Source organism: Haliotis asinina, chromosome 1 (genome assembly GCF_037392515.1).
Source record: "Haliotis asinina isolate JCU_RB_2024 chromosome 1, JCU_Hal_asi_v2, whole genome shotgun sequence".
In the NCBI taxonomy this organism is placed as follows: Eukaryota; Metazoa; Mollusca; class Gastropoda; order Lepetellida; family Haliotidae; genus Haliotis; species Haliotis asinina.
In genome coordinates this window covers 60,925,151-60,997,239 of record NC_090280.1, presented here as the reverse complement: position 1 = coordinate 60,997,239, position 72,089 = coordinate 60,925,151, and the positions used below count along the sequence as shown (strand labels likewise).

Below are 72,089 nucleotides of genomic sequence, written 5' to 3'. Positions count from 1 at the left end.
GCTCAGAGATGTGTAACTGCTATGTGTTGAACTTAAGCAAGGTCCAATTAAGTGCTTCACCAAACACCATTTAGATACTAACTTCGCCTCACGTTTTGTTGTATCATTGCAAAGATAAATCTAATACCTTATAATGTCACTTGTTAGGATTCGATTGAGTTCTCTTGTCGTGAACTTCTCTACATTTATGTCTCTCACGACTTTGAGTCAGATGGCCTAATGCCCATGTTTTCAGTCCTATGAGAACTGTGTGTACAGGATCAACATCTTCTGTAATAAAGGAACAATGGGATAAGCAAGTGCTTAAGGCGTTCACTCGTCACGCCCATGATCCATTCTCCACATGAGTCCAACGTGGGTCCATGTCTGGTGTCTCCTGTCACAAAATTGCTGAGGTATTGTTCACGAAGTAGAACTCAAATTCTCAACCACTCAGTTCTGCATTGAGTATCACATTGTTGTTCTATGCAAATGGATCAATTAGAAAATCAATGCCTACAACTAAATATGCCTCAGGGTACATGCACATGTATGCATAAAGTCTCACAGATGAATATGGACTTGAAATTGAAATAGTTCCATTTACACGAGAGCTGCTTCAGGATAGGCCTGGAAATTCACATTCCTCCATGGATCAATTTAGAAACCAACTAATATATCCCAAGATACATTCACACATATGCTTAAATTTTTATATATGCACTTAAAACTTGAAATTTGAATAGTTTTGATTGTCAAGTGGTCTGTGTACACGAGAACTTGTCCGGGAAAGGAAAGGCAATTTACATTCCTTAGTCAAATATACACGCAATCGATCCTCCAAACATAGGGCACTCGTAGACATCATTACATTTTGATTACACGCCCGGAAGCTAATGCACGAAAGGCATACTAACTCGTCCCAGACGGTAAGGTAAACGGGGAGTGGCGGATACACGGCGAGTAGTTTGGGCGTCAGTGTAAAGTGTGGACCATTGATCGGAAAATACGAGACAGTGAATGGTCGCCAGATCTACGCTGCCGTTCCACCACATTCAGGCTTCAGGTCTGACATTATGGCCAGGCTGTGATTAAACTAGCCAATCTACCAAGACTGCCGCCAATGGATGTTTAAGAGAAAGTTTGATGACGTTGGAATACTTTACAATCTAACAAAATTAACAGTTGTTAACCATGCTGAGGTATTTAGTATTCATTACGTCCCTAAATCGACAGAAACGTCTAGAGTTGCTGGACAATATTTCGGAGAAAAGCACAATACAACCCGTATTGAACGGAGGAACTGAAATATGTCTAATCTATAAAGATTCTCCATCCTTGAGTTTCCAGGCAATATTGGCGGGTAGGGTCACTGAAATCTAACATCCCCCAGGGAAAGAGGCAAGAGACCTTTAAAGTACATATTCCTTGAACAGTGATGAAGGTGCATTTTGGTCACGCAAAAGAAATGGTTTGCAGAAATAAATGACATCTTTGGGAACATTCATGCTCAGAACGGACCTTTGGCCGTACTGTGGACCTTACCCAGAGTAACTGTCAGACTTCTAAACCGGAGCATATTAAACCATCATGACAGTGATTTATGCGTGAGATATCTGATCTTTGAGGAATCCGTCCCAAAGTATTGTCTGTTGGTGGGGTGGCAGCTGGGATGAAATCGTCTGCTGATCACACAGAATACCTCGGGATGGGACCGTTTGCTGATCACACAGAATACCTCGGGATGAAACCGTTTGCTGATCACGCAGGAGGCCATGGGTATAAAGTATGAAGTCCATTTCTGATGACCCCGCAATACTCAATCACTCGCCTTAAAAACGTTTAAGCGTACCTTATTTACTCATTATGCGTTCTAAAATAGCTATTGTAGAATACATTTTTACTGGTTATAAATACTCAGTTGTAGGGCATACGGTTATAGCATCAAGGCGTTACCATACGAACGTCAGCTCTGACCTACCAACACAAAATAGCTTTAAAGAACACGAAGAGGTTTTTGATACTTCAGAGACGTGTGGCAATCTGGTTTTCCAAACCAGTAATCATAGTTATCATCACTGTGATCAAAGGCTGCAGCACCGTTGTCACGCCTATTCGTGCTGCATGTGGAATCAAAGATCAGCCAAAGCTTTCATGTTTTTAAAAGGAATTCATAAAGGAAAAACACTGAAGAGATTGTCTTCAAAATACCTTGTTTCAAACATTTTCTGAACATAGGTATCAAGGCAGGGACAGTAACGAGCAGTTGTGTACTGTGTTGGTGCTAGGACACTTTAGCTCCCCAGTTCCTACCAACATGCTTAAGCAAAAACTAGTAGCGTTATGTTGCAAACCTTCTTTCATTATTATAGGACTCGTCAATAACACTGATCTTTAAACAATATTTGTTTCTGTACATTTCAACTGTTCAAATTGTATTGATATTCACAAGTTTGTCATGATCGAACAACAACTCCAAAGTGAGGACCCCTCGCAGAAAAAAACCTGCTGTAAGATATTGCCATCAGCAGTCGTCAAACTTATGTTTGACTTCTGAAACTAAAAGCGCATCGCCGTAGTTTTGTTGTTGTTGTTGTTGTCCTATTAATGTTGACTGGCATTCTATGAATAAGTCGTATCGGAACGATTTCATAATAGGCAAAATGTTTAGTGGTACGAAGTCTTCATCTGATTGTATGTGTATTCTATCACCTCGATACAGGGAACATATTACCTTTATTGTGACGATCATGCCTTCCAGCTTATCTCCAGTGAACATAACAGAATTATTATGTCAATGACAAACCCGAGATGAGAGCATACAACAGAACGTGAGGGATTTATTTTTGATTTCAAAGACAGCTTGATTTTGTAAATCTCGATCAGCCTCCATCAAGAGACAGGAATTCCTTTCTGAGTCGGGGTCTGCTATATGTTCATATATGAAATCCCTAAATGACATTACTGTGTTTATTCCGGGTTAAACGGACGTGACATCAGCTTCAATCATCCAGTGCAAGATTTAGTTTTCTTGTGTCTACTGATTGCAGTCCTGGATGGTTGTTTGAGAAAGATTTAGCATGGGAATAATTCACACTGAAATACATTGCCATGAACTCGCGCATTTGATGATCCGATCACGTCTATCTTTTGTCGCATTCCCAGTTTATATCACGTCATTCTTTTAGCCGGGCAATTTCAAAGGAGCAAAACCAAGACCAGCCAATGCAGTCGTGGTTCATTCCTAACCCATGCATTATGCATTTCTTACGTCTATATTATGTCTTTCATCCATCACCATCCAAACTATAAATATGATATCACTCTCTCTCTCTCTCTCTCTCTCTCTCTCTCTCTCTCTCTCGTTACTCACAATAGGTGTTGTTAAGAATGGATGGGATCAGATGGTCCAAAGTTACCTGTGTTCTGTAGTTATCGAATTTGTCATTGTTAATGTTTACAGTTAGATGGACATCACTCCACAGCATATAAACCAATATAGCGTTCCTTGTGCAGCAGTCATGCCTGTGTATTTCAACTATATCTGTAACACGTTCTCTGTATACAAGTGATTTCACAGGGTTGAATTTCTACAGCCTGTTTCATTTGATTCATGCAGTTAATGTAGGTCGTAGAATCTTAGTCCTTTGGTGGCCTTTGTAAATATTTCCACAGACTGAAGACTAAATACTTTGAAAAAATAGAATCTAATATGAACAACCACTAAAGACTACTGTACACACTTATAAAAACTGATTGATGTGACCAACTGGGTCAAACAATGGTTATTTAACAATATTCCAGCTATATGACGGCGATCTACAGGAGACTGGAACTCGCTATCCAGCAAACCGACATCATGAGCATTGATTGAGGCAACTGGGTCACGATGACATGCTTCAACCACGTCAATGAGTGTGACTAGCAATTCCCGTTAGTGGCCTCTTACGAAAACCATTTCTTGAAAGAGATCAATTTTAATCCTCATCTTCACGGGTCTTGGACTAACGTAATCAAAGTAAGAGGTACCAGAATAGTGTTCGAGGTCTGGGTTGCAGTTTCCTTGAGACGAGTCGGTTCACAAGGACAAAAATGATTAATCTCGAAAAAGAGGTTCACTGGAACGATTGTTTTTTTTTTTGATTTTCGTATGACATCGTATCATCCAAGGACAGTTAGTGGGTGAGTACATTGATGAGTCACTGTAATATCGTGATTGAAATAAGTTTGTGGATGACTTCAGACAGCAACACACCATGTGTACCTTCTCACCCAATTCTTACATACGCAATCGCTATTTATAGCATTGAATTTCGGATATCGCTGTCATATTTGAACAAGTAACAGATCAGGGTACCCTAGTGAAGTGCACTGTTGAATAGGAAATCTACGTCTCTATGTTGCGGTTGAATGTTTATGTTGTGGACACATATAATTGAATTTCAGATATCCAAACCAATACATTCATTGTAAGGTAACTCTTCGAGGAGGATCAACAGATATTTAAACAAAACAAAGTTTTCCTGTTAATCGTTAACCCACAGGTAAATGTAGAAACCTTTGTGTAGAACTGAATGTTTCCGAAAGCTAGATACGCTGTTTAAACGTTTAAGATTGCCAAATGATCTATTTGCACCAGCAGTAGTACATGATAGGAGTGACATTTCAGCTCTAGTTATTCCTGTACGCACACAACACTGTTTGAGCATGTGTGTAAGGAGAAGGCCGCTGAACGGACACTACAAGAGAGAAAATAGTCTTCGGTCCCTCGCAGAGATGCTTCAGGCTAGTAGGCGTCACCCCCATGAATACAGGAGAAAGCCATGTGCACAGTGCCTTTCTACAGTTATACACTATGTTGATTTATTTCACAGGCAATGCAACTTCAAACCCCCCAGATAATTAAGGTTTTTGAAATTGCTGCATTGCTGCAATAACAATACACATTATGCAGGACGCTTTTACAGAAATACATGTGGTTGGGTTGTGTAAGGACCATCATCCATCAAGTCTTCAGGAACATTGGTTCCTCCAAAGTCAAGCATCCATCAACAGATTAGACAGAAGATTTAAGACGATGTTTCCCTGAAGAAACCCAAAGCGTTAGTTCTGGCTCTTGGTGAGGTAGTTGAGGCCATGTGAGGTAGGTGAGGCCATGTCGGTCAACGGATCGTCAGTGCCGATCATCATTTGCACATTTTATCAGCAACAGAAACGAAATAATATGCATATTTTAAAATGACATTTGGTTTCAACAAGAATCGCTATGGCTAATGAATATTTGTTGTTTATGATTTTTATTGTTGCATCATTGGTTTCAGAAATTGACACCAAAGAGTCATAACATACTAGATTTCATGACATATTCAGGACAGTGTGTTTACAAACACAGACATATGTGTATTATGTTCTGAAAACAAACTGTGTTCACTGATTAAATTGTGAAAAGATATAGATTGGTGTTTGTAAGCATTTTTGACCTAACTGCCTCTGATAGGTTTAATAGTTCCGTAACATATTGTGTAAAGTTCGGCAACGATTATCAGGTGCCTAGTTTCTCAGAAGCCAAGTCTTAGGTTTGCTCATATCCATGCATCCATTCATGTATGTTGGAATTTAAATGATTTCATACATGGTTTCTTAAAATGAATACATCCACTTGGGTGTATTGGCACACACATGTACAGCTGATATCCAAGAAACTGAAACCACCACGACTTACTGCATACCATGAATACGAACAGACTTAATTAGTGATTCATCTGAACACCAAAACCCATAGAGGAACATTGTCGTAGCGGATATGTCGATCACCTTGCTAATTGTACGATGTTAAAAACGTCCGTTAGATATACATACATGCTCTAAATAAACAATGCCTCCTGGTTTTCATATTTATAATGCATCCGAGACACTCAGCACCATGAGTTTCCATTAAGTATAGGTATCATCATTTTGATTTTTTCGAAAACTGAAATGTGAAAAACTGAAATTGCTATAAAAGTTCCTACTTTGCAAATTAATTACCAGATTCATAAACTTAATGGTTCGTCATGTCTGAACAGTTAAAGATTTCGTTTCAGTCACCAAAACGTTGTAATGTTATGGAGAATAAGAACCAAACAAACAGTCGAGAATGTTTTGAGACTTTGATATTATAGCAGATGATATCATGATTGTGCTGCATCAAATCCACTCCAATGCTCTAAAATGATTAACTTTGAATGGACGGCAACAGACTAGATGTGTTCCTGTGGGTCTCTCCCCTGAGGTTAGTCATCCGTTAGATTGATGAATCCAGTGAATGACTCCAGACAGGTACAGTAATTGGGTGTGTATAGTAAACACAGTATGACATCGGGTCATATGTTGTCACACTGTCCTATGCTTGTCCTTGAGAGTGGTCAGTGGTCAAAGACTTGCCACTCATATCGTGATCACATCAGCAGCAATACTCACGACTGTTGTTTTAATATCATATTCTGCCTGTTGAGGCCAATTCCACTGTCTCTGAATGTGCGCGTTTTGTCAGAGTTACCTTCTAACAAATACCAAACCGAATGCTTTACCTTATATCTAATAAAATACTACAACGTTAACTGGATATATAAAAACACCAACATGTGTCACACATGCAGATGTGCCCAGAACAATATTATGAGATGGGATCTCAAAGAGTCACAATGTAAATCATAAAAAATTGATATGCAGGGTTGAATCTCACACAGGATACTCCATGTATCACGTATCACATAGATGAAAGACGTGTGTTGTCACTTATATTCCAATACCAAGATCTCAAGAACGTCAGAATCCACACCTTTCTGACACGTTTTCTAACCGTGACCGGGGAAGGTTTTCAAGGACGTTTTGCGGTGTATCTGAATATATTGATCAATAATACCGACGTACAAATACCCCAATGATGAAGTGGCAAGTAAATCAAGTGGGTCCACAGTAAGATCTCAAATGGTGTGATCAAAGATCAACGAGTTCTCCGATACGAAACATTATTGATGACAGTGGCACCCACGAGGCGCCATATCTAACCACATACATCGAATATTCGCCCTTCGGATCATCTGATAAGTACGTGTACACAAATGATAACTGCGTTGAGCAAGCTCCATGTTACGTGTTAAATGATAATACGGTCATAGCGCCGCAAGAAACAACAGTGAGCCAGTGGCCAGATTGTAATTTTTGTGATAGTCAACCTCGACGTCCCTTCACAATTAGGATCTGAAATGTTCTTCATAAAGTGGTGATTATTAGTTCAAATCTTTACGTTTTTCATTTAACGTTGCCGTTATTTCACATTCCCGTTAACTCCATAAGACGTCGTAAAGTCAGACAAGAGGATTGTGTCTAACATACGCCTGCTTCCACTAAGGACTAAAGGTTTACGTACATGTACACAGCACTGCATATACTGCATATATGATTCGGAGATGACATCATGACATTCGATAATTGAATGGAATTATTCGGGTTTTGATGTTTCCCAAAGTTGTAAAAAGTAATAAGAAAAACATGACCCTTTCCGTGGATGACACGTTTACTAGTGTATACAAACACCGAGTGTCAAGTCACGAAGCAGCTAGCAGTTCAAGTGTCTGTGTCAGTCAATCATAAGGTTGTGAAAGAAGCAATGTCAAACACTGTTGCAGTGTGATGTAGAGCCAACAGCTACAAACGTAAACTGAAAATAGGCTTATTATTGATTGCTTGCTTACATGCTGTTAACCACCTATTCATGTCTACGATTTTTCAGTGCTGTATCAGCCGTCTTCTTCCATGTCAACAATTCACTTCAAGGCTTCTGTAATTTAATTTAGCAAATCGCCGAACGTGAAACGCCAAGCTAATTAGAGTTTTCGACTGAGTCTTTAATATTGAGACAAAAGCTCAAATTGACATCAGGATAGTAGTTTTTAAACGTGGATTTACTCACGGCATTCTTTTGCCTCGACCTAGCGTGCTGATTTATACATTTCATCAAATATTGATGGAATGAGAGTGAGTTAATATTCAATAAAATAATAAAAATGATGATAATGGTATATTTATAATTCGCATTTGCCATACTTGAATATTATGCTCAAAACATTTTATTATTAACCCGTCAACTCAAGCTGTCATGAACGCCATAAACCCATCCTATCCCTCCGCAAACCCATTCATGCCTTAGTGAACAGAGGCAGTTTTGAACAAACTCATTTTCCTGAGGTGAGACCACATGCAGCACATTTTGTTGTGGGACAGGGCTGAAGTCCTGGACGCTCTCAAGAGTCAAGCTGAAAAATACGTTCAGATATCAAAAGACCACAGTGTGCTGAACTTTCAGGAAATTCCTTTTCGAACCATGATTGTATAATAATATATCGTATAATACGTATTTGCGATCATAGCTAAATAGCTTCAAACGTTGTTAATCTAATACTCTAACAACATTTAACAAAGGGGAAATGTTACTGATGTGCAAAAGTGTCTCCTGGAAACATTTAAAAACATTATGTTAACGACAGATGTGATACAAAAGAAAAGTAAAATGTGTTTAAGATTTAAAAGTCACTGGACTATAGATCAGTGTCCAAGTACAATTCCATATTTAATCGTTTGTGTTTGTTTGTTCCTTAACTTCAGTGGATATGTGAGGACTCTCATTTCAGTCACTGCATTTATTCCTATTTCCAGAAATAACATTATCTGTAATGAGTCAACGCAAGATCGTGTTTCATGAGGTCTGCTGACTGCTACTTGTTGCAAGACATAAATGTTGGACTTGTCCATAATGGACGACATTAATAAGAACGTGTACATTTGATGGACAGATACTTTATCTGGAGTAAGATTACCTTCGTCAAACTGACCCCAATTTGCAATGCATCTTTATCTGAGTAAAACCCTTAAAATCAGGGTTTCCACCTAAGCTAGCAATTTCTGATGAAGTTTACTTTGCAAAAACTTCAAATAGACTTAAACTGCCTAGTGAAACTTTGGTAACGCATGAGATATTAAAACCAGCTTATATTATTCATGGTTAGAAATGAACATTACAGTTGAAAGATGTGAAGGATGTGTAAATGTGTCATGTTAAAATGCGCTCACGAGATGAAATGGAGGTATAGTATTCCCAGAAATTATTGAGAATCATGTTGCGTCATGTAACTCATTACGTTTATTAACTTCTGGCGTTTTACTTACATAAACATGTTAAAACATCATCCTTTTACAGTTTCAGTCTTGTTTTAGTACTTTGTTAGACCTCCTCGCTCAGCAATGCATGCCTGAATACGCCTAGGCACACTACCCATCAAAGTTTGTAGGTAATCGTGTGACAGGGTATCCCATATCATATCTTCAATATTTCTCAGTCCCTTTTGGTTTATTCTGTCCTTCATGACTCCCCACACATTCTCAGTTGGGTTTAGGTCTGGGCTGTAACTGGGCCAGTCTAAAACTTGAACATTTTCGCCCGACAACCACTGTTTTGTGTAGCGCGCAGTGTGTTTTGGGTCATTATCATGCTGGAAAATCCAATCATCTTCATACAATGTTTGTGCTGTCGGAAGAAGGTGACCATTTAGAATGTCAACGTATCTTTCTTTTGTCAAGTTTCGCGTGAAAACACACAATGGCGTCACTCCGCGAGCCGATATGCCACCCCACATGTGAAACTTCGGGCTATGTTTTGGTCGCTGGTAGATAGGTTTGACAGTATCTTTGGTCCAAATTTTCACACAATTAGGGAAAAGCCAAACAGAACTTTCATCCGAAAAGAAAACATTATCCCAATCTTGATTTTCATGAGCCCAACACCAGTTTAAACGTTTTTCCTTTTGTGCATCTTTCATCAACGGCGAGGGAATTCCACGTTTTTTCACCCAATTAAGTCTCTGTAATTCCTGCCTAACTGTTTCATTGCATACCTGAGGACTTCCTCTGCTAATCATTTCATTTCTGATGTTCTCAACACTTTTCAATTTGCCCCTACTCACAATCTGCCCAAGTCTTCGGCGATCCACAACACTGAATTTCCTAGGCCGACCTGCCCCTGCTTTGTGCTCTATCCCGGTTCCTGTTTGAATATTCTTCTGTATACTGTAGACAGAGGAATACCATGTCTACAAGCTAACACTTTAGCATCAGCCTCACCCCTTTCAAAATCATCTAGAATGAGCTTTCTTTTCTCTCTTGCTGTAAATTCTGCCATGTCAACACAGGAAGCCGTCTGCTCAGACAAGGGAGATAGCTCTTGACGTAATGAGCTGCCTTCTAAGCCTTCAAGAGTTGTCTCCCTTATTTAGTATGCTTAGTGCATAGTGAAAGCCCTTTTTCCAATCTTAGCATCATTAGAAAAAAACCCAAAGATTTCTCAATAATTTCTGGGAACACTGTAACATTCAGGTGTTATCCGTGTATATAAAAAGAGCTTTGGACACATAAAGCATGCCATGCATCATACTATGTGTATAATAAAACATGGAAGCATATGATTGAATTCCGGAGTATGTGAAATAATTCAACATCAAGTGAAACTTATTTTCATGTCCGCCATCTACTGTTAGAGAGGTCGAAGGTGTGTTTCGAGCGTTTCACACACCATGAACATATGGGACAGGATAAAATAGTTCTGGCAAAGTCCATATGAATATTTCAGATATATTTCTTCGTTGTTTTACACCACACCTGTCAATACTCCATCTATATGACGGCGGTCTGTAGATGATGGAATCTGGACCAGACAATCCAGTGGTCAACATCATGAGCATAGATCAACGTAGCTGGGATACGATGACATGTGTCAGCCATGCGAACCCGACCACCAAATCTATTGTGACGTCTCTTCCCGATAATTCCTGAAGATCAGCCAGACACTCTGATATGCGTTGAATATTTTGATTGAAGATCTGTTTCGACCACGTGGCGAATGTTATATGAAGAGGTATAGTTCTGTCGGTAACCGTCCCTGAAACCACAGAAACCATCTCTGTACTGATCCGTTGTGTACAACGACGATCCGGGTTAGAAGTGATCTTCAAGGATTCATGTTTGTCTTAAGACTATGGCGTTGGGTGGGCAGGTTTGCTAATTCGGTTGTTTACAGTTGACATTGAACTGGAATAGTGCTGAGTTTGGAGTTAAAAAACAAACAATCAAATGAAAAAAAACTGTAGATATGGAAACTAAAGTATTTAGAGACAGATACCACTCAGCTGGAATGGCGTTGAGTGTGGAGTCAACAAACAAACAAATAGGTGACAAAATAATAAATATAGGAGATTACTGGCGTCAGCTGATTTATAAAGCGTCTCTGTACCAATACAAATAAAGACTAAGAATATATTAAATGAATACTAATAATAACAATGAAAAAGTGAAATTGGCGAATTTGTGAGTATAAGAAGTGTATATAAACACAAAGTGAATCTCGTTCGGTTCTGCAAAGCCTGCACTGACTAGAGTTGCTCCTTTTGTAACTGAAAATCGTGTTTGATACTTGTTGGCATTGTTTAAGAATGGACAATGAATGTGCTTGTTGGTGAAAAAATATTAGGTTTGGGAAACCAGCGGACATTAAATGCCATTTTATTGCAAAATTTGGAGAGGGAATAATAAAAATGGTTCCAAGACACCAACAATTACAGATATTGATATTCAGTCGTGAGGATTTTGTCTGTGGTGATTGCATTCACAGACGTTTGTTAATGCACTCGTTCATTATATCTTCTATCCATCACCCAAAGGGAAAAACATCTTTCACCAATTACTTACATGTTTAGAATTCATGAGATGTCATTAATTGCTTGACATATAATGCAAAGAATTTTTAGAAATGTTACATTCATCTAAATGAGCATTGTCAAAGCAAATACGATAGCTCCATGTGCCTTGTGCGTTGATCATTCTATTTCCTTGAATTGCGTGTATCTCTGCGTTATCTGTACCATCCTGCCGTGAATAACCATATTAAATTTCCGTAGTGTGATACTGACATGACAGCTGCTCTTATCTTACTGAATCAAACTGACTGTAAATACATCTGGTAAAAGTAAAAATAGATTGTAATTGCAATTTTGCATGTAAGAACAACCTGTTTGTTTTATGATAGGTAGCAGCACGTGGTAGGTTCCATTTTTTTCCAAAGTAATTGTTATTGGCTTCTGTTATGTTAAGCCACAAAGATACACAATTTGATGACACGGTTAGTACGAGGGAGGTTGGACAGGCTGTCCTTGACAGCGTTGACAAATCCAAAATACCACTGACTTCCCTTCATTCACCGTAGAATGATGTAAGAATGAAAAAATAAAACGTACTAAGTTTCTAAGTTTTGAGAGGTTGGGTGTCAAAACGCAGGGGATCTCGTGCTTGAATTGGAAGGCATTTGTTGATTGGCCTTTAAGTAATTCCAATCCCAAATGACTAGTACCGAATGAAGATTACACACTCGATGGTTTACTTGTGGTTTTCCTCAGGCGGGACATCCCTGATGGTCAAAAGTTAGGTTATCGGATCTTAGGATGGCTCCAGGCAGGTACAGTGATGGGTTTGATAGTGTATATCACGGACCTGGCCATATGCTGGTGTGAGTTTCATGTTTTTCAAGGATTGCCCACAAAACACCGCTCTTTTAGCGACGTTCTTCACGTGTATGTACAGATTATATCTCACATAATGCTCACAGTTGCATAGCTGTTAGTGTGTTTATGTTCGTCATTGTTGAGGTGAACATAATTGCCTCGTTCGTTTGCAGATTTCAGCTATATACTAACTTAGTATAACCTTTGTGACCTTTGGGTCACCACCTTAAAAGGTAATGTATGAAAGTAGCTAAAGCCAGAATAACCAAAGACAATATTGCGTGAAGATAATTTTTACCAGCAAAATGTTGACAAACATATTACCAATCGTCAATCAGATCACCGCACTAAACTAAAATAGGCGAGAACAGCCCTGGCTCCATGAGGTCGAGCGTTATTACACATGAGCGAGTTTGGTTTTACACCACTCTTAACAATATTTCAGCAATGTCACGGCGGAATTAGGCTTCACAAGCTCTACGTACGTGGTACGGGTCTTCGGCGTGACGAGTTAACGCTTTAAGCACTATTCTACACCCCGGCCCCTTAATACCCATGATGAAGATATCGGATTCGATTGCATCGGACTCTTACATAGCCACACGCATACTTTAGAGTGCAACTATGTGATGTAGAGAGTTCCATATGTCTCTCACATCGAGCAGCATGCATCACATTTTCGCATCAGACCCTTCATGATCCTGGTTAGATTTGTTCTATAACAACTGTTTGTCGTAAGAGACGACGGGATTGGGTGGTCAAGATCAATGACGTGTCATCGCATCCCAAATCAATCGATCGATGTTCATGCTGTTGATCAGTCAATTGTTTAGTTTAGATTAGAATATAAACAAATTGCCGCCATACAGCTGTAAGATTGTTGAATGCGGCTCTTAACAACAGCAAAATAAAAATAATCTCCAGCAGATTATATTTATATAAAGAGTTTTGTCATTGATATTTACATTTCAAGGTCCTAAAAATGCGAGAATGTCCCTTATTCCATATTTTAGGGACCTGTTTCCTATTTCTTTCACATATGGCGCTATATCACACCAGTAGCAATATATAATGCATGTTTCTCAATATTACTGTTCCCTCTCATGGAGACTATTGTATTAAGTACTAAAAGACAACATTACTTACTCGATCATAATAATAATTTAAAAATGAATAAATGCAACGGTGCATTATATCGACTCTTGCCCCCTCTACAGAGGGGAACATTATTCCAAGCGAAACCCTCCCCCCTTGGAGCGTTACTTAAGAATATCCAACGCACAGCCTGTGATTAAAACCAGTTCGCCAAACACTGAAAACACCGTGTGCGACAGTTTTCGATCTACGGTCCATATATAGCAAAAGTTTGGAAGCTGTTCGCCTCGCAGTTTCAATTGTCGATTTCATGCAAGTCGTTAGTGATAATGGAATAGGAATAGGAAGCTAAAATGTTGACACATATGCCCCCATATAATATGTACATACACGCATACATGTAATAATACATGTGTTATATTATTGTCGAAATGTGTGATATTGTGCCTTTAAGAGGTTCTCGGTATTTTAATGGGCTTAATCCAACTCGACGCAGCCGATGCACATTATGTATTAGCATGACGTAGTGACAACAGAGTCAAGCGATTCCAGAGAAGCATATCAAATCGTGTGATCGAAGATCACGGGTTTGTTGGATACAAGAAATTACTGCTGACTTTTACTGCTCATTTTGGCTCCAACGTGGCGCCATATCTGAAGACAAACATCGAATGTTCAACTTCCGGGTTAACTGATATGTACGTATAAACTCACGATTGCTTGAATAAGTAAACATCACATTACACATTAAACAGCGATATACAGATATAGTACCGCACAGAACAACAATACGACCATGCTGAAAGGTATACATCATATGTTTTCTATGATAATTTATTATAAGACTTAACGTTTAGAATTCCGTGAACACCATGTTGTGTGTTGTGCAACGGCAATGGCGCGATTACCGTCAAATAGTTAGTATTCCATCCGCTGATGCTGAATGATATGAGTTTTACGATGCTTTTGATAATATTCAAGCGATATCACGGCGTGGGATATCAAAACTGGGTTTCACCCACATTTACCCATGTGGGGAATCGTAATCGGGTCTTCATGACAAGTGAAGGCTTTACCCACTCAGCCCCCAATTGGTATTGAGTTGTGTGTGCGATTGCTACATTAGGAACCACGTCTTTACTGATATACCCCCGAGAGATCAGACAAATGTTTTCAGGAAGGACAACTGTTGCACACCGATGTCGTCACCACACGGATACGTTTTCTGTCTGAAAAGCTTGAACACACGCAAACAATCACCAATCACGTAACACCACCGACGTGCATTGTTGATCGGAATCAGGACGTCTCGATGTTTCTCGTCGTTGAAATGATGTCAACGAGTGAGTGAGTTTAGTTTTACGTCGCTCTCATTAACATTCCAGCTATATGACGGCCGTATGTACCACATACTCCCGTGATCAACAGCATCAGCATCGATCAGTTCAGTTGGGAACCGATGACGTGTGTCAACCAAGTCAGCGAGCCTTATCACCCGATCCCGTTAGTCGCCTAGGCCTCTTACGACAAGCATAGTCGCCTTTTGTGGCAAGCATGGGTTGCTGGGCCTATTCTATCCAGGACATTTTACTGGTCGTGACGTCACTGTCCAGTACGATTCAGATTGTGCACTACAGCTTGCAAGCATACCAACAGCCACTTCAAAAAAATTTGAGAAATAATAAACTAACGTGCAAAAGAAACGTCCTCTTGGAATGGGAAGCTAAAATGTTGGCATATGTTTAATATTATGAACATATTGTATAATTAACTTGTTAACAGAACTCGTAAAGCACAAAAGCAGTTTTGGACGGATTTACAGATGGATTTCTTGACTAGGTGTCTATTGTCCTGTATCCGATCAGCTGTCACAACATGAATCGCATTGCTCGATCACTAAAACGTCCTAATATCGGGTGTGTGTCCCTCGTGATGCAACAAGTGAAACAACACGACGTCGCATAGAGTTGGTAAGTCGCCTGATCACGTGAATAGAGATCTGTAGCCATTCGTCCTGCAAAGCACGACCCAAATCCTGTACTGTCACTGGAGGCTGCTGACGTTGACGGATACGGCGCCCGAGGTGGTCCCACATGTGTTCGATCGGGGACATATCCGGTGATCTCGCTGGCCAAGGCAGAAGATGCACATTGTTGGTGTTGAGGAAGTTCCTTGTGATGACAGCAGTGTGGGGTGTGGCGTTGTCATACTGGAACACGGTTCTTGGGTTCTGGTGGAGCCATGGAACAACGACGGGCTGTAGAACCTCATCAATATACCGGCGTGCTGTCAGGTTACCACGAATGATAACAGATGCCACCCCATGCCATACAACTTCCGTCGCCATAAGGCTCCACCTCCGTGACGCAACAACGTGCCGTTCTCTCACCCTGCCGCCTGCATACAAGCACACGACCGTCTGCTTTGTTGAGCTGGAACCTGCTCTCGTCGCTGAAGAGCACACGGCTCCAATGTCGTTGCTGTCATTGACGAACGGTCCTCGCCCAAGCCAGTCTGCGACGTCGAATTTGATCCGTTAACGTCATCCCTCTGAACGGCCGATAGGGTCGTGTGCCATGTCGACACAGTCGTCTGGTCACTGTCCATCTGCTGATTGGGTGGTTCAGGCCGTGGGCAGCTGATGACGTCACGGTGAGGAATCTGTTCCTCAGGTGAAACACCCGTAAATACCTGTCTTCGTTGGGGTGGTCATCCTTGGTCTGCCGCTTCTGGGCCGGTCTGCTGTCCTGCCTATCTGCCTGTATCGTGACAACAGTCTCCCGATTGTTTTCTTGGAGCAGTTCATGATTCTGGAGACGTGGTTGTGGGTAGCGCCGAGTTGCAGCATCCCAATTGCTCTCTCTCTCTGCTCTGACGTTAACCGTGGCATGTTCATTGTTTCAGGCTGATGAAGCCAATGCCCATGAACATTTCTAAGGCTGTTTTATACCCCCAGAATCATACGGGTATTTTTCTGTAAATTTTACTGATGAAAGTAATTTTTCTCGCCTAGCACGTGCATTCCATGCACTGTTTGTGTCATGTCATCGAATTCAGTGTTCAGGTGATCTGTTCCTGATTCTGATTTATGTTCATGGTCATAGAATAGAAAATATTTTGGGGACGTTTCTTTTACACGTGTATTTATATCCATGCAGATGAAGCATTTCCAAAGCAGTGGAATAAATTCCCTTCATTTCTCTTCATCATCTTTTTCCTCCTTGGCTTCATCATTTGCATTTTATCAATCTTGTGAATCCAACATCCCTACATATTTAATGGTATATATCGTAAACATATGTTTCTCATCAAAGATGATTAAACTTGAAACCAATATATATGTTTAGTGAGCGTATTGTTTATTATTTTCAGATCAATCCAATCACATAAGAGTATTTGAGGTGTCATGTTCAATAATGAAAACAATCAACAAAAGATATGTTTATTCATATTAAAACCTACCGCTACACATCATCTGAACGCTGGGCTTCTGTATAATCATATCTTCCACAAAGGCATTAACTTCATCACATGCAATAAAAGAACATAAGCTAGACTGCACTGAATAAGCATCCTCAATACCTGTCCGACCTGCTGGTAGTTCCAAAACGAGTTGTATAGGTTACAGAATACTTTGAGGAAACAACCGCATTGCTATACACTACTTACACACCTGGGTTTAACAATGGCACATTGTGTCATAAAGTATAGCAGGCAAAACGTAACCGAAGGTTGTTATAAGACGAAATTTTATAACATGAATCTTACTTTTCGAACTGCTCACTCTCTCACAATGCGCCTTCCACTTAATATGACGTACAGAAATATTGGATTTAATATCAATATGTGGAAGAACAAATTCTTTATTACCGTGTTTCGGTGTTGGTCCTTAGAATCTCAACGATTTGAACTTCTATCGAAGCGCTGATCCCGTAGTAATACCAAATATGTTCAACCATACGATGTTATCCTTCCCAGGTGCTCCAAAATATGCCCCTCAAAGAGGACACACGAAAACATGCTGAATAGCATTTGATAGCGATGTCCATTTCTAAATGTGAATATGAATAGTCTTCTGTATTATTGTCAGTGTTATCAGTTTCACAGTTCCATTTGAAAAGTAATTTCATCGGAAATTGTGAGCTTAGATAACTGTAACGTGAGTACGAAATGTTCACAGATAATGATGCATTGTATATAGGGTTGAATTTGACAAAGGCAATCTTACTCCAGGAAAGTGATCAGACCATCCAGTGTACACGTGCTCATTAATGTCGTCCAGTAAGGATAACTCCAACACGAGTCTTCCAACAACCATCTTGGCAGTAATGTAATTAGTAGACCACATGAAACTGAACCTTGTGCTGGATGATTACAGCTGATAGCACGTTCTGGAATCCCTGTGTAAATAAGGTGATTGTCACTGAGAGGTATCACAGATTCACTGAAATCAAAGTACACACACCCACTGAAAGGAATGATTTCATTGTTTCGTGATGAACGCTGATCTGTACTTCTCCATCGACTATTAAATTTTGTATGAGCTATCCTTCTCTGTTTTATCACATTTATCTTGGATGAACGTTTGTGATATGTTCACGGGAGACAAAAATTAGTATCATTTCTTGAACATTGCTGCTTTATTGCTGTCATAACATGTCGATCAAACCAACTGAATCCATGGTATCAAGCACATCCTTATGAATGAAAAAGCCCGTCTGATTGCAATTACATGTATATGGTGTTATGGCATAATTAGCAACGCTTATCGTTTCTTTGAAGCGTCTATATAACTGGTTATGTTGGCCATGAGTGTACACGGTGACGAGATCTCGAATCGTTACCCTCACATGCTCAATTGTTTATGTTTAGATGAGTTTGAATAAAATTAGTGATTTATCATTGTTTTTAACTAGATATTAGAGTTAATAATTGGATTTCTCCTCCTCTATATCAGATCAACATTTGCAGCACAGCAATGAAATTCAGAGCAGTGAAATACACAAGGGAGTGTACTGTAATTTAAATTTGTGTAAACGAAACATCCATGTGCTTGTGAGTCATTCTCAGTTGGCGTATATCTGAAGAACATTGTAACTGAAATTCATGTTATGTGCCCGTGACTGACACAGGTTTTCTGTGGTCAGCAGTAACCCAATGCTCAAAATAACTATAACTATACTGAACAGCAAAAGAAAAGCTACTCTGGCTTTTTGTCAAGTTTTGTAATAGAAGACATAAACATGAACGCTTACGCTCATGAGATTTTATTTGCAGCAATTTGCATTTGCTGTTTGTTATATTAACACGTCCGTGGAATGTATAGAAAACGTGAAAGGCACCTTCAAAGGCAATCAAAGATAATGACTGACCATGATTGGTGACAAAGACGTGGTGTATTTAGTTAAGGAGATCGTGACCAGGCTCCTTCTTGACGTTTCTTTACACTTGAAAAATGACCGGAAGGAACCCATTGTCTTAAATCTCTTGCTGCAGACGTTGCTGAATTCCTGAATTATTCTTCTCCTCGGGATCAACGTTCTTCAAGGTACTTGACACTTGTGACTGAAAATCGTATGGTGCTTTGCACGACTCGTACATGGCTCTTACATGTCTCCATGGGTGGACTGTCATCAGCGGAAACACTATCTACTAGTATTATAGAAACAAATAAGGAAACAGGACAGTACAAGGATTTCTTTATTTATTTCCAAAGCACATTGCGATGCGTAACGTTGACGAAATCCGGAAAAGAATAAAGGAACACTTGTACTTTCATGCGTTCCCTTATTGGCTTCCATGATACTGTATCACTTATCACGGAAACAGATTTTGTAATCATGTCAGCCAACTGTAACGTAATTGTCCGCAAACCTAAACAAAAAGAAAAACACGTAAATTTGAAGTTCATTTGGTGTCGTTGCAAAATTATAGAAAAGACGATCAGACATCATCTACAGAAGGGGCGGGCTTTAACGTTGATGTTTAATCAGGAAGTAAATGCATGAACATAAGCCAGAATGAACGTTTTATGGACTCCATGTTTCAAACAATCTCTGTGAAATGGCTTACTATTCTCAGGATGAAAACCTCCTGTGTGTCAAGAACAAGTATCAATTGAAAGGCAATTCAAAGCGCCTTCGAACACATGGTCAGAGGTAATTGTTGACCATGATTGGTGGCAAAGAAGCTATGTATGTAGTTAAGAAGATCCTCTGGTGTGACCAGGCTCCATATGTTTCTGACCCTATCAATGACCTGAAGGAAAACATCGTGCTAAATGTAATGCATTTTTCCTTTGATGGATGTTAGAAAAAACTAACAACTAAAACTAACTAAAACTACATGTATTTTACGATTTTTAGCACTGAAGACATTTAGGTTACTGATAATTATGCTTTAGATGGCCCAACGAAGGCGTCCATATTTACAGAAAGTGTCTCATCAAGAGTAAAGAGTGGGAGATTTATCGATCAATACGAGAATAGTAGTTGGGCCACATAGAGGATTAAACGAGATGTAACGGATGTGAAATGTGCAACATTGTTCAGGTTATCGTTGCAAACAAGCCTGGATTATGCCTACTTATTACTGTGCATATGGTTGTCTTCTACAACCATAAGTGCGATGGCAATCAGTCTGGTTAGACGGGGCACAGCCATGCTTTCAAAACTGCAGCTTATACTCTTGATTGACCGATCAATGTCCCTCTCTTTACACTGATGCTCAAACACTTTCCGGTAAATTTGACGCTTCTTCTTTTAGCACGCCGTCTGGGACCAGGTACTATGTCGTTCATGTGGTAACTCTGAGGAGTGTTATCAAAATGAATAGATTTCTACAAGTGTCCTTGGCTTACGTGCAGCAATCACTGGTATGTTTGTTAGACGAATGCTGGAATCCCAGAGCTATCCTGTACCAATTCTGATGTAAAATTATAATAGCTTCCTAAGCATGCCCCCAAGACTACGCAGATCGTCATTACGGAACCGAGAAATCTCGGGCCTATCCTGTACCAACTCTCGTTTTAAAATGACATTTTGCAGCCATTACTATTTGAAGTTCTGGTATCTATCCCATGGACTCATACTGTGCTTACCATCTACTTCAGGATTTATCAGTATGGTTGAGATAGATACGAACGTGATATTTTATTATAAAATGTGATGCAATTTTTAAACTGAATATGTTGATCCTAAACAGTTTCCACAGCAACAAAATGAAAGTAGTATTTAATCTAAATAAAAACTATAAACTGAAACAATGAAACTTGCATTTATAACGTATCAATGCAGTTACCGTATTAATGCGATTACAGATGTACAGAAAAAGACTACTGGACAAAATGTCTCGTGTATCTGTATCAAAGTATCAAAGTCTTATTTGAAATGTACACTAACTGAATCCTAACTAGAAACAGAAGAAGGTTGTTTTATTTCGCAGACAAAACTCGACGGAACTGGAATCCAAGTGGACTATTAGTGCTGATTGATAAACATGAATAGAAGCTCTATTGTCTAAGTGATGCAATATTAAAATCGTATTTGTCTGCAATCTTTCCATAAGCAGCAATCCTTACCGTTTAAACGTCAAAGTTTATATACACATACAAGCTTCTAAGGGGATATAAAAACTTTGCAAATAGTTATGAGTATTCATGTTCTTATCATACCAGAACCTGACATTTAAGCATCCCTTCGTAACATTTATCAGCGATCGATCACGTGAGAATAGGGCACTCATAGAAATAGGTTCATTGATTACCTACCCTAACGTTAATACCAAAAGACATACTAACCCACAGCAGAAGGTAGTGCAAACGAACGAGTCCCTATTTACAGAAAATGTCTCATCATGGGTAAAGAGTGGGGGATTTATTGAACAATGCAAGATTAGTCTTTGGGCCACATAGAGGATTAAACACGGAGAGGCTTTTGGTCTGACAGCGCAGTGATGCTCCAATTAAACCAACTGGTGGCCATCACTACTTGGTACATAGGCGACAACTCCATGCAGTGGTTATGTAGAACACGCTAGCCTAGTTTGCAAGCAAAAGTATGCTGCTATATGTCTCATTCATTACATTCTAATAAAACCCGATAACCTTTCACTTGATCCAAGTGCTTCAGAAATAAAAACACAATACGAATTACGTGAAAACTGAATTACATGTACTTTTTAGAAGTGTAAAAGGTTCTGCATCCATCAAGTCTTCAGGCACTATGGCTCTTTAGATCCCTAACCTCCAGCATCCATCATCGGATTAGGCAGGAGATTTAAAAAGATGTCTCACTTTAAGTCGTTTTCAACATTTTGAAAAGATGAAGATGCAATTTACATTACTTCTTTGTCAGCAGTCATGTTTGGAGGAGACCTCTGACCGTATTGATGAAAGGTTTCAAACTTGCCCGTCAAGAGGTATTCGTTAAGAGTTGACACTGAGGACATTCTGATCCCGAGGATATTAACCAGTCTTCAGTCTTCAAGGCTACGAAGATACCATCATATTTTCATCGACTCTACTTCATGTGTATAGGACTTGGTTCCATGATTCAACACAGAGTCCTTTCAGTAGATCTTCTGGAGATGATTAACCAGTGAAGATTCTGGTTAGAAATGGTAGGCACCAACCCATGCTTGTCGTAAGAGGCGACTAACAGGATGAGGTGGTCAGACTCGCTTGGTTGACAGATATCATCGTATTCCAGTTGCGTAAATCAATGCTCATCATGTTGTTCACTGGATTGTTTGGTCCAGATTCGAAACCGCCTCCACATAGTTGGAACATATACCTGAATGCGACGTAAGAGACAAGCTGCTGCATCGATTCTAACTACAATTGAATTGATCGGTAATTGCATGTAACTCAAATTCATACACTCAGTCAGCCGATGGTTACGAGAAGTCCAAGATCATATCATTTCTCCGTTTCATCTCAAACCTCGCTTTCAGCCAAGATTGGTACTGTCACCCTGAAGAATCAATAAGAGTTGCTAATGATTTATATGACGCTTCAGAGACATTTGACAGTGTTATAATATATACTACATTATTATTCACTGATATACGTAACCTTGCGTAACCGTCGTTTATTTTAATACGTTATAACGCCTATGTGTGTGTATAATGTGTGACATGTGAGCAGGACAAACAAAATTTTTTCACGTGTTTTCTTCCGGTTTTAGTCGACACAAGATAACAAGATGTGGGATGGAAATATCAGACAACAACAACAACAACAGGAGGAAGTTTCATATATTTCCATCGCCACGATGTTTAGATGTTACAAATAGGCAAAATTTATTATTATTCTAATTTATTGAATGACAACATTTCTTGTCTGCTTTTCGCACCGAGTTCAAACGATTAAAATCCTGATATACCAGTTCTACAGAAAGCCAGCGGTGTGATGTTCACCGACGTCGGTGTCAAGCTGCCAGCAAGGCACACGTTAATTACCACCCAATGTGTGATTGTTTGTTTACGGTCAGATTATCTGACCGGCTATGTTGATTATCGGATTACCGAATGTTTTTACAATGTATTTGCAATAATCACTTGCTAGATTTGTATGTCGGAGTCGGAGTGTGAGAATGTCGGACTAACGAGATTAATTATCACTGTTTCAAATTGTTCCCTAATTCTTGGTCGGATTAACGTGAATATCGGATCATTGAGTGTCGGAAGGACGACAGTTGACTGTATTTTTTTTTATTTTTGCCTTGGCCAGAAAGTGTTTTCTTCTTCTCAGCAAAAGAATATCGTCCGTAATCCCATTTAGTTGTCCATGCACATAGTTTTCCCAGCTTTTATACTTTTGCTGCAATTCGAATTATACCTTTTCGTGTATGATCGTGACCGTTGCTTAAGAAAGACCTGACTTATCTGACAGCACAGCATAGGATAATCGTTGAGAATAATGGTAAAAGAGAATGACATGCATAATGTTAGAATCTTTGACTAATTGTGGTCAACATGCACATGTGAAACCTTGATGACAACGGAACCAGTGACAGTTGATCATCAGCAACCGATGCTTGTCGTCAGAGGCAACTAATGGGATCGGATGGCAGATCCGCTGACTTGGTTCACATATATCATCATAGATCCTCATGCTGTTGATAATTGGATTGTACGGTCCAGTCTCGAATATTCACAGACTGCCGCCTTTACCTGGTATATTGTTGACTGCGGCGTTAAACAACATACCAACCAACCATCCGAAATGATAATAGTAGCAGCGTTTTATAAAAAAATACTGAGTGAGTGTTTCCGGCTGAGTGCTGCTTAAACGTATATCTGGAACATTTTACCATTGTGGTGGTAAGCTTAAGTACAAGTTAAATGTATGAATATTCGAGATATACGCCTCCTGTAGCGACTATTAAAGACACGTGTAACCTTGACACACGTTTTCCTGCAATGTTTCTGAAGTGTTCAAAGGCCATATCGCTCACCATGACGGTCTATGGATGTTTGATGAGCATCGAAGATTCGTGCACCCTGAGGACATGAGCTTGTTTGCAATCCTAAACAGGCGTGGTCGTGTCTGGCGAACACAATGTGGGCTTTAAATTCATGTGAACCTCTGACAAAACGTATGTTGACGTGGATCGATTATGCTGTTGAAAGATCTCTACCCTCTAAGCGCACAATATGTCAACATCAGCACAATATATCAACACCAGTTGTGTCTTTTCCTGGGCATTTTTGTCAACGATTTACCTTTCGCTTTTGTCTTTGAGGAAGAAGTAGTTATAGGCTACTTTCATCGATCACTGAACTATTTAAAACTGAGAAATATGCTCCATGGAGCTGCTACTTACTGCAAGCACACTGTTGATGCCGAGACTGTTACATTAGAAGTGCAACCACGACGCATATTTTCTCAGCAAGAACATCATTCTAATGAGGTTCCTTCTACTACTGTGTATCAAACAACCTTGGCACGCGTCAATACAGAACTAAGACTTGCAAACAGTTTTAAATAGTCCATACCGTGGAACCATCAGATCGTGTAAGAATCCATATTTATCTAACAAACAAACCAAAGGAGCACGATGGTGTTGTAGAATCTTTCTGTTAGAACTAGAGCATGACAGTGTATGTTCATTATTTCCCTGTAGACGCCAGTCGGAATTGCTTGATTAACTGAAAAAAAAAATTGCTTCTACAAATGAACATATGTTCAATGTAACAGAATGTTCAATTTGTTTTGATGTGTCATTATCACGACCATCACGGAACATGTTAACCCGATTACAGTAATGATGAATGCAAAATTTTATCCCCTGAACGTGTAATATAATCATATTCAGAATAAATCTGATATAGGAAGATCTGAGAGGCTGACACAGATTCAGCAGTAACAATACTTTTGATCAGTCTCCATCAAGAGACAAAGAACCGATTCTTCCATAAAATCATGTATCTCAGCGGCTATGTGATCTCTGAATTCAGACCAATCTATGGAACCACGAAATGACAACCACAGTATTTACTCAAGGCTAAAGGAACGTGACATCAACTTAAATCAGCAAGCCCAAGATTCTGTTTCCTGTGGTCTGCTGATTACTGTAATGCCTGCATGGTTTATGGAAGACTTAGCATAGGTCTAGTCCACACAGATCACATTACTGAGAGCACGACGTGTGCAATTGGCAAAGATCACTACACTTTTTGCGAGCACCAGTTCACATCGAAAATGGTCTTAAATGATAATTCTTTGCTGAAAGTTTGTATGATCGCTCCTATCTGTAACGAGATATTCAGTTTTGCTTTGTACAAAAGGTTCCTTTTTTGGTATATCATGTTATGACAGAAACGATATCCATAACTCTGTTTTGATGGAATTCCCATTTTTTTAGGAATTCAACATCAGCGACCATCACAATGTGGATTTTCAAAACTTCCAGTTTCTATTCCAGTTAATGCAAAACAGATGCAGTAAACACGAGCTTTCGGCAAGTTCTGTAATAATTTATAACGTGATTAAGCATGTATGAGTGCATGTACTATTTTTATGTACGTTTTTAGCTTTTATTGAAACTCAGCATAATGGTGATTTACTTGATTGATGTGGTCGTAACTGCATCAAGATGTCAAGCACGGGATTGACGAGTCGAGACCAGACGACTTACAGATTATCTTCATGTAATTGGAATACCGCTCAGCACTACCCCAAACAACAGGCAAAAATACAGACGAATAGAGTCATCCAGGAATATGTAAATCTAACTTTAAATTGATAAAATGTGAAAATCCCAGTATGTAAATGCCGATTTTATGTGTTGAAGAATGTTCTGTTTTCTCATGCTACCTTCTAGACCATAGTACTTATAAAAATCATCGATCTGTCATGTGAAGGAGACCTAGGCCTAGATTTGGACAAGTCCATTCATTTTGTTGACATGTTTTGATTTCAGGCCTCCGACTGAGGGTGGAACAAACTGCCAGGACTGTCTGTACGTGGAGTGTTTGGATGAAGAGAATGATGGACATGGAATGTGTAAAGACTCCGGGGATGGATGCTACTGTCAAGAGTGTACAAAGTGGTTGATGGTTGTCACTCCAACACAGCATAATGGGGCATGGGTCGCTTTTAGGTGCAGTTGTGGACTGGGAACAATGTATCTAGCAAGAGAAGCGAGGCGCTGCTTGACATTTATTGATGAGCAGGAATGCGGTTATGGATTAAGAAACCAAAGTGTTCCCTTAAATGACAGTTTATTCAAGAAATACAGTACAGGAGTGGTACCTCACAATGAATGACAATGTTTATGTCATCGAAAAGCAATGGTACGAGAGTTCAAAAATTCAAGTGGAACAGAACCGGAAACCACTGACCTGCGGTATTGAATGTATCAAGAATGTATTGATTGCTGCGAAACCATAGCTGTATGAGATTGAAATATGAACAAACAAGGACTTATATATGCTGGGTGGGAGACACTAATAAAGACCAGAGGGTTATGCTTCATTGTGGTTGTGGCCTTAGGCAAATCTGTTTTAATAGCTAACAGAAGGGCATTATACTGGATTGTTTTCCCCTTGGGGTCACTATCCTACAACGCATCGTCTGAGGGCGATCCGTAATTAGGTTTGGTCACGCTAGTGGATGACAGCAGGCAGCGATATGAGTTTCTGTAGAAATCACAGAAGAGACCAATATTTGTCTCAAAGGGCGGGTACAGTTTAACTGAAACTCTTGACCTCTTATTTCTGAACATTCATTGCCTCGAATTTGCAGAATCAGTGTTACAATTTGCTGGGAATACCATGTGTCTGTTGCTGAATGCAATATCTTTCAGTACTTGGTTACAGCGCGGAAACCTGTGGTTGTTCTCATACAAATATGGGAACTGATATGTTGGTTCTTCTAACGCGGTACAATTCGGTGTTAAAAATGTGCCATAGTAATCTACGGAGCATCGTGGTTCAAGTCCCAAATTCGTCTTTATGAGTGAGTGAGTGACTGACTGTATGTTTAAACCGCTTTTAGCACCTTTCAAGCAAAATCAGAAATGGGCTTCATACACTGCACCCACTTCGGGAATCGAACCCGGGTACTCGGTGTGACGAGCGAACACACACATGTTTGTCAGCTCGTTGTTTTCATGAAGTGATTCAGTCTCGAGAGGCAAAAAGTCGGGTTTCTACATTCCTCCAACATCAAGTTGACACATCGTGACACATCTGCATACTGATCAAAGTCCCACCCACACATCCTGGGATACAAGAGATTGCTTTGGGGATGAAACGCTTCCGACGAAACATTAAATGTTAGATATCAATTGGAGTTCTATTCCCGAGACAATGTTTACTACAAATGGCAAAGAAACACATTAAAGGTCAGGGTGCACTTACAAGTCAAGATATTTATGAAAATGTTCATACCTGCCAATGTAATGAAACCAATATAATGAAAGCAGGTCCCTTCTCCGACTGAAGCATGTATTCACATCTTACGATTTGAGTTGGTGGTTCTTCATGAATGAGAATAACACAGCTACGTCAGATGGTTCGATGATATTTCGTATTAACACGTTTGCAGATCTGATCAATGTTGAAAGAGATGGCTAACTGACATATCGCAGCACTGTATCACGCTGTAAGAGACGTAATCATTCTCACACCTAGCGTCTGTGCCTGAACGCAGAATAAAGATTGACCCGTGTGCTGATCATGATGTCAAGTCCCACACAACATTGATGTGTGAGTGAGTGCTTCTTTTCCACCTGGGGCGTTTGAAAGTAAAGGTCAAGTTCTTTTTCTATAAAAAAAATAGCTGTTTTAGTGTGGCAAGACACCACATATGAACCACTTTGACAGCTGAGGTAGACACAGATACAGGAACATAAATTAATTAAAGGGTCACAATAGGGTTTGCAGCCTGAACGGAGAATCGAGATAGACACGTGTGTTGATCGTGATGTCACGTCCCACACAACGTTGATGTGAACGAAAGCGAGTGGGTGCTTCTTTTCCACTGCGGGCGTTTGAAAGTAAGGGTCTAGGTCTTTCCCTATAAAAGAGGGCCATTTTAGTGTAGCAAGGCACCTTCACTATGCACATATGATCACTGTGACAGCCGAGGTAGTTACAGACACAGGAACATAGATTAAATAACAGGTCACAGTATCCCACTTGTTTAATACTATATGTCGTTTGACTGTTCGCTATTCAGGGTTGTTGCATCTCTATGGCCCGTCAGAAACATAAAATTCTGGGTTCGATTCCCGTTGTATTCCAAGCGTTTTTCAGCAACACACCAAGGGTGTGGACGGCACCAGTGCATGTAATTTTCACCAAAGTGGTTATCGCTAAGACCTGAGTCACTACCTCTCACTGACACGCGGTGATATTTCTGGAACAAGGCTCAAAGGTGTTAAATCAAACTCTTACACTCATTTCATTTATGTTTTGATTGTTTGTTTGTAGGTTAATCTCGCACTCAGCAATATTCAAGTCTGTCAATAATCGAGTCTGGATAACAAACAAACAATAGTCACACCCATTAACTCCCAATATTTTACAAATCACTGAAACAACGTCCATCAGATTGCAAATACTATCAATACAATATTGACAGAATGCCTCTATCTACATGTTTGGCGTGCGATTCAAACAAAATTGCTGATCATGTATTTATTTCGCTACACAACAAGTACTCCGTAGGCCTGTCATGATCAACCATACACAGTCCATATGAATGAACGTGTTTGTTAATCCCCGGGACTGTACAATCAAACACAAAGTTTACGGGCCCTTTATTAGCCTTGACTGCTCACTAATACGCCTTCTTATCATGTCAGGAAATTGTCTCTTTATGGAAATGAAAAATAACTTTGAAGAAAAACGATGACATTGACCACATTTAAGCAGTAGATGTGCTGGAAAGAGGTGATATAGAAACACAAAAAAGACCTGGCGCCACATAGGTTCCTCGTAAGCAAGACTGTTCTCCAATGATCATTCATATTGGGAAAACTATTGAGATCTGATGACTTGCTTGATGGATCTCTCAATGGATACAGCCCAAAGGTGACAGGCCTTCTGGGTCTGAGTTTAAGCAATAACGTCACCTTTTATCTGACAATGAGTTCTTGGTCTGAAGACCTTCGTTGATATTGATTTGCCTCCCTGCTACCTGACATCATGTCCCTCGCTTCCACACTAATTAAATGCATTAGTCCAATAAGACGAGGCGTCCCTGTATCCCTCCAGTAGATGGGTACATATATTTTACCTACTAGTAGGATACTACCCAGAGGCTACTAGACATGCAAATGAAGAACATTTAGATGCTAGGACGTGACATAATGAAACTCGAGAAAACGAACAAAACTTTCCATTGGAGAAATGATAATTATGGCCTGCTGAACGTTTATGAAATAGTATCTTATTTAACTACCTTGTAGGTTTTTATGTGAAAAGTGTATGGATATTGAAGTAGTGTTACGGTAAGATGATTTGTATTTTCTGAGCGGTTTCTTTTAGATTCACTGTGTAATCTTATGACCTTAGCGAATCTTCTGGTCACTGCATAACAGTTACTGACAAGTGTGGAAGACGTTTTTTCCCATGTATTGTGACATTTAACGGTCGACTGTGTGACGTCTCGTTGTCACATACATGCACACACACACACACACACGCACGCACGCACGCACGCACACACACACGTTCTATGAATGAGTTTTGCCCACTGACAAATGGATGATACTTCAAGTCAGGAATGGCAAGATCTACCATTTCACTCAAAGCCCAATTGGCGTTGCAGTTGTTAGTGCCACTCTTTCATGCTTTTTAATGCAATGTGTAGTGATAGTGAAGCGGATAACCACAGGGCAGTCTCATACTGACTATGTTGTACATAACACACGTCATTTAACAGATTGTGGTGCTGTTTTTTAGTGAAAATTTCGGTTCCTGCACATTGCATGGCTGAACACATCACTTCGAGAGGCACTTTTGTTCGTCCCTTTTGACACCACACCAAGCAACATTCCTCCCGTATAACAAAAGTCTACATTATTTCGTCTGCTAAGAATTGTGAGAGACTGTTGCTGTATCTGTTCACTTCGTGACACAAAGACCAACCAAATCACCACACCTGAGCACGCGATTTATCAAACCAGATCTTACGACCAGGGGCCCCTTTCACAAAACTCTCGTAAGCCTAAGGTCTCGTAACTTTTCTCGTAGCATTCCTACTTCCTATGTTACAGTACGAGCCTTGTGGAACGGGGCCCAGGACAGATTGCGAGGAGCCAATTCCAACTCGGGATATTCACGTGGTAATTCAGGAATGGTTTTGGATATGAACATTTTATGGAATACATAATCATAAAATCAGGAATAACCATCCTCTGCATAAAATGCATTTTTTGATGAATACCATTCAGCTGTAGTATCAGTATCACATATTGTTCCACATGCCGACATCGCGGGTTCGATTACCTACTTTTGATCGATTGAGTTCTTGCTGGAATATTGTGGCTCAAACGACTATTCACTAACTCATTGCTCACCAAAGCCAGCTTCCCTCTGCAGAGTTCCCAGACGTCACTCTAAACCAAGATCATTTAAGCGCCATGGCAAATGTAATGGGCAGGGATTAAGGTGACAGGACCGTCTGGAGTGATTCACGCAAGGTAGTACGTTAGCTAAAGTGCATTCCCAAACCTAAGGCAGGTACGATGTAGACATATTGTTGTTTAAAACATATATGCATTACTAATGCAACTGCTTGATAAAATTTAACAAAAACAACCCCGACACACACACACACACACACACACACACACACACACACACACACACACGTATGTATGTATGTATGTATGTATGTATGTATGTATGTATGTATGTATGTATGTATGTATGTATGTATGTATGTATGTATGTATGTATGTATATCAACAACCATATGAGTGAGTGATTCAGTGAGTGAATTTATAAAATATGGCTTTCAGCCATTTCCTATCAATGGAAGGCTTCTCCACCGCCCCACAACCATAAGAAACCTGCCATGGGTAAAAATTTGAACATTAAGAACACATTGGACACAAACCAATCCATGCTGAATGCCAGCATGTGGGAGAATACTTGCTGACGACAATATGTTTCATAAAAAGAAACATTGTCCAAAACGTAATGTTACACTCTGCACTGAATCGCTAAAACGCACCCTACATGAAATGCACATGCATTGTGAAATTCACTGAGCTGAAGTCTGTGACTGTACGTTAATGTTAATAACAGACCCAGGTCAGGCCGACCTGGAGTTACCACCGCTATATCTGGAACGCTATATCTTCTGTCGCATCATCCACAACAATCCAAATCCCCTGACTGCGCCGAATCTCCGACCAGACACTGCGCAGTTGGCTGTGGGAAGTTTTTGCCAGAAGGCTTCCGTCAATAGTAGGTCTTTGGAGCATGACAATGCTCGACCTCACGATGAACGTGTTCAAACGTGTTCAGGTGTAACTTAGTCCTTCTCGATTGACGAATCTAACGATTTCTCCCCCATTAAACATCAATGGGATACGCCTGTAGTGTAATCCGCCACCTCAGACACTACAAGAACTGCACAAAGTATCGAAACATTCCCCAAGACAGCATTTGGCATCTCCTTTCTTCTGGGGTTCACCTCTGCCAAACTGATATCAATGTCCATAGTGGTCACACCAGATACTGACATTTTCCTCTAAGTGACTTCAGTAGCCCTATGTGGTTTTACCAAGCACTTCATGTTTGGGAAATTTGTAAAGCAGTAGTTTTACTGTAACTGAGAAATGATGTAAACGCCGAACAACATGTAAAGTTTCGTTTTTTGAAGAGTATATTTATGAATCAGTGTACAAATTAATCGTGATGATACCAGTGTATAGGAGATTATTATATTATATAATATTCCCTAACCATGCTTACTACCATTAGCTTTTATAATTTTAGCTCAATTAATTACCCACTTTGTATCACTTTTTTTTTACTTCGACACACAATGATAGGATTCCCCACCGAACACAAATATGAATAATAACTAAATTCAGGATGTTTATCCATAGACTGTTGTAGTACATTCTTTCAATGATAATATTTAATTTATAAAATCTACGCATTCATTGATCATCAATGCAAATGCCATATAAAGCGACGTTTACCAAAAGGGATTACCGTGATCTCATTTACGGTTTGTTTACTTGATTTGGGATCAATTGAAACGTGACGTTTTACACCGGCTGCCATGGCATTGGTCCAGAAACAGTTCTCGTCTTCCGACATCTTTTGGAAACGTTTGATTCTACAAATATATAATTTTACTCTTGTAACCTCCAGGATCAGTATTTGTATTGCGTGCTGAAACTTTTATTTTCCGTTTTGTGCTCATTAGCAAAGCAAAGAAAATGAATGGCTACAGACACTTTAATGGTTGTCTCTGCTGACGTTACAACCGCTACGGGACACATTATATTCCAGCATTTGACTCTGTATTCTATCAGTCAGTAAGGACATGTAATGTCGGCTTTGATGAAGGCATGGTAATGCTATAAGTGTTTTAAATAATGTATAACTTATGTATGAAATAGTATTCGATTTCATGATCCTTTCACATACCAATTTCATCATAGGAACTCCTGACATTTACTTTAATGATATCTACTGAAGAAACTTGGATCTGGCTATGCATCGTTACTGCGTCCTGCAAATGTCAAGGGTTGTATATCAGAATGCGTGATATATTCTTATCCTCTATGCTTTTGGGATTTTCTTTCTCTGTTCGATTTTCTAATGACAAAGTCCAGAAAGAACAAGTGGGCTGAACTTGTAGGATTGTTGATTTGTGTAACAGACGTGGTGGTTAAAATTTCCACCTTCAAATCGAAGACGAGTAAATTCTTGGGCTGGGAATATTTTTTGTGTGTTAAATGTGATTCCAGCACAAAGCGGACGTATGGACATTTTGTGAGAGAAAAACTTTGTTCCCGCTTGGGTCACGTGGCGGAATGTGTGTGGGCGATGAGCAAGCTTATTCTGTCTGTGCTATAGATCTTCAGATTGTTCTCTCCTACGGTCAGTGTCGGGTAACACAATCCCAACACGGCATGCATTATATCCTTTTTGTTTGTTCTTTCTAACGCCGCCTGTTGCAGTATCTCAGTTATATGACGGCGGTCTGTAATCGAGTCTGGTTCAGATAGGCCAGTGATTGACATTATGTCCCTTGATCAAAACATCACTAAACTGTGGGACCCAATCCCCTTCGTACGACAAGCACTTGTGAAGATCCACGTAAGAATTGGTGTACCACAACCCATGTCTGTTGTAATGGGCGACTGGCGGGATTGGGTGGTCAGGCTCGCTGATGTAGGGTCCCTGATGTCAGTCACAGGACTGTCTGATCCAGATTCCATTATTTGCATATCATCTGCTCATAGCTTTAAAGTGAATGGAGCATTGGCACAAGAAATGAAATTCGTGGCAACGAATCCTGATCACAAACCCACGTTTGTTTAATCAGCTTCAGTACTGAGGGAGAACCTTGTCGCAATGTCAGTGTGGCTTTAAACAACAAACAGGCGAACCAACAATAATTATACCTTCCGAATAGTGTGAACGCTTGGAATGTACTTCCATGAAGCAACGAAAGCAGTTCTCCCTCTTCAGCACGGCTCACAGAGAGTTGTTACAAGGACTAAGCACACATATTTCCTTTTGATCTAAGTTGCCTACAATGGACTTGCACTCTGCTCACAGATGATGGCGATTTCAACTAGGCGACAATGGCTAATGGGCAGAGACATGAAGGAAATATGAATCTTTGAATTTAAAGAAATGTTTGAATTCTAACGGAGTGTTTTCTCCTAGGTCGTGAGGTTATATCAATGTACATTTGTAAAGGAGGTAATTGATAGTTCGATGTGCAAGATCTTAGAATCGCTTAGAGGTCTGAACGTAGTTATGAAGGATGTATAGTCTACACTTAAAGGACTCGGAGTGTACCCACACCACCTAATTTTCCGGTCTAATCTTCTCCCACGTCACCTAATTAGCAGAGAACGCCCAATATCTGTCAACAAAGAACTGTGGCATTTTACTAGAGGCGGGCTAAGTTCCCAAGCAGAGGTGTCCTTCTCTACGTTCACCATTATTTCTTACAGCAACATCTAACAAACTAAACACAGCTTGTTTGAGATGAACTGTAACGTAAGATCCCGTAACATAGAGTACTTAAGGTAAAATACACCAGTCATTGTAATGGGCCACGCAAGGCCATGATGTGGTGCGAATATAGAGATATTATAGATGCTTTCAGGTAATGTATAAGGTCCCATACCATCGCAACTTTTATCCCTGTTGTATATGCAATGTATCCTTCAAACATATTTACAGTTTAGCAAGTTAACTTTAATAACACTGGGTATCCTTGGAAGCCCATTGGGTAACTGTGTTTGGCAGCTTGACTGACTTCAGCCCTGCCACAAAAGCAAGCGTTTGTGTACATGAGCGAGTGGTTTGTTTAAAATGCTCCTGTTCACCCATGGGTACTCGGTGAATACATCATGTAACTTTAACCTCCTGACTGTTCACAGCTCGCTTGGTATATCCGGGGTAATACCAGGCAGACTTTAGTTTGTGCTCTTTGAACAAGGTTAGGCATGGATATACGCGACGTACAATTTTCTCATTGAGACCCTCTTTCCCAGAGATCTCCGTTTTCTTAGTTAGCTTCTTTTCTTTGTGACCTCCTCCCCTCTTCCTCAGTGACCTCATCTCTTTCTCGTTGACTTCCTGTTTCTTGATGACCTCACTTTTTAAGAGATCACCTCTCACTGACTTCATCTTTCTCAGTAGCAACCACTCTTACCCATTTCTACCCCTTCCACTATGTCAACCATTTTCTAAGTCCAATATGTTTTATGATCTAGTGTTCAAGAACACATATCGCAAAGCGAGCTGAATTCGAGGTTCAGGTGATTTCGACAATTGCATTGCTAGCGCTATAACGGGAATGTACGTGCCACACCGGAGTGCCCAAACCGTTTCCTCGGTAGGGCAGATGCCCAGTTCCTGTCGTGAGACGCTTCATTGACAATTGAAATCCAGAAGTTATGTAAAGAGCAAATAAATATCAATATTATATTAATAGATGAATATATCTTTATCACTCAAGGCCATCAAAATCAAAACTTTAAATGATATTTAAGACAAAAAGTACGTTTTTGTCTTGCATCGTCGAAAACCCCTAACCACGGGATACATTACACTAGGACCGTGCAGACCTAAACTCCATACATGTATACCGATGATATACGCGTATCGTACGTAGTAACAACACCGATGTCACCGTGGATAGAGTGTTAGCACGTCCCACCATACATGCCGGGTCGATTCCCCTCATGCATACAGCGTGTTAAGTTTATTTCTGATATGCCCGTTCGAGGTACAATATGCTAGAGACCTTCTAAAACGACATAAAATCATATCTAGTAACTCTTTCATACTCGTTGTAACGCTTGTTCGGTTACTGACGACGATTAGGGAATACAGTAGCGAATCCGTTATCTGTTTCCACTCCGCGTTATAAAGTGTTCCGGATGTACCTTATCGTTGCTTACAGCTGGTTGTGCAATACTGTGTTAGAGCGCCTGTCCCACTTTCACTGTGTTCAGGGTCGAGCGTGTCTTCAGTCATTGAGCCCACGGCCTCCCGCAAGCACACTGTGGCAACATGGACGTGTTGACGCTGTTACTAGCTGTGGTTGTGGTTCTCGCTTCTGTGATACTACTGGGTTACGTGTGAGTACAGGGGACAGGCTATGTGAGAGCGTTATCACTTCGTACGTTCAAAACCGCCTCCGTGGTATAGTGGTTAGACCTGAGAGCGGGAGGCGCGTGTTAGATCCCCGGCGACGTTTGAAAAAGACGTTAAAAAAGACGTTAAAACAGGGTACCTGTCAGTTCGGAGTCAGTGTAATAATTCTGAGCGGGGTATTCCCAGCAGCCACATATACAGGCAGGCACATATACACACGCATGGACGTCGTAATATAAGCGAAATATTCTAAAGTACGACGTTCAACCCCATTTCACTCTATACCTTTAATTGTTAGGGTCAAACGTCCGTGGCACGTGGTTAAAGAATGTCAACGGAAATAACCGGAAATACCCGAGTAATTCATCCATCTATGGGGCCATGTTTGTGAACGTGTGTCCTTGATTCACGGATGTTGAACGACGCTACTTAGCGGCGTGTCAAGGTCAACATGGCGTCTTTATATATACCTGTGGATGTAGAAATGATACGGAACCAAATTTGATTCTTAAGATTCCAGGGACGGCGGGCTCCCCTAGTGGTTAAAGCGTTGCTACGTCACGCCGAAGTCCCGGGATCGATTCTCCACATGGGCACAAAGTGTGAAGCCCATTCTTAGTGTTCACCAAAGTGTCATTGCTGGTACATTACTAAAAGCAGTGTAATATAATAACCATTATTTCCATATATCTATTTTAACAACTAACGCCTTGGTTCTATCTTTAAATGTTCATTAAACCCTGGCAGTTGTTTCAGCTATGCTACATGGACTCACGGCATGTTCCAGCAGATGGGGATCCCAGGACCTAAACCCGGATTACTTGGTATCGTGAACCGCTACAAGAAGGAGGTACAACCTAATACCATGAGAAGTTCACTACGGTTAAGAGTAAACTTTATACGATGTATGATTTGTATGGGAGGGAAAACCGGAGTGGCTACTGTGACAGACTCGCTGCTTATTATTTCCTAATATTCTTCCTCGTGTGCTGACGATGTCAACAACAAGTGGATAGTGGATATCAACATTGCCCACAATGACTTTAAAGATAAGATCCCCTGTCACCAGGATGTGCCTGTTAATGAGCTGTACTGTACATTCTGCAATTTTACACAAACTGAAGACGAAAAACATACTTTCTTTTTCTGTAAACAGTACCTAAACTTCCGTGAAAGATATGTCATCGAAGGGGCCAATCTCACGCCATAATATTCTAAGCTCTAAACATCCACTTGTTATGTATACTTCTGCCCTATTTATACACCAAATATTCTCTTGCCGAAATAAAACCAGCTAACGCCAATGACCACTGTCCATCTACACCGGAAATTGATTTAACTGTATTATGGGCCATTAGGCCGACATTACAAATAAGACTGAATCTGATGTCAACCAATAGATACTAACAGATGTAACAGAGACTTTAAAGGCACTATATCACACCACGCTTCTCTCAAATTAAGAAAAGCATTTCTCTCAATGATACCAACGCTTACATTCAGTAAAATCAAGCACTGACACAAATTTACAAGTCCCCGTCGCTAAGTAATTATTTACACACAGTAAGCGCAAAATGCACCTTGTCTGGAATTCCGTTCCTTATTCGATTAAATACGGCTATATAAGAGTTGACTCACCCACTCATCCACTCACTCACCCACCCACCCTTTCACCCACTCACTCATTCTTGTTTTTCCTCAGGGACTGGCCGCTTGTGATCAACAGCTCGTGAAGGAATATGGTCGTGTTGTGGGGTAAGTACTTTGACAAAGTGAAATTTGCCGTTTTTATAGCATTAAGCAGTCTCCTGGGCCCCGTTCCACAAAGCTCTCGTAAGCCTAAGATCTCGTAACATTTCTCGTAGCATTCGTACCACCGACACTGTAACATAGGAAGTAGGAACGCTACGAGAGCTTTGTGAAACGGGACCTTGTTCGACAACGAGGAATCCTACAAAGAAGTGTCAAGGAAAGGAAAGAACTCATCATTGACTTTCGCAGGAAACGATCACCAATCACACCTGTAAGTATCCAGGGCAACGAAGTAAAATTTTATGAAGAGACATTTGATGCAGTTTAGATTATATACTCGTTCACGGGTGAAGAGGAAATACGTGTAGCTCAAATACTTCATTCTTTGTTTTTATGTTTGCATATAGCTTCTTCCATTTCCTCTATATTATGTTCTTCCTTTACAACAGTATTCAGTGTCTATCTTTACAAAATATTCAAATCTTTAATAGTCGTCCGAAAACCAAGACATTGTTCCCAACCATTTACTTTAGATGATCCAACATGTTTGGAAATACAGTATACATGTATATATCTAGTTACAAAACTAGAGTCTAGAGAATCTAATTACATTTATAAACTTGAAAGTACTTTGACTCTATCGTGGTAATCAGATGGATAATATCAGAGAGGTAAGAGTGATCTCAGCTAACTGTAGGCATCTGGCAAGAAAAATAAAAGGATATGACCCCATATACAATATGTCATGTCTGTTACGATGCTATATATAACACGGTATGTTGGATTTCTGACCATGTTTATGTATTTGTTGTCATTTCGTAATGACCGCTAATTATAGAAGACTTTGGCTTCTATGAAAGTAAAGCAAAAATGTTAAAATAATTGATGAAGAGGACAATTATTAAACATTACTCTTTGAGGATCGAGTCTCATAATCAACTTCAATATACTTCTCTGTAAACGTCTAAGACTTCCATCTCACTCACTCAATCACTCACTCACTCAATCACTCACTCATTCAATCATTGAAAGTGTCGCATGCTGCATAACCCCACAACCGACACATAACATAGTCAGAATCCCAGTGACCATGAAACGCGCATACAAAGGGACGTAGCGCTGTACTCATGATCACTGTCCAACAACGCCTTTAAGTCAATGTTTCAGCGTAACGTTTTCAAGTCAATGTTTCAGCGTGTTCCACGGTAGAATTCCCTCACTCCTCATCTCAGACCCTGCCATGATTAAACAGATTTGTGTGAAGGACTTTTCCAACTTTGTCAACAGATCGGTAAGATATTTCGGAATGGCGGATGTTGGAGTGGAACAATAGTGGAGGGATGTCTGCTCTTTAGGGATAGAAAGATGACACAGTAGTCAATTCTACCAGATCACGGTGTGTGCCCTCAAGGTGTGGGAAGATGGCGCAGTGGCGATTTCTAACAGATCCGGGTGTCTACCCTTTAGGGGTGGAAATAGTATCTAACATCGTGTTTCTTCAAAGTGCTAGCATAACACTATACCGTTATATATCAGGAATATATGGTGCATGATTGAAACATGTTCTTCATCATGCTCTAACAGCAGTGGCTCATTGCTGTTTTTCAGACTTTCGGCCCGATGACCAGGCTTGTGAGGGACTGTATTGCGGAGATCTTCGACGAACACTGGAAATTCATGCGATGTGTTATCAGTCCCACTTTCCGTACATCTAAACTGAAACAGGTAAATATTGTCTCGCAAAAAAGAAACTCACGGGTGAAATGTAATATTTCAACGCACTTTAATCCAAGTAAAACTCAAAACATATTTGTTTGACAACAAATGACATTGAATGCAGGTTTAAATTCGTACTCAGTCGCCAAACACAAAAACACATCACTTGATAAAAACAGTAACCCTAAACACGTCATTTTCCGAAATGTATGCACGTTTCACTTGGAAATTGTCCCTAATTCGTGATACACGCGCAAATTGGAGAAACTGTGTTCTAAGATTGGGAGCTGAAGATCGAAATATTGCAGTTGGTCATCTAGAGGCTGGAAAGTAATTCACGCCAGTTGCACGTCACCTCTATGTTCACCATAGCACTATTTCACGACTTTGAAACCAACAACTTGGATCCACCTGGGACCATGTAAGAGGTAGGCCAAGGATTACCACTGCGGTACAACATCGTCACATCCGGCTGGTCCATCTGCGCAACAGAACCCTGGCAGCAACTGAAACCGCGAGAAATGTCCCAAGACAAAAGAATGTTTCTCCACAGACTATTACAAGTCGCCCACGACAAAGTGAACTCCGTGCAAGAGGACTTTACGTTGGATGTGTACTGCGACGTCATCACCGCCTTGCTCGTGTTCATTGGTGCAGGAACGTTCAAAGACGGAATTGGAGACACTGAAAAAGAATTTGATTCAGTGACGGGTCTTGTTGCATGCTCCAGAATCATGACTGTAGAACCGGAGTGTACCGACGTCGAAATGAGCTTTACGCCCTTTACTGTGTCACACAGGTTGACAGATTTGGCGATGGAGGTATGATGAAATGATCAGGAATTTCCTACAGCCAAAGAACTTACTTTATGCATGTAGAGGGGAATCTAACCGCGATTCGTTACAGAGATGACATCCTGCAGCGTCACCTCCTGCCCGTTTTCGACCCAAAGAGATAGATTTTCCAGCAGGATAACGTAAGATCCCATACAGCATACATCTTCGTCAACCAGAACATTACAGTGCTTCCCTAGCTCTCTAAACCCCCAGATTTAAACTCAATCGATCACCTGTGGGATTATCGCGATCGATGTCTCCGACAACGTCATCCACGATCCCAGGCGCTTCAACAACTACAGCAAGCATTGCAGGATGAATGGGTTATAATACCCACTGCTTGCATCCCAACCCTAATTACGGCTGAGTGCAGAAGATGCCAAGCAGTGCTCCAAGCAACGGAGGTCACAACCGGTACTGATGTGGTGATATAAACTTACATTAACATGACGCTGCTTTCCAATGAACCCCGTTATGCAAAGTTTGATATTTGTGTCCTAATTTATTTACTTTGCTGTTGCCATTCAAAATACACGAATACTTACAAAGGTTAATATGTACAGGTATTATTTTGATGTGTACCGATGTTCTGAATGAGGTCAATATGTACAGGTATTCTCAATCAGATAAATATAGAAAGGTCTACATATGTGTGTATATAGAGAGATAGATAGATCTGTCCATGTATAAGGGATGCAACTTTACACAGCCCATTAGTCCGCACTCACTCACGTGCCCGCACACCAAATCGAATAGTAGATTATTACTTTTGGTATCTGAAAGTCAAGATATGTAGACGTTTTACTCACGTGCTGTTGAAGTGCATCCGTGTATCCTGCTCGAACGTGACATGTAACTGCTCATGTTGTTTTTGGTGTCTTCAGATGATGAAGCTGATTGAGAGATGTTCCGACCATATGGTAAAAAACATGGGTACATATGCAAAAGAGAAGAAAAGCGTTGATATGAAACAGTAAGACTTGAGTGATAACAGTCCATTTGGTTTAAGCACTCGATGAACTCTTGACTACAACCTCCTGGGAAGTAAACGATTCAATGAAAGCCCAAAGCCTTTGCCAAATTATTATGATAAGGGATTGTCCTGTTACAGTCTATACATCTCTACAGCCTACTGTGAAGTAAACGACTTAATGAAACCCCAAAACCTTTGCCAAATTATTATGATAAGGGATTGTCCTGTTACAGTCTATACATCTCTACAGCCTACTGTGAAGTAAACGACTTAATGAAACCCCAAAACCTTTGCCAAATTATTATGATAAGGGATTGTCCTGTTACAGTCTATACATTTCTACAGCCTACTGTGAAGTAAACGACTTAATGAAACCCCAAAACCTTTGCCAAATTATTATGATAAGGGATTGTCCTGTTACAGTCTATACATCTCTACAGCCTACTGTGAAGTAAACGACTTAATGAAACCCCAAAACCTTTGCCAAATTATTATGATAAGGGATTGTCCTGTTACAGTCTATACATTTCTACAGCCTACTGTGAAGTAAACGACTTAATGAAACCCCAAAACCTTTGCCAAATTATTATGATAAGGGATTGTCCTGTTACAGTCTATACATTTCTACAGCCTACTGTGAAGTAAACGACTTAATGAAACCCCAAAACCTTTGCCAAATTATTATGATAAGGGATTGTCCTGTTACAGTCTATACATCTCTACAGCCTACTGTGAAGTAAACGACTTAATGAAACCCCAAAACCTTTGCCAAATTATTATGATAAGGGATTGTCCTGTTACAGTCTATACATTTCTACAGCCTACTGTGAAGTAAACGACTTAATGAAACCCCAAAACCTTTGCCAAATTATTATGATAAGGGATTGTCCTGTTACAATCTATACATCTCTACAGCCTACTGTGAAGTAAACGATTTCATGAATGTCACATACCAAAGTAACCACAACAGAAGAATAGTTTGTTTTGCAAAACTTTATTCCTCCCCTTAAGATATAAGTAACCCCAATACCTATACTAAACTAATTCTACAGGTGCAAATACAACTAACTAATCTAATTACCTAACCTAGCTACATATACAGTTCTGTCTACCACTTATATTGCTAAAGTTCTAATAATACTACTACTACTACTAACTACACTAAAATCCTAATACCCTCACTAATATAGATAATGATTACATATAATCCCAATCAGAAACTAAACAATTGAACTAAATAACAATAAAGGAATTAGCCACTCAGAGAGAACACTTTCTCTTTACAATGTAATCAGAATGTCAGTGCACTGTGGTTCCACTTGGTGACGTCATGGTATTTGTGTGGTATCCCTCACACCCAGGCGATGGTTTCCCTCACGGAGTTTAAGGGGCCTGTGTAATGGTTGATGGCTGTGCCATCCACATCTCACATTACTAGGAGATACATGCTCCTTGTACAACAGGGAAGACTCTTGTCTGTCTCCTTACAGGCGGAGATAATACCCCTCTCCTTACTTTAAGGATAACCGGCCAGTTCCGGGACACTACAATACAATATAAGTAACTACAGTTACTCAGTAAGACATGTGTCAATGTCTTATACTTTATGCATGTACTTTACTCCGATTTACATATTTGAAAGTGGAACAGTTTTTGTGGAACGATAACATTCAAATTTTGAATGGCTTTGTGGCTATATAGTGTTACAATATGCACATATATCTAGAAATACTACATCAGTAAAACAATTTCTTGCTACATCTACTCAATCAATAAATACAAAAGTAATAATGATAATAAAAACTTACGCCAGCCAGCGTGAGATGCAATCCCATACAAAAGTTGAACCCATACAGGTGAACACAGTGGTGATTCTGGCTGACTGTGCAGATTACTACCCTTCCTCACTATTTATATTGACCTCCCATACCCAAGCTACTCAACACCTCTCTATTGTTTACAAATTAACACCCCAGCTCTCTGGCCATACCTGGTCACGCTTCCCTGAACATAACCCTGTTCCCATAGTATTACCGAACATAATCTAACAACAACTCCCAACAATATATAACACACTCTAACAATACCATACTACATCTATTTACAGTACCATAAACTAATTATATAAACGAAATCATCTGTGATCTTGACATCACTCCCCTCTTCAAGTAATTGTACACAAGTACAATTATATATTACACTCAAGATCACATTTAAGTTTGTTTTAATGCATAAATATCATAAAACACAATTGTCTAAATGTACAATAGCACAGTAATACATAAGAAATAACTGCTGACAAATAATCTGGATATGCAGAGAGTACATTATTTACACACTGCCATACACATAGTATGACTAGGGTGAACACCGGCTCAAGAGATCAGCCCCAACATTCTCACTTCCTTTGATTGCACGAATTAGAAATCTGTAGGGTTGCAAAGTCAGGGCCCACCTCATCACTCGTCCATTGGTCATTTTTGCCTTGGTCATCCATATTAAGGGCTGATGGTCAGTCTCCAAAATAAATTCTCTCCCATACAGATATCTTTCTAACTTCTGTATTGCCCACACAATAGCCAAACACTCTTTTTCTATTGTAGAATACGCTCTCTCACGATCTACTAACTTCCGATTCACAAACAATATTGGAAATCGCTCACCTTCCTGTTCTTGTAGCAGTACAGCTCCGATTCCAACGTCAGAAGCGTCTGTTCTTACCAAGAATGGTTTCTTCAAGTCGGGTAGTTTCAAGATAGGAAAACTTGACATATGGGTTCTTAACGTAGTGAAAGCTAATTCCTGGCTTTCTGTCCATATTACCTTGTTTGGCTTTCCTTTCTTTGTGAGATCAGTTAACGGAACTGCTATGGCTGCATAGTTTGGGATAAATTTCCGGTAGTACCCGGTCAGTCCCAACAACGCTCTCACTTGTTTCTTGGTTTGAGGTCGCTCCACATTTAGGATCTTTTCTACATTCTTACCTTCTGGTTGAATAAGACCACTACCCACCTTGTGCCCTAAAAAGTCCAGATGTTTATATCCCACTTTTACCTTTGAAGGTCGAGCTGTAAGATGGAATTGTCTTAACCTCGTAAATAGTGCTCTCAGACTTACCATGTGGTGTGACCAGTTCTCAGTTCCTTCTATGATGTCGTCTATGAAGTTGTCTGTATTTGGTATGTTGTGCAATACTTGTCTCATCAGTCGGGAAAATACTGCAGGTGCATTAACTACTCCAAATGGCATCACCTTCCATTGGTATAATCCATCAGGAGTTATAAATGCTGTCAGTTCTTTGCTACTCTCTTCCATTGGAATCTGCCAATATGCCTTGCTTACATCAATTTTGGTAAGATATTTACAGTTCCGTAACCGTGCAAAGATGGAATCAGCTAATGGAATTGGTTCGGCATCAAATACGGTCACCTGATTCAGTTTGCGAAAATCGGTACAAAATCTGTAAGTCGAGTCAGGCTTCTTCACAAGTACAATGGGGGATGCATATGGTGACTGAGAAGGTTCTATCACCCCCATGTCTAACATTAGCTGTATCTCCTTAGCTACAACATCTCTCATATGATGAGGAAGTGGATAGGGCTTGGATCGTATAGGCTCATTACATGTCAGCTTGATCTTATATTCCATACAATCTACCTTCCCTGGTAAATCACTCAGTACATCTTTGAATTCACTTATGAGCTCCTTCACCTCATTTTGTTGCTCCTCTGTCAAATCTTCAGAAATGTCTACATCCTGATACGTTTCCTTAGAAACTAAAGAAGGTGAAGCTATGTCTAACATACTCACCTCTTCAGCCTTGACATCCACCAGACCAGCACTGACATGCACAAGTTGAGCTATGCTGACGTCACATACAGCTGTGTCCTTGACCTCCTCTCTCTCAATGTACCTTTTCAGTAGATTGGCATGATAGGTTTTAATCTTGTTACCAACCTGTATTCTGTAATTGCCAATGCCAAAGGTATCCAGTATTTCATATGGCCCTTTCCACTGCAGCAACAGTTTGTTTGAATCAGTGGGCAACAGAATTAATACTTTATCACCAACCTTCATTTTTCTTGGCTTGGACTTCACATCAAAGAACTTTTTGTATTTACATGCTTTCTTTTGAAGTTCTTGCTGTGCTACGTGAATAGTCTCCTCAAGACGGTTTTGAAGATCTAGCACATACTCATATGTGGTTCTTACCTCTGGATTTGGTATATCTCTTGTCCAGATTTCCCTCAGAATCTGTACTGGTCCTCTCACAGTGCGTCCATATAAGAGTTCAAATGGGGCAAAACCCAAACTCTCTTGAGGTACCTCTCGGTAAGCAAATAACAAAGCAGGTACATACCTGTCCCAGTCATTTGGTCGTTCTGCACACATCCGTTTCAGCATCGTCTTCAAGGTTCCATTGAACTTCTCCACTAGGCCATTGCACATTGGATGATAAGGGGAAGTAGTAAGCTGATGTATGGACAATAGTCTACTTACCTCCTTCATCACGCCTGACGTGAACTGGGCTCCCATGTCTGTTAATATCTCCTTGGGGATACCAACCCTACTGAATATCTCGAACAGAGCTTCGGCAACATATTCCGTCTCTACTCTGGGTAAAGCTACTGCTTCTGGGTATCGTGTTGTATAATCAACCACCGTCAGTATATACCTATTACCCTTGTCTGTGACAGGATACAATGGACCAATCAAATCAACAGCTACCCTCTCAAATGGCACTTCAATTAATGGCATTTGTCCCAGTGGTATTTTCCTTACCTTTCCCTTCGGCATGGTACGTTGACAAATATCACAAGACTGAACATGTCTTCTGACATCACCAATTACTCCTGGCCAATAAAACTGTGAGATTACCCTATCTAGAGTCTTCTTGATTCCAAGATGTCCACCCATCAGTGCTTCATGACATACCTTCATTACCTGTGTGCGCAATCCAACCGGTACTACTGCCTGTACAACTTGTTTACCATTGTCCATTTTATTGGAAGTATGCTTCCTATACAGCATATCATTCTCCACAAAGTAAGAGGAAGTACTATGTCGGGTCTCCCTAATCTTACCTTCTTCCACTAATTTTCTTATTTTGTTCAGACTTGAATCCTGATGTTGTAGGGATACGAACTCACCTCGACTCAGTGTCAACCCAACAGGTTCCAATGTCTTCAAGGGTTCCATGCCTACTTGGCGTACTCTTCTCTGGCTCCTTGTCTCTACAGCACCTACTGTTTTAATGTCCTGCTTATCCCACATCAAGTCTGGATCTCCTGGCTCTCTAACTCCGGGAATATTGCCTAATATTAAGTCACAGATTGGTGTGTCCATACATGCTGCTCTCACCATACCCGTGTAAAAGGGCGTATTTACAGTAATCCATGCTACCGGAAGTGTCAAGATCCTGCTATCTGCTAATTTACAAGATTGTGTTTCTGAAGTCAAACATGCATCTTTTACCATTGACCTCCTCACTATTACACCGTTACATCCCGTGTCTCTAAGCACATCTACTGGAGTGTCGTTTACCTTTCCCTGATAAAATGGCATGCGGTGATCTTTGGTAAGCACACTCCCTGAGGCTACATCTGCTTTAGTAACCTCCTCTGAAGTTGCTGCATCACCATCTAGAACTTCATGTATGCAGGGCTCTACTTTTGTGTTATCTGGATGTATTAGAGACATGTTTGTGTTGTCTTCACTCACCTGGATACTTGCCACTTTAAACTTGGGTTTCTTGCACTGTGCCAGTTTGATTGCAGTTGTAACATGTCCTTTCCTTAATAGGAACAAATTGTTTGGAACAAGTACCATGTTTACCTGATGCGCTACCCTCGACTATTTTCCCTTTGGAAACCTGCTTGTCAGTTTGACCTGGAATAACTGGTCTATTGTATCTTCCATGACTCGTACCTCTAGCTTCTATAAATTGCTCTGCTAGTCTAGCCATTTCCATCGCGTCTTTTGGCTTTCTCTCTCTCAAGAATATACCCAGATCCCTTCCAGTCACATTCAAAATCTGTTCACGCAGCAGCAAATCTCTCACACCTTCGAACGTCTTTTGTGTACCACTTAGTTCAATCCATCTGTTGAAATAGTTCTCAATTCTAACTACAAATTGTGTGAAAATCTCACCTGTTTCAGTTTTAGCAGTCCTAAATTTCTGATGGAATCCATCCTCAGTCATTTCATAGCGTTTAAGTAATGCAGTTTTAACTGCATTGTAATTTTCAGCCTCAAAGGCATTTAACCGGGAGTATACTTCTAAAGCCTTACCTTTCAGCAGAGTACACAGGTAAGCTGCCCAATGGGACGGGTCCCAGCCTTGCGCTGTACCTACACGTTCAAACCTTTGCAGATATGCATCAATATTGTCATTGTGGTCGTCAAATGGAGGCATTTTAGGCATCTTGGGAATGGCTGCCGATCTATTCTCTCCTACCTGCACTCTTTTCTAACTTGGCTAGTTCTATTCTTTCATTTGACTGTATTTTACACTTTTCTTTCTCCAATTCTAATCGTTCTCTCTCTCGTTCCCATTCTAACCTTTCTTTCTCCTTTCTTTCCTCCAGTTCTAACTTTTTAATCTCCCGCTCCCTAGCTCTTTCCTCCCGTTCGAGCCTGTCCTTTTCTTTCTCATTCTCCAACTCCATTTGCTCTTTCACAAACACTCTCAAATCATCTTTCTCATACCCTAAACTCTGACCCAGTTTGATAAGTTTGTCAATGTCCATAATTGTCTGTATGAGGGCAAAGCAGGGTACACAAAAAGTCAAACTGTCTGGAATAAATAGGGATCCTACCAAGAATAAAACCGGAGGTGATTTCCCATATATCCCAATGTTCAAAATGTTCACGACGAACCAATGGCCTTAACTGACCAATAACCACAATACACCCTCCACCCTTGAATTCCAAATCATACACTCAAGGACGCAGAAGTGGTGCCGTATGTTCTAACCCTTCTTTATGGACACAAAGATTCTGCAGCGATATACAATCAACCACGCTACATCAAATGCGCTACAGAACACAACTAGGGTTCCCTTTGATAGTGACAAATAATCTAATTATCCCACCGCTGCCACCAAAATGTCACATACCAAAGTAACCACAACAGAAGAATAGTTTGTTTTGCAAAACTTTATTCCTCCCCTTAAGATATAAGTAACCCCAATACCTATACTAAACTAATTCTACAGGTGCAAATACAACTAACTAATCTAATTACCTAACCTAGCTACATATACAGTTCTGTCTACCACTTATATTGCTAAAGTTCTAATAATACTACTACTACTACTAACTACACTAAAATCCTAATACCCTCACTAATATAGATAATGATTACATATAATCCCAATCAGAAACTAAACAATTGAACTAAATAACAATAAAGGAATTAGCCACTCAGAGAGAACACTTTCTCTTTACAATGTAATCAGAATGTCAGTGCACTGTGGTTCCACTTGGTGACGTCATGGTATTTGTGTGGTATCCCTCACACCCAGGCGATGGTTTCCCTCACGGAGTTTAAGGGGCCTGTGTAATGGTTGATGGCTGTGCCATCCACATCTCACATTACTAGGAGATACATGCTCCTTGTACAACAGGGAAGACTCTTGTCTGTCTCCTTACAGGCGGAGATAATACCCCTCTCCTTACTTTAAGGATAACCGGCCAGTTCCGGGACACTACAATACAATATAAGTAACTACAGTTACTCAGTAAGACATGTGTCAATGTCTTATACTTTATGCATGTACTTTACTCCGATTTACATATTTGAAAGTGGAACAGTTTTTGTGGAACGATAACATTCAAATTTTGAATGGCTTTGTGGCTATATAGTGTTACAATATGCACATATATCTAGAAATACTACATCAGTAAAACAATTTCTTGCTACATCTACTCAATCAATAAATACAAAAGTAATAATGATAATAAAAACTTACGCCAGCCAGCGTGAGATGCAATCCCATACAAAAGTTGAACCCATACAGGTGAACACAGTGGTGATTCTGGCTGACTGTGCAGATTACTACCCTTCCTCACTATTTATATTGACCTCCCATACCCAAGCTACTCAACACCTCTCTATTGTTTACAAATTAACACCCCAGCTCTCTGGCCATACCTGGTCACGCTTCCCTGAACATAACCCTGTTCCCATAGTATTACCGAACATAATCTAACAACAACTCCCAACAATATATAACACACTCTAACAATACCATACTACATCTATTTACAGTACCATAAACTAATTATATAAACGAAATCATCTGTGATCTTGACAATGAAAGCCTAAAAAGCCTTTACGAAATTGTTATGATTAGGGACACTCCTGTTACATTTTATACATGCCGCCACAGTGTGACCATTAGGATATTTTGACTATTTTGTCCCTGTAGTTTGATGGGCTTCTACACCATGGACGTCATCGCCAACACCGGCTTCAGCATCGATCTCGACTGTCACTCCAACCCCGACAATGTCTTCGCTACCTATTCCCGGAGTGGCTTTACGCTGACCTATCCCATAATCTACATGTTCACACGTAAGTACCCTCAGTGGACGCCACCTCACAATGTGAGTACACGGACAGGAAACGTATCTAATATTCTTTTCCCAGCTCTTTGTAACTGATCTAGAAAGTTTCTTACAATGATTTCTCACAATGCATGGAACTTAAATTCACAATTTCAAGAACGAGTCCAAATAGCAGTCTGTCAGTATCTGCTTATTGCACGCCCCTGAAGTTTGCCCGTGTTCCATATGTCAGAGATCTGAATTGTTCTTCACGTTGTCCAAGACTTGAACATCAGATTTTTTGTTCACGTTGTTGAAGACTTGAACAACGCAAACAACAATTCAGATCTCCGTGCATCTCTTAGTGTATGGAGTTTTCGTATGGATGTACTTCCACAACGTCAAATAATGATCAAAAGTTGCACCTTTCGACCAGTTGGCCTTTGTAAGGCTGACTCCTTTCTTGTCAACCTTCGTATTACAGAATGGCAAACACATGCTTTCATACCAAATACGACCTTTTGATGATATTTTGGACATTGGTCGCGTGCCTTTATTTCTGGGAGGTTTCTGGGAGGTTTGAATTACAATGACCCGTGACCTGTCAGTTAGGAGGGCCAGTACAACAGTATTACTCACGGCTGCCTTTCATAAATGTTAACCATCTCTGAAGTCTAATGCCGTTGCTGAAATGAATTTCAGTGATGTTTCCCTTCACCAAGTTCATTTTTGAGAAGATTGACTTCAAAGTTTTCGATTTCGACAAAGACAAGGCCAAGTTTCGTGATGTGGTGAAACAGGTAATCGAAGACAGGAAGAACAATCCAGACCCGGTGAGTAACGTCGACCATATCTAACTCCTCTAGCTGGAACTCCTATGTCCTGAACTCCCTCAAGTAGAACTCCTATAGCACTGCCCCCTGTAACGCAAACAAGTCCCCACGATACAACCTGTATCTTGAAATCCCATATCCATAAAGTCTACTTGTGTCCACTAATTAGAAATCCTGTCAATGGAACCTCCGTTATTCCAACCTCTCTAGATCGAAACCATTTTAATATTTCGGCTTTCCGAAACGCAAGGAAAGCTATTTCTTTGAATGACAATATGGAAGTTGGTATCCAATTGTTATCAATAAAATTGGACCAAATAATTAGTCTTTAGGTTTAACCTCATCAAATATAAAGTGAGAGACGCGGCGATCAAGACGACATACAGTCTATAACATAGGGCATGCTATTACCTATGAGGGTGAATGTATCGGGGTCATGGTGTCGTGATGTCATGAAGAGCGTTACTTCTTCTTTGAAGTTTCATTTCCCATGCTGCCACGTCGGGTAGCCAACCTACGTTTGAAAGTAGGCTTGGGTCTATTTTTCTGCATTTAACGACTTCGGTAATAAATAAAATATTATATAGTGCCCATATCATACTATATTTACAACACTCGTGCCTAAATATCTGCATATCCCTCGCTCTCGCTCAAGAAAGAACAACATCAAGGCACTCATGTTGTACACAAAGTATGGTATGGGCACTCACGTAATATTCTCTATACAACTTGAGTGCCATTATAAAAAGGTAGGACAATCAACAAGGTGATTGAGCTGATGACTCCTTGCATTAGCATTGAATGACTATAATCCCATCATTTAGGGTCTGCAGGTGACTTCTTGTAGGTGACAGGAAGTGTATTAATCCACCCGGGAACATGGGATAACATATTGTTGAGTTAGGTCAATTACTCTGAGTAATATCAGTTAACCATTTAAGGTGTGTGTTACCACATGCAACCAGTGTAATTGTCATTATAATCAGGGGAAAGTATTTATGCTCCCTAAACCACTGACAAATGGCATTTTATCAGTTTGGTAATGTTCCAAGGGTATCATATAGGCAACAAATCCGTTCAGGCAAAAACATGGCATGAAATTCAGGGCGGCATCATAGCAAAGTGCACTACAAGGGTGCCTTGTAACTTTCTTTGTTCCTGAAGGCATCGTACTTAATGGAACTAAATTATGATTCAATTACAATAGAAAACAGAATACACAACTGACATACGGCATGAACCACACACAGACAGCTAAACTGACTCCATGAAGACCTTCTCTCCACAGCGCTACGGGGACATTCTGCAGACGATGTTGGACACCAATAAGGAGGGGGTAGAAAGAGACTCAGAGGATGACTCCGATGAAGACACTGAAACAATGCTTGACTTCAAGTACTATAAGAAACGAGGTACTTACACTGAAACAATACTTCACTTCAAGTACTATAAGAAACGAGGTACTTCTCTATTAGTTTATTTCGCCAATACTCGTATCATTCCGGGCCAGTCCGGAAAGGTCCGACAAAAAGCGAGATATCCATCCATCAGTACATTCGCCAATACTCGTGTCATCCCCCGTCAATCAGAAAAGGATCCACAAAGAGCGAGGCATTTACCATCCGTGCATTCGCCAATACGCATGTTATTCCAGCTGGTAAAGGTAAAGTATCTGCACAAGCAAATATCAAAGCGTCAGTCTGTACAATTGGCTGGTATGTCATGAACTAGGTTTACAGTGTGTAATATGGCATGGTGTGATCAGAAGGGCTGTAATCCGGCGCGCAGGTATTGTAATCGACAGGCGAGAAAGGGACATCGTGAGATAAGGTTTGTTTTTCCAGTCTTATATAAACAGATCTATTACAACCAAGGTGAAATGAAGCGAACTTTGACAGCTCAGTTTACTTTATTATATACATCCAGAACCGGTCGTTGAAGCTGGTTTTGAAATAAACACATATGATTTAGTAGAAAACTTTGTTCACTCGCACATTGAATTTAGAAGCTCCGGCGTTCATTGGCTGATTAGAATGTTCGTTCCCTGCAGTATCCACTGTAGAGGCTACTTGACTCCAGAACTACATCGTCAACAGGAAGGATCTCACTTCACTATGATGTCACAGCACACCTGTATTAAGTTTGAAGCCATGTAGAAGTCGGACGAACATCACAACACGACGCGTTTTTATAGATAACATTTTCTTTTTATTCAAGGTACAATGTTTGGTAGCTAAATCTTTCTCCTTCAGCAGGCGAATGCAGTCTCAGAGGATGGGTTGAATATACGCAGATAAAACATGTGTATACATCACAAGGCGGGAGAATGTTCGCAGATGACAATATTATCTTTGTACATTAAACCCCAACCCCACTCTTACCTTTGTCCTTACAATATATTGTTATCTTTGTATATTAACCATAACTTATTGTCTTCGCGATTATATTGTTATCTTTGTACATTAACCCTAAGTAATTGTCTTCGCGATTATATTGTTATCTTTATACATTCGCCCACCTTGCGTTGTCCAAGTAAGCAAGATTTATCTCTGAAACTTTGTATAAAGAATAAGAAGAAGTTGTTATCCATAAAAACGTGACATATATTCTGTACGGGATGACTGATAGTAATCTGCGGACTATAGATTACTGTTACGATTGCTTTTGTCTGTGTTTTGGAGGCTTCCAGACTCACTGTATTCCCAATGAAAGCTTGAGTGGCTGACTACATTCATAGTAAAGGCTTAAATGGTTTACTGCATTTCCAGTGGATACATCATTTGATCCCCTGTATGACCAGTGAATTCTTAGTTGTGTCATGGCATTACAAATGGAGGCATGATTGGGTGACTGTTTTCCCAGTGAATGCTTGGTTGACTTACTGCAATCCCCTTGAGGGCGTGCATGGTTGAATGTATTCCCAGTGGAGACTTAATTGGATGGTTGTATTCTCAGTGAAAGCTTAGTTGTGTGTTGGTATTATAAATGGAGGCTTGATTGGTTGATTGCATTATAAGTGGAAGCTTGGTAGGTTTACCATATTCTCAGTAGAGGCTTGATAGGTTTACCATATTCTCAGTCGAGGCTTGGTAGGTTTACCATATTCTCTGTGGTGGCTGACCGTATTCTCAGTGGAGATTTAATTGGATGGTTGTGATCTTAACGAAGGCTTGGTTGGTTGGTTGTAGTTCTCAATGGAGACTTGATTGGTTGAGGGTATTCTCAGTGACGTCTTGACTGGTTCTGGAATCTGTTTAAGGCCTGACGAACTACGAGATATTCTGCAACTCTAACATCTTCCTTTTCGCCGCCTTCGAGACGACCTCCAGAGCTCTGACCTTCACCGCTTACAACCTGGCCACCCACCCCGAGATCCAGGAGAGGTTGTACCAGTCGATAATCAAACTATTAGGAAATGTAAGTACTTTCTGGACAGCGGAAAGAGTGTACAACTCGATAATCATGTATAGAGGAAATGATCCGGGATCCAAGAGAGACTACTAGTATGGTCATTTAAGAGCACTACAAGTGCCTGTGAATGACTACTGAGTTTTAAAAGATATTCCGAGGAGGGTACATGTACATACATATAACAATTATCTTCAAACAACCTTTCCAATAGTGCTATACAACCACAAAGTGTTGGTGACCAAACATTCTCCTTCGAAAGCATTACGACAAGCTGATGAAAACCTATTGGTGATCTCAAGGCGTAAACTAAACACATTTGGTTTCCGCTGTTTCAGTTATTGAGCTCCAGTACTATGGAACCAGTTGCCATAGCTCCGCTCAAAACTCAGACTAACAACATCCTAGATTCCTTCAAATCTGACTTGAAAACATTCCTCTTCAGAAAATACAACAGTGTTAACAAACGTGTTTTGAAAAATGTCAACCAGTTTATGTACGTTGTGGCACTTCCATCACATATTTTTATTTAGCGCTGTGAACATCCTGCGCGGTATAAATATATAATATATTACTACTACATTATTATCAAATGGGTACTAAAGTCTTGAAGAATATTGGTAGTCATGATTCCGGGGACTAATACCATCACCATTGACCAATACCATCACCATGGACTGATACCACCGTCATGGATTGATGTCATCACCAAAGGCTGATACCATCACTATGGACATCATATTGTCACCATAGGCTGATACCATCGCTATGGACTGATACCTCCTCCATGGACTGATACTGTGTGCATGTTTCTGTACAGAGGAAGCCAACGTACGCCGAGGTGACGAAGCTGCAGTACCTGGAGAACGTGTTCATGGAAACTCTGAGACTGTATCCCCCGGCAACCAGGTGAGTAGAGATCTTAGAGTCGCTGAGACTGTATCCCCCGACAACCAGGTGAGTAGAGATGCCAGATACCTATTTCCAAAAACCAACATGAATCACTGGGTACCTATTCTGACCTCGTATCATCCATTGCAAGGAAACCCCTATGGCAGTCAACTGTCACAAATTGAAACCGGATCTCTTCCAGGACTACCAGACTTGCAGCCAAGAGTACCATCATCAACGGCTACAACATCCCCGCCGGCATGCCCATTATCCTCCCCGTCTATGCTATTCATCATGATCCCGAGTTATGGGCCGAACCGGAAAAATTTGATCCAGACAGGTATGTGATTTGTCACTATTATAAAACAGATCCCTTAAAGTGACCTCCCTTCGACGGATGCATCACTTGGGCTGCTTGCTGCTCCCTCCTCACCTTCTTATTCCGCATCTCTCCATTCAACTTCCGCCTCACCCCCCCCCCCCCCCAACCCCCCTTCACGTCCCATAACTCTCTCTCCCTTTCTCTAAATCCCTTCCCATATCTCACTATCCATCTCCCCTAATCACGTATTCACTATATAAGTATTTCTCACTAAACCACATCCCATATCTCTCCATCCGCCCCTCCTTTTCACCAAATTCCTTCCCGTATCTATCCATCTCTTTCTGCCACATCATATTTCTCCCTCTGTCCCGTCCACCTACCCCTCTTTCATATCTATAACATGCCAAGTTTGCTGAGAATCAGCACATTGAAATGTAATAGGCCATACGAGATGTGGGGATCAGTTGAAACATCAAAAGACAACATGGTTAATAAAAAAAGACGACATACATATATAGACTTGCTGAAACGAACAAATATCGCAGACAGACATCTTTGTCAAAACTACATCTTCACTCCCGTTCTATGAGATCCGCTGGTCGTGATGACAACAATCACTTGAAAGCTGGTTGCCGAAGGACTGTTGCTGCTTTCTTCAGCAAGAACACTGCCGAGTTCCTGTACAGTTGTCTGGAGGACAGGTCATTGTGAGAGGCCGGTTTGGTCACCAAGGCCGAGAGGTTTTGAGGTCAGAGGCGTGTTCAGAACAGCGAGAGGCAATGGTTTCCCTTCAGCGCTCGCACTGACCCTGAACAGACGCAATCGCTTGGTTGCATTAAACACATTCGTCACCACTCGCCCCTTTCCGTAACCTCTAAGAAGGATTCTTGGCTCGTCCCGGGACAACACGAGTGGGTCAAGAATGCATTAAACATGATCGCCATCTTGTTTCACTTTGTGTGGCAGGTTCGAGGATGATTTGCGTGCGCACTCGGGATCTTGCGCGGGGTGATGCGGGGCCCAAACAGGCACAGCCCTCGCGGGCACTCGCGGTTCTGAGCACGCTTCTGGTGTGCGGACAGACCACTCCACGCGGATGAAAATTACCTGAGGTCCCACTTACAGATACAGGAAGCGCACACTTATCACACATATCATCATAGCCCTTTGTAGGACATGAAGGTCGGTGTAAGGTTCCTATTGATTGCACCCGGTTCCATGACGGCCATTTACGGCTAGGCTGGCTTACTCAGATCTCTTAAGATCTGTGCCACACTCAGGCAGTACGATGTATAAAGTCTACTCGGTATGTCGATTCAGGATAAAACATTTGATTCCAGTCCTGAAGTGTCCAGTTGACATGATCCTGACATATTTGTCTGTGATATTTGGCCATTTCGATGCAAATGCAAGCTACGTTTCATAACGCCATGTTTCATACAGTGGTAACATAGCGGCACTGCTGTTCCTCTGATCATGGTGGTCGCACATGCCGTCTCAGCCGACGATCAAAATGATCACAGAGGTTTTATGAGCTTCATGTCTGGAGAATGAGCTGGCGTTGACTTTAATGTTGTGCAAGTGTTCTGGAACACAGCATACCCAAACATTGCGCAGCGAATTATTTCAACCTCTATTGATTGATCATCAAACTTTATCCTGAGCAAACTTTGAGAATCCTGTCTATATCTAACCATATTTTGCAAATTACGTATATAAGCAATGACGAAGTTGCTGGTTGTCTGAATTGCTTGGCTGTTCCAGGTTCCTTCCCGAAAACAAGCACGAACTACACGAGTATATGTGGATTCCATTTGGCGTCGGGCCTCGAAACTGTGTGGCAATGAGGTTGGCGTTGTTGGAGGCCAAGATGGCGATAGTGGCCTTAGTGCAGAACTTCCGATTTGTTGTAACGCCGGAGACAGTAGTGAGTTGTTCTGCCGTTAGTTGATAGTAACCATAAATCCCCACTAAGGGTTCCTTGTGGAAGACCCAGCAATCCTGCTACAGGTTTAGGATTCGCCCCATTTTACACAGTTCAACTGCATGTTTTTCCTTGACGAATTCAACTTTATTTGTAAGGTTCTAGGATCCGTCCTCGACGTCACACGCAGAGATTGTGATTTGCGCAATACAACCTCAGTCTCATGTATGGCCATAGTAATTATTGGCGCATTTGTGGTAGCACATTCCAACAATACCATGGTGGTGGACACCAGAAATGAGCTTAACACACTGTACCCATGTCGGGCATTGAAACCAGGTCTTCGACGTGACGAGTGAACGATTTAACCACTAGCCTACTCCGACGCCCACCATTTGTACTCAATATAACTCATTACACATAACTATCCACCAAAGGCACTGAAAGGTTTGTGTGAAATCATCCTGTCATGTTTCAGAATAGACGTGTTTGTGATGATGAAACTTAAGTTTCTGCGGAGGTCTGTGATAATAGGTCTGATAGTAGGGAGTCACTGCGCCACTATGTGAACCTTCAGTAGTATGTTGGGTGTTATTTAATAGTCACTGAAAAGGACACCGAGAACTTTTTAACTCATATGTAATTGTTCTTCATTATAGCCTAAAGAATTCTTTTCGATTCCAAAGTGTATACCTGATTGCATTGTTTTCAGGCCCCGGAAAAGCTGCAAAATGGACGCTTTCTTAAACCAGAATGTCGTATTTTCGTCGGTGTTGAACGACGTGATTAGTGCGGAATATGGCTGGAATCTTCATCTGAACTGCTTACCTTTCACATGAAGGAGTTGTGATTGTAGAAATGTTGTGATATATGGTGCTGTTTAGGAATGAAAGACGGTTTTCGCAAGTCGATTCCGTGAGTGTCTCAGAGAGAAACTGTGATCTCAACTCCTGTGTGACCTCCTGTTGGTTCATACTCAGGTGATCGGGTGGCGACAAAGGAGCAAGCTCTTCCACTAATTAATGTGGAAGTGTCTGACGACGTAACCATAAATACTCACCCCATCCCCTATCCTGCTCACTCCAACCTCTTCGATAAGCATACTAATGAGGTAAAGTTGAATTTGGTGAATTTTACTTTAAATATCCATTTGACCCTGTTTGCCTTAGAAACGAAGACTTTCTGTTTCATAATGAATAAATAAAGTTTCTAACTACAAATTTGTATTTAAATGACATACCACTTACATCAGCTGTTACTCCTTGTAAAGTTTTATGTATACGGAAAATAATGCTTTTGTGAATATAGATAATTAGAGATCAGATATGTCATGCTCATTACCAAACCTCTTGTATTATCATACCCCCCCTCTCTCTCTCACACACACACACACACACACAATCACACTTACAACCACACACAATCACACTTACAACCACACACAATCACACACACAATCACACAGACACACACACAATCACACAGACACACACACAATCACACAGACACACACACACAATCACACAGACACACACGCAATCACACAGACACACACACAATCACACAGACACACACGCAATCACACAGACACACACACACAATCACACAGACACACACACAATCACACAGACACACACGCAATCACACAGACACACACACACAATCACACAGACACACACACACAATCACACAGACACACACACAATCACACAGACACACGCACACAATCACACAGACACACACACAATCACACAGACACACACACACAATCACACAGACACACACACAATCACACAGACACACACACAATCACACAGACACACACACACAATCACACAGACACACACACAATCACACAGACACACACACAATCACACAGACACACACGCAGTCACACAGACACACACGCAATCACACAGACACACACACAATCACACAGACACACACACACAATCACACAGACACACACACAATCACACAGACACACACACAATCACACAGACACACACACAATCACACAGACACACACACAATCACACAGACACACACGCAGTCACACAGACACTCATTCCCTCTTCCCAAAGTAGCGTCAATATTGACATGAAATGGATCATGATTTTCGATCATCCTGACAAAAAGACAACAGTCACTTCTCTTTCTATCCTGTTGATTTGGTCGACACATTGTTCCCAGTTGTGCAGATCGATGCTGAGGTGTCTGGTCAAATCGATTATTTACCATATAGTTGGAATACTGCTGAGTGCGGAGTAAAATTAAACTCACTCACCCACTCACTCTATCTCTTTTTCTTTGACAATTGTACAATGGAAGGTGTTATTGTGTTATATAAATGCAAAATACCTTTAGTTCAAAAAGGGTAAGATTGATTATCACTAATCTCAACATTTGTTCAAAGGAGTAATACATGTAATCGGATATGGTGGGTATATTTTCTGTAATAACTTTACACATGTCAGTCGGCTGTATGATGCATTACATCAACAAACTGCTGGACGTAAAGGCAGTGAAGACGTTAATATTACTGTCAATGACACCGTGCCAGGGACATGAACCAGGGCATCAGTCGTGCTTGTTCTGGATCATATACTACATCCCTAATGATGATTATAACATAAAGTTGCTCAAAACTAACACAGTGGCCTTTCGGGATACCTTTTCGTGTTTTCCTAAAGGCCTGACTTGTTTTTCCAGGGAGCAATCAGGTCTCAAAAGTATGGGTGCCGACACTATCTAGGAATCCCGTTTGCACAGATACTGGTTGGGAATATTTTTCATCTCAGTTTTTGTCCTTGTTTGTGGTGTTGATGACTGTTCAACTGTCAGACTTGTACATGTACGACGTCAAAAACGACCAGCCTCCATTACCTGCTTGGCCAGAATCCTTTGGGCGTTACACTGCAACCACACAGGAACTTGGATGGATGGATCAATGAAAATCTTTGATGACGTCCCGTGTCTTTATTTTCTGGCAGTATCCGCCATGTACACAATTTGCTGAAAGATATGTGTGTGCCTGTTTCATGCGTAGCGTGGTACTAAGTGTACTCCTTCCTTGCAACGGAGGCTGTCAACAGGGTTCCGATAACACGATAAGAAAATACTGATTCTACACAAACTAACGCGTTTTAATTTGTAAGCTTATTTGCAGTGTACAAAGGTTTACTTGCGCTTGTTTGTTTGTGACGTACATTCCGCATTCAACATGCAACGAGACCAAGTTTACGCATGTTAACAAGTTCACAATTAAAAGTGTTCATACACACACCTTTAATAGTATCACGATACTACATATTTGCAAACTGAAACACGGACTGTAACAATCGTACTTACAAGACAACATACACAAACACGCACACAAACACACACACACTCATATATTATAAGGAAAATCATATTATATGAGCTGAAGAAATTACATCAGTGTGGATAACGTCAGAGGCACGAATTTGACATGACGTTTCAACTGCTTTAAAGGTTACGACTTAATATTTCAAATTGGAAAGACGGTTCCCTTTTCCTTACCGCCAATAATTTATGCGTTGACATTTTTAACTTCATTGCATATAAAAATCAATATCAGAAAATTTATGTGATCAGGATGAATCGGATAAAAGTTCGGGCTGTTTTCGGATGTGACAACATAACAGTCACACGAGCACTGTAGAAAAAAATCGGTTCCAGACAGTTTCAGCACCAATTCCCTAATAAACACGCTTCAGACAAAGAGAGGTTCCACCACGAAGATCAATGACCGGTACAGATACTTACCAGTACTTCTAAATACTTTCCTGGTATGTGTGTCGTGTACTGTAACGGATAGATGTTTATATCATAAGTAGAATAAGAGTGCCTGGAAAAGTCTTGACGGGGGTGAAAGTTTTATGTCCTAATGGTTGACACGTGTCATTGTCTTTGGTAAAAATGTCACAGTGAAAAATGCAAGCTGTCAATTTTGAAGTGCTGGTTACAGTGGGGACTCCAATGGTCGTCTCATTAGGTATTCCCCATTACTTTCGAGTACATCTTTGAAAAAATGAATGTGAATTATTGAGTGAGATGGTCAGTTACAAACAGGTTTTGTCTGAGGAAGTTGCCAAAGTGCACATCTGATGCTGAAACTGCATGTAGACAATTCTTGGCACCACGGAAACTGTTGGCATTACTGTTAGCTTTTTGTATCTTTCCTTGTATATCATGTGTTACCAATAAATTATCACGTTTCACATCACCATACATTTATCTATTGTTGGGAGTATGAGTATCAAAGAGACAACATGCAAACTTTAAACTGACTAGTATTATTGCCTACCAACAGAACTTAGTCATAAGAGGCATCATATGGAATCACCTGGTGTTACCTGCTGATTTGGATGCATGCATTCGTATCTAAATATTCCGATGAACGATGCTGAACAATATTCAATTAACAGAGGGCAGATTATATTTTCAGCTGGACGGCCATCATATAGAAGCATAAACGTCCGCTATCTCTAATTCGTTAGTTAGTGTTAGTGTTAAGTGTAATATTTGAGAAATATGTAAAATGTGTAAAGGTCATTTTGCAGCGACAGAAAATGTCGATGATTTGGATCGAAGAGCTGGTATATTTCAAAGTGGATTAGTGACGTGGCGAGGTCTCGAGTAAGTGAGTTGGGTCCTACGCCGCTTTTAACAGTATTCCGGCAATATGAGGGCGGTGGACACCAGAAGCGGGCTTCACACATTGTACCATGTGAGGATTCGAACCCTGTCTTTGGTATGTAAGCGAACGCTTTTATCTTCGAAGGTACAACACCAGGTGTCCGAATTCAAGTCTGATGAACCAGCCCTTGTTGTCAATCAGAGAAGAAAGCTAGAATATGGTAATGTCGTTTCCTTCATTAATTTGTCAGCATTGAAAGCCTCATGAAGGTCGTCTCTTTAGACAAGAAACACGGTAATGATGTGTTACTGAGCAAGGATTTTGAATTTATTGCATTACACAAACTGAATTATTTAGGATTACTGGAATTTACATAATTATGTATGGGCCAGAAAAGGAGTGTCTTTGTTTGTAGGAACTGCTGGTGGCAAACGTGATGTTATTCCATGTAATGCAGGAAGTTTATCGTTGATGAAGAACGGCATAGTCCCGGTATAGTATCTAATGTTAACAAAGCACCCGAAGCACAGTGATCCCAAAATTTAATATACAGGTCCAGTAACAAGCGACTCTGTATAAAATAGAGCCACAGTCCACTTTCTCTAACCATAAGCAACCTCTGCTGAAAGTAAAGTACATCGTACGATTTTGACAGTCGCGTAGTCAACATATCATTTTATGACAAATATAACAGTTCATAAAAAACACTTCATAACCATATACTATATCACAACAGATACACGTTCTCTTTACCAATACATTGCATAGTAAACAATACACCGACGCTACATATTTATCAAAACACCATCTTGAACACATAACACCATCCCATCACAAATGTACAGGCCCTAGAACATATATAACAACGCACTGTGGACATGACTCTTGGAGTCTGTTCGGGAGATGGATTTGTTTCCTCATTTTGTTGTAAAGCACATTTGACTGTAGTCACGCCTCCCGGATCCCAAGCCACATCCTTATAAAACACAAACCAATCACTCGTCAAACGGACATAACGAATATTGGCTGTAGACCCATTGGGACGCTTGGATTCCACTTGGCATCAAGCAACACTTGTCAAGATTATTTCACCACCTTATCAAGTCGGACTAGTATTGTGAAAAACACTTATTGAAAGCAATATGTGGCACATACTTTCGGAAGAAATTGACTGAGCCAATACGCTATCTCTTACACAATACACTCTATCATAAACGCTGTGGCGGTGAGGAAGCCTGCCGGTTAAAGCATTCGCTCGTCATGCTGAAGACCCGGGTTCCATTCCCCATCGCCATTATATTGCTTGAATATTGCTAAAAGTCACACGAGCACTGTAGAAAAAAATCGGTTCCAGACAGTTTCAGCGTAACTAAAAACGTAACTCACTCACTCACACTCACTATTATAAACGCTACACCGCTGTATCCTTCATACATCATTGCACGTTCATCATCACCAGATGATAACCGATTTTCTAGCTCATGGCTTAAATGTACCAGCTCATGACCAGTGCACCGACATGCCATCTCGAAACCATCGCATCTTTTTGTTAAACGTTACCGAACACAAATCAGCCAGACGTCAGATCGAAATAAGGTATATTGGCTGTGTCTCCAATGCGGATACTGGACCATATAAACTATTTTTTTTAAAAAACGAAAAGCAAAACAAAAATAAAATAAAATAAAATTAAAAAAATTAAAAAAAACCATTGATTTTGAATCAAGAAATTAAGATTAACTGGCATCAGTATCATGATATAAAGAACGAAAGTGATCTTATCAACAAGGGAATGTCAGAACTGGTAATGTTGGGTACTTTGAAAAGTCCATAAAGTCACATTTCACAAAGCCGACAACAGCCATGAAATTAGACACTTTCAATTTAATAATATTGTAGACATTTTACTCCACATTAGAACTGATTCACCATATTGTTTTCCTTTCTCAACTTTATAAATAAAATGGGTACATTTCCATTGTACGATTTCGACATGTGTCTATTAATTATTTTCGATATGAAAAAAACCCGATGAAATATAATAGAAATGTAAACGTTTTGTGGTTTGTTTTCTGGATTCTGGGACAATATTTATGCCTCCAGAACAAACCACAGTAAGTTTTGGTATTGTGTTTGCTTTATGGCCAGTTATCTTAACTGGTTTACAGGACACAGGAAGTAAGACACACCAATTACGGAAATTTTCAGTTTATATCCCTACCTCTTATTTCTTTCTACTTAGCCTTGCATTGTATCACTTGATATTGTCTTTCAATAAGATGCTGATCTAGTAAGATGCTGAATCAGCAGTGGTCGTTGAATGTCAGGGTGGCTAACTGTAAAAAGTTTCCCTGAATTCCATAGTTTCTTTAATTATGATTCTGTGAGTTGAGATATTCATTGGCATCATAAAATTTCTGTCAGTGTTTGATTACGCCAGAAATCAGGAATATGAGGAATAAAACCCGACTTTCTTTTCTTTATGTGTGCTCGTGAAATATTGAAAGCATTTTTTGTCATGCCTTTGGGAACTGACGAGAAGAAATTTTGAGAAGACGAGGTGTATCAGTTGATATCAAGTCAAATTATGTCAAACCCATACATTACAAATATTAAACTGCCACTGGGAGAAAAGCTGTTCTAATCAACATGTAAAGGAACATACATGACACATGGACGGACGGTTTCATTTTTTGAGTGATTTATCGCAATATTTAATTTTAAAGTGTTGGTTGTTGAATTTATTACGATTGAATTTGATAAAAACAGAAAGTATCGAGTAACTGTTCCTTGAAGTGTATGATATTGGGTCGAATTGCTTAATATTGAAACATATAATCTTGGAGTTAGAATGGAGTTAGAACTGTAGACGAATGAATAACTAATGTATCATTGTTAGTTTACAAAAATACCAGATTATGATTTATCTTTTTCTGTCGGCAAGCGTATGTCTATCTCTTGACCACCATCCACCTTTCAGACCCGTGAAGCTCCAAATTAATATTAAGCAACTAAACGGATCGAGCGATGAGACTTGGATGACACATGTCATCGTATCCCTAGGACATGGATCGATGTTCATGCTGTTGATCTCTGGACTGTCTAGCCCAGACACGATTATTTACAGAAGGTCAAACTATATAGCTGGAATATTGTTGAGTGCGGCGTTTTATACCAACCAACCAACCATCTTTAAGCATTGTAAGTCGAAGGGCGACAATGGACTAATGTGAGGTTACTCGTGACATCACACTTATCATTATTAGGTCACGATGTTGCATCAGGTCGTATTGCGAAGTGTAATGATAATACCCAGTGAATACACAAAGCCGTCGAAACAGTTACGAGTTGAAACAGTCGACATAGCATTCAAGGTATATGAGAAGATTCCTGAAATCAGTCATAACACCTTTATGTATGAATCTTTCTAGTTATTTGTTGCTCAGATCTATGTTATTGTATAAACATGCCCCCTCATCACACAACCAAAACCCTTTCGACGTGTCATTTAATTATGTTCGCGGATGAGTGATTTGTGTACGATAGTGTTGAAGGGAATCCCGAGAGTAACTAGCTGTGCTACATGTAGTATAGCAGTTCAGCCATCATGGACAATCGGTATTTATATAGCATACAACATACTAGCGTCAAAATATCGCAGTTATTTGTATTTCCCGGACCAGATAAACCTGTGATGGAGACGCTGTTGCAACACATTAATAAAATCATGGTTGTATAGAAAATCATTATATGAAGTCTACTTGCGTGCTTCCCAAAAAGCCTGTTTCTTTGTTTGTTTCCTGTTTAACGCATATTTTGTGATGTTTCCAGCTTTAACCTGGCAGTCAAGTGTGGACCAGACAATCCAATGATTGACCCGATGAACATCCATCTATTGGTATACGATGATAAGTCAGTGAGGGAGACCACCCTATCCAGTAAGTTGCCTCTTACGGCATTCTGAAGACCAGTTCTGATCGTAATCTTCATGTTTACTAGATTATATGCTGTCTTACCGTCTTCAGTCAGTGACATTTGGATTCCCTGCGGTGCTCCCATTTTGTGCAACGAACACATCGCAATTTCTGTTCAAGAGCAAATGTGAAGCCATGAAAGAACTACACTCAATTCCATACGCCAGATCATAGACGGAATTGGTTAAGATAATCCATATATCATACTATTTATGCTGATAGTTATTACCTACATAAACTGTATGAAATAATACTCATAAACCAAGGATGGGATTGGTTATTTCCCTAGTGGGACAATGCAATGAATAATGTATTTGATAATGATGATAAATGATGACGAACGCAGCGAGACCGTTTTGAGGAAATTGAGTTTGCATGATTTTTTTGCTATCGATAAAAGTAGCATACATGGAGGATGACATACGCCACATAGCGCCTATTCAAAGTCAGTTTAACTCATTGTAAGACTCGATTATTTCACATTGGTGACTGTGTGCATCGTCAAACAAGAAACAATAATTCAGTGTCAATCTAAGGTGTCCCACTTGAAATGTTTGGACGTGTCGACGTTGTTTGTTGTTTAACCTTAATCGTTTGCAGATACGGCATGGAACTGGTCGTGAACAACCCATGGTTGTCGTAAGAGACCACTAACAGGATCGGGTGCTCGGGCTCGCTACTTTGTTGACACACATCATCGTATCCCAGTTGTGTAGATCGACCTTCATGACGTTGCTCAGTGGATTGTTTTATCCAGACTCGATTATTTGCAGACAACCGCCTTACAGCATAAAACATCAAACAAAATTGTTGTTTAAGGGCAGGTGTTCCACCTACATGGTGACGGTAATGAAAATGTTGATTCTCTACCTGAACAATCGACTCCATGAAATACGTTTGGAAGCATCATTGTCTGGGTAACCAGGCGCAACGGACTGTTTCATGTCAACTCTATGGAAAAATACAGGGGCGTTTGTTGACAAACAGGACTATTATTATTTAGAAACATGATGCGTAGTCATGGCCGTCTTTGAGTCCCCGCCATATAGCTCAAATACAAATATTGCTGAGCGTGTTTAATAATCAACCAACAAACCTTACAGAGTCTAACGCATCCCGATTTTGTCATTTGTGTGGGTTTGGACAGTAGTGGTATACTTTAAGATCAATTTGAAATTTGAAGGTTGTATACACAACTGTCCTTCTTTTAAATATGAATTCCAATGCTTGTCACAGGTTCAGGGTCTGCATTTATTTACATCGTGTCTATATCATTTGCAGTGCAGTTGTAGACCTTTCTTTGTAAGCATCGTAGCAACACGCAAAGAGTTCCACCCAGCGTCAGTTGAGAAGATGAATGAAACTACTATAACCATAAATTTCAATGCACATTCCTGGGTTGAGTGATGGCCCTCACTGCAATAAAATACTCAGGTCGGAAACAGCCACAGTGGTGAAAAACAGAACACAGTTTTATCAAATAGAACTATGGACAAAACCCTCTCTAAAGAAAACAAGATTTGTGAATATCAACTTCTTTATTTTGGATATATAACCTTCTCTGGCCTTTTTTCAAACGTAATTTATATTGGGAGCAAATGTCAATTTTACTTAAGCCAATAGCATGCTTGGATCACTATGGATCATTTATAACACCAGAATTTCGCGAGAATACTGTTCCTAAGACACTACTCCAAAAAGCAAACTCCGGTATACGATTATGAATCTATCATGAAATATGTTTATGAATCACCATCATATAGTGTGTTCTGCATCAGGGGTATCACCCGTCCGAAACACACGCTAAGGCAGGGAAAGCTTTCATATGATTGTTTCTTGCTTAACACCGTGCTCGTAAATATTCCAGCTAATGTTCACGTATCTACCAGCTAATCACACATTCAACATTGAATAAGAGGTATTTTCAGTCTTTGTGTAGAATGTTATATCCACGAGGAATATCTCCTTCCCGCCGTGACAGGACACAAAAGAAATCCGGTGAACACATATCCAGTTTCCTACAGCAAATATATCCCAACAATGAACTGGCCTAATAGTAAAGTATAGCACTACAGTCAAATGTCAATGGAAACAACGCCGATATTCATCCAAGCTCATTTCGGCAAAATGACTTTGCTACGTTTGCATTCATTTATGAGCATTAGCAAAATGCACTATTCATTGCATTGCTGCACAAGGGAAATGGACAGTCCCATCCTGAATGTGTCTATATTAGTTCATGTAGATTTTAGGTAACAATTCAGAAGATGTATAATGGGTTCGTTGCCTACAAGAGATCACCACAGAAAAATATATACCACAGATTGAAGAAGACAAACGATTCGTACCACCCCAAGGCAACCCTTTTTAAGTACCTGGTTAGACGTAACCCACACTTGTTGGAAAAAGCGGTTGCCTGGCCTCCCAGTTTGGTTGACATATGTCATAGCATCATGGCACAGTATATCAGTCACTGGATTGTCTGGTCCAGACTTAATAGCAGACTAACGTGTTATCGCTGGAAACTGGGGTGTTAAAGAAGAAACTAACAAACAACGTTTTCTGAAGCAAGTAGATAAAATTGATCTGATTAGCTTCCATACAGCCATGCTTTTGTTGACGCGTAAGGGGCGACTAACGGGTTTGGGTAGTGTGGCAGTCGAATGCCACCGTATCACGGTTATAAGACGTATTCAGCGCTATAGAGAGTCGGGTGTCACGGCACACAGACCAAGACATGGTTTTGATACCTCCTTCAACAAGGAATAACTGTAAGGCTCAGTTTGGCGTTTAGTGTACATCTATGTCGTACACTGGACACTGTTTCTATCAAAGACTTCTTTTGATCATGGAAATTTATACAGTTTGTAATACAAGAATATCCTCAAATGAATGCTATAAAGTATGAAAAGAACTCACATCAAGATCTGTTTGATGACGTTAGTGCGGTGCTAAATATAATTTCAGATCACTAATGAAACATACTTGGCAACTGCTTTCGCTGAAAGAAGTCTTGTGACGATACAAATTTCACGATTCATGGTTCAAAGAATATGGTTACAACATCTCTAATGTATAGTAAAAAGGATCGATTATTATTCATTTCAAAGCGTCTGCTTTGATGGTTGTTGACGCTTTGTGAAATGTGATTTTATGGATTTTTCAAAGACCACAACAATCATCCGTTCTGGCATGACCTTTGTTGATACGATAACTTTCGTTCTAAGTTTCGTATACTAATACTGCATGCCAGCTAATCGCAATTAACACCGGCATAAAATCTCAGTCCTACCCACAGCCTGCACATTTACCATCAGCTCTACAATCTAGCACTTTGTCCTAACCGGATTATTTCTTCAGTCCCAATGAGTGCCGGTTTAGACAACTTCCACTGTATTTCCTTCGCACACTTCTTTTCGCTAAACAGAAATAAACCGTTATAAATTTCATAAACGAAGTGACGACCTTTATAATGCACCCAATGCTGACATATTACTGAACGAAATGGCGTTGACACATTTTATCTATTTCCCCTGATTACCTACAGTCGATAGTCTACATTAAAATTTAAATTCGAAGCTTGGGGGTATATAGCGTTCGCCCTTCGCACTGAAGACTGGGTTAGATTCACCATATGGGTATTATGTGTGAGACTCATTTCTGGTGTACCTAGCCGTGTTATTGCAGGAATACGACAAAAAGTAATAAATCAATCTCGACATCGGCATATCAGTAATCCATTTTCTTGATTTATATCATCAGTTTTATCCGTAATTGATTCCCCGAAAATGTCATTCGTCGTGAAATTACACTGATTTTATACTCGACGATAATTGTTCTGTGTGATGGGTGTCTTGCTCAATGTGTACATCTGCCCTTTTGTTGAATGAACATTGTTCAGCATCGTTCATCGCACCATTTAGATACCAATGCACGCAACTGCATCACTTAGCCACACCATCTGTTTCATAATGACTTATCTTATCTCTATAATCTGTTGCTGGGCGAAATGCTACTGCAGTTTTGAATGTTATCGAAAATGAAATACAAACACCTGTATGTTCAGTTGTGTGTACTTCCCTACAATACACATGTAAACTGTGATGTGAAACTTGATCGTCTGGTAATATAGTTAATAACTAAATGACACAACACGCTTAAACAGCCTCCTTGATGCCAAGACATGTCTTTATGCAAAGTCAACATGAGATGTGCACAGTGAGAGTTTCTTCACATACAACGTGTTTGTAACTGACCACCTCACTGAATAATTCATCCCCATTTTTTTAAAGACGTGCACATAAGTATTGGAGAAATCTCTTGAGACGACCAGTGCAGTCCCCGCTGTAAGCAGCCTTTTAAGAGTGACAGCTTGCATTTTTCACCGTGACATGTTTACTAAAGACAAGGACACCTGTCAACCATTTCGACACAAACCGTGTTTCCTCCCACGTCACGACTTCTCTAGGCACTCGTATTCCACTTTTGACATGAACGTGTACCCGTTACAGAGTATGACACGCAAGAAAGAAGTACTGGTAAAGAATTGTGCCTGTCATGTTCGTGGGAGAACCATTCTACACTGAATCTTGTTCATTAATGAATTAGTGCCTGGAACCGATGTCTTTCCCAATGCTTGTGTGACTGGTATGTTTTGACATACCAAAACAACACCAACATTTTTTGTCTGATCATTTTAATCATCCGAAATTGATTTATACATGCTTTAAAGTAATGCTGGTAATTTCAAACCTAACGGAACTTGTTACTGTCGTGGAATGCCAACGAAGTGGTAACAATAAACTCAATTGGTTGTGACCTAATGTCAGTTTCGTGCCTATACCCTCAGACATAGTACACGCTGTGTCTTATGTGACCAAACTGTAGTTATCTCACACTGAGACAGGTTGAAACAATAAGCAATAAACCGCCCCTACCCTTTGTCTAGAGACTATGCTCTTTCGGTAATTGTGTGGGAAGCAAAGGGGATCCTCATTGATATAAGAAAGCTTTTTGTCTTGGACACCGTCAGTACTTATCATCGATTTGTCTGTTTCAGCATTATGTCGTCAACGATGTAGAACTTCTGCATGTTAATTAATATCCTTACATCTTGTCAGTCTCCTGCTTCAAAACATGCTAATTATTCTTTGAAGCTGGTTTAATAGGAATAAACCATCCCTTCAGCATGTTGAATACATTCCCTGCTTAAACAACAGGTAGTGCTACGAGGGCCTAAATTCATACTTTCAACGTTCACTTTCATATTTGTTAGGTTTGGTAACAGTGCATTTGGTACTCACAGTATGAGTATCATATTTTAAAAGTTATTTCCTCGAAAACTGTAAAACATACCCCATCAACCTTATAACCATAGGAAAGATCTTCTCAAGCTGCATATGCACGTCACAAACATACAAACAGAATGCTGAATGTACGCCACAAACATACAAACTTAATGCTGAATGTACGTCACAAAAACCCAGACTGAATGCTGAATGTACGTCACAAACATACAGACTGAATGCTGAATGTACGCCACAAACATACAAACTTAATGCTGAATGTACGTCACAAACATACAAATACACGAAAACATTTTACACAACAAGTGTGATTACAAGTCAATAAATTACTTAAAGTGAATGGGACTTTCTGGTCCTTCTTTTGATAGTATTCCAGGTAGACAGGCCGTATCGCAAGGCAGGAGTAATGTTGTACCATGCAACATACACACACTTACCTTTTATCAAACTAGGTACATGGCGGATGCTAACGGAAAGGAAAGACACATGACATCATCACATATTTCATTCATCCATACACCCAAGCTTCAATACAGTTTAGACTGCAACGCCCAAAGGATTCTGTTCCAGTAGATAATCGAGCCTGGTGGTTTTTTGACGTTATCTATGTACAACCCTGACAGTTGAAGACACATTAACACTACAAACAAGGACAAGAAGTGCGAAGGAAAACATTCCCAACCAGCATGGGTACAAATGGGTTTCCGAGATAATGTCAGCGCCCATTATCTTAAAAACCTGATTACTCCCTGATATCCTGTGCTGGATGAAAAACAAGTTGGAAGAATGTCATGCCTTTGGAAAACACAAAAATGTTATCTTGAAATGCCAACGTGTTAGTTTTCAACAACATGAGTTTTCTAAATCACCACTGGTGTTGTAGCACTGAACATAATATGATCCAGTATAAGCACAATGGATGCTATGGTTTACGTCCCTGGCTCTGTGTCACAC

The 72,089-nt window shown here is 40.2% G+C and overlaps 1 protein-coding gene across 1 annotated transcript; it reads left to right on the top strand.

The window, feature by feature from the left end:
- The first annotated feature begins 35,782 nt into the window (after positions 1 to 35,782).
- On the top strand, positions 35,783 to 59,486 carry LOC137281627 (cytochrome P450 3A6-like). Its single transcript, XM_067812991.1, has 14 exons — positions 35,783 to 35,968; positions 36,741 to 36,834; positions 37,687 to 37,739; positions 38,931 to 39,027; positions 39,345 to 39,461; positions 41,173 to 41,261; positions 49,694 to 49,839; positions 50,514 to 50,644; positions 51,933 to 52,056; positions 53,904 to 54,061; positions 54,873 to 54,961; positions 55,146 to 55,283; positions 57,033 to 57,195; positions 57,905 to 59,486. Exons 1-14 carry the CDS (start codon positions 35,901 to 35,903, stop codon positions 57,980 to 57,982), a joined length of 1,545 nt encoding a protein of 514 aa, XP_067669092.1. The 5' UTR covers positions 35,783 to 35,900; the 3' UTR covers positions 57,983 to 59,486.
- The last annotated feature ends 12,603 nt before the right edge of the window (positions 59,487 to 72,089 follow it).

Excerpts from the sequence above, each read along its gene's own strand:
- LOC137281627 (XM_067812991.1), top strand. The coding sequence starts at position 35,901 with ATGGACGTGTTGACGCTGTTACTAGCTGTGGTTGTGGTTCTCGCTTCT. Across the intron at positions 35,969-36,740 it reads GTGATACTACTGGGTTACGT|CTATGCTACATGGACTCACG; the intron begins GTGAGTACAGGG and ends CAGTTGTTTCAG. Across the intron at positions 49,840-50,513 it reads CATAATCTACATGTTCACAC|TGATGTTTCCCTTCACCAAG; the intron begins GTAAGTACCCTC and ends AATGAATTTCAG.